This window comes from Diceros bicornis, chromosome 31, assembly GCF_020826845.1.
Source record: "Diceros bicornis minor isolate mBicDic1 chromosome 31, mDicBic1.mat.cur, whole genome shotgun sequence".
Classification (NCBI taxonomy): Eukaryota; Metazoa; Chordata; class Mammalia; order Perissodactyla; family Rhinocerotidae; genus Diceros; species Diceros bicornis.
The window spans coordinates 16,072,261-16,144,349 of NC_080770.1; the positions used below are offsets into that span (position 1 = coordinate 16,072,261).

General features: G+C 42.0%; 2 protein-coding genes across 2 annotated transcripts; both read left to right on the forward strand.

Annotated features, from left to right (window-relative positions):
* The first annotated feature begins 29,222 nt into the window (after window positions 1-29,222).
* Window positions 29,223-30,170, forward strand: LOC131395047 (olfactory receptor 5P55-like). Its single transcript, XM_058526822.1, has one exon. The coding sequence runs from the start codon at window positions 29,223-29,225 to the stop codon at window positions 30,168-30,170; it is 948 nt and encodes a 315-aa protein (XP_058382805.1).
* A 19,511-nt stretch (window positions 30,171-49,681) lies between these two features.
* LOC131395048 (olfactory receptor 5P55-like) lies at window positions 49,682-50,536 on the forward strand. The gene is made up of 2 exons (XM_058526823.1): window positions 49,682-50,241; window positions 50,323-50,536. The coding sequence occupies exons 1-2, from the start codon at window positions 49,682-49,684 to the stop codon at window positions 50,534-50,536; spliced, it is 774 nt and encodes a 257-aa protein (XP_058382806.1).
* The last annotated feature ends 21,553 nt before the right edge of the window (window positions 50,537-72,089 follow it).

Genomic DNA, 72,089 nt, shown 5'->3' on the forward strand with positions numbered 1-72,089 from the left:
GCCATACCAGCTCAGGTGTGGTACCGAATGCCACCTTAGCCAGGCTTAGTTCTGTCTCCATCCGTTGCATATTACTGAAGCACTGAGCATGCAAGAGGCAGTCAGGATTAAATATTAACTGTATCTATTTCGAATATTCAGAATTCAAATTGTAATAGAGTAGAATTGAATGAAATTGAAATAAAGATTTAAATTTAACTCATTTTAGAAAAATCCATTCCTATGGTACACAGCTGTAGAACCTCACAGGGTCGTAGGGAGGATTAAATGAGTGGTGTGTGTAGGGCACTTAGTACACTGCCTAGCATGTCTTAAGTCTATTAGGATGCACCTGGTATTAGAACACACTGCAAAGGGTCCAGAGGATCCAGAAGGTGTATAGTTCTTAAGAATCAACAGGAAGAAAGAAACAAAAGAGAACAGGAAATAACTCTACAGCCAACAGGGAAAAAGAATTAAAACAGAAAAAGATGATTATCACCAATGAAATGAAGTTTTCCTCTATTCCAGTAACCTTCACGCTGTACACAAGAAATAAGAAATTATTAACATAAATCCACAAGCTTTATAAATCCAGAGAGACTACCAGGAAGACAACACAGCTCCTAGACTCTCTGGAATGTATTAGTACATTCTATGAGGGCTGGAACTTGTCTGTGTTGTTCATAGCATTTTGCTTAAGACATAGCATTTAATAATTGTGGAATGAATGAATAGGTTAAAGTTGCTCAGAAAGGGTGAGCTATAGCAGATCCCAATGCAAACACTTGTGAGAATGAACTTATATTGTCTATACAGAGAGGGAGAAAATCAGCAACGAGTACATCCTCCCAGCCTCTAAGATTCAGTATAACTTGGGTGCAAAAAGGAGAGAATTGAACCAAATAAATATGTGTCCAGCATTGGCCATGGGAAGGATCAGAGTAGGAACATTCAGGGACATCTATTTACCATAGGGAAATGGTGAGTCTGGATCATAAGGTAGCCCACCCCACAGGAGTTCACACCTGAGTACAGCAGTGCTGATCACATGTTTGGGGTGTTCGTGTGTGTGTGTGTGTGTATCTGTATGTGAGAGATAATATTCTCTATCAAATAAACATATTAATTCAATTGCATGGTAAGAATGCTTGACCTGAATTTCAGATATTCCTGGAAGTCCAGGAAAGGAGAATATGACAACCAGGAACAGCCCTTAAACCCAATTTTGAAGGGATTCGAAAATAAATTGCATAGATTACAGTGCTATCTGTGTAATCCCCATGTGCTCAGAATGTAGCCTGTTTCCTAATTCCAAAGTTCTTTAGAGGTGAGTGGCTGAACTGATGAACACTGCTTACCATACATGTGCCATCGGAGATGTCACCTCCCCCTCTCTTGTCCTCAAGTTCTTTTTCTATAAAATGAGACTATCAGGAATATGTAGGTTGCAAATAGCAGAAAAACCGACTCAAGCTTGCTTAATCAAGAATTCCAATTTATGGGCTTGTATAACTGAAGAGTCCTAGGGATGTAAGCAAGACTCTCAGGGTCAACTTTCTCCATCCCTCTCTTCTGTCCACCTCTATCTTGGCTTCACTCTCAACACGCCATCTCCACTTGGTGGCAGGGTGACTGCCAGCAGCTCCAGACTTATAACTTCACACACTTAAGTCCAGTGGATAAAAAAACAAGACCCATATATATGCTGCATACAAGAGACACGTTTCAGACCTAAAGACACTCACAAACTGAAAGTGAAGGGATGGAAAAAGATACTCCACGCAAATGGCAATGAAAAGAAAGCTGGGGTAGCAGTACTCATATCAGACAAAATAGACTTTAAAACAAAAACTGTAAAAAAAAGTCCAGTGGAAAGAGAGCATACCTTCTCACAGTCATAGTGGAAGTCATGAAATGGCATCTCACTGACTCCAAAGGGGTCATGTCAGCCACTTGGCCAGAGAGATGTGATGTTCTTATTCCTCTCGTCTGACATTAGTGCTCACCACTGGCTTTCCCCACCAAGATGCAACCAAACTTTCCCATCCATAATCCCACATTGCATTATTTGTTAGAGCAGAGCCTTGGGGTTTTCAAAACCTTCTTACAGAAACTCACAATAGACCAGAGGGGAAGCAGAGAGAAGGATTTCCAGGCTGAGTCTTGGAAAGGGTGTTGTAATAGATTAGTAACGTCTGCTAAGGAGCTCAAGACGAGGCAGTGACTCACAGGTAACATACATTTGCCGTCCCTGGAAGAGGCCATCCAGACCTTCATTCTCAGGACCAAAAGACAGAGAGAATATCAATCGTGCTTTTAGTAACCCCAGAGGCTTTCAGGAACCAAGACTTTAATTGTGCTTCTATGTCTGACATGGGAGGGAGAAAGGAAGACTCAGGAAAAACTTTACGAAGAAAGTAGCAATTGGAATAATCCTTGAAGGAAGGTAGGCATTATGTTTTAGTTTTATTAAAAAGAAAAAAATAATTTAAATCAGAATAAATCTGGATTCAAACTCTTGATACATCTCTGGCTAATGGGTTAAATGCAGAGAACTTCATTAATTATATCCCAACACCTAGCATACTGTCGGGCAGATAATAAATGCTCTTTAGCAGTATGTAGAATAAATGTTAATAAGCAGATAACCCCAAGCATATTACTACATCCTCTCTGCACTTCACTTTTCTTATTTGTAAGAGACTTAATAGCACTTCTTTATGGAGTTGTTATGAGGGGTTCATGGGATTATGTATGTGCAGTGATCAGCATATAGTGGAAACTCATTAAGGTACTCTAACACCTTCATCAGAGTTGCTCCTCTAAAAAAATTAATCAATAAGAATATTTACCAGTCTCTACTATATATTCAGCACCTGGAAATCAGAGGGGATGGAGGTGTGAAATATCAAGAAGGGAGGATGCAGGTCATAACCTTAGAGACTGCCAGAATATAAGGTGTTCATTGAAGCAACTTCTCACTGGATCATAACTGCAGAAGTCAGGAGAGGGCAGCAAAGAGCTATGGGGCTAGAAGGAACCCAGAAATCATGGGAAGATGACCTTTCATCTCTGATGGGGTCCACTCTCCAGGAATGCAGGACGAGATCTGAAACAAAGCCAGGAATCAGGACTTTCACACTGGCATCCTGGTTCAGCCACTTACTTGCTGTGTGACCTTAGATAAGGCACATAACCTCTCCAGCCTTCCTGTCCCAATCTCTAAAATGAGGATAATTAGGTCTCAAGTCTGTTGTAAAGATTAAAACAATTGGAAGAGTGGCTGAATTCTTCAGTAGAGTTGCCTCAGGGCAAAGATGAAGACCGCACATTCCCTAAATCAGAAGCAGAAGACAAGAAGAGGGCTGACTTTGGGAATTACATATTTAAGTTTTGGGTTTTTTAAATAATAAAGCCTATGTCATAACCAAAATCTGGGTACAATCCATGATGGTACATGTACTCCCTTTGACCCTCAGACACATGCATCCTGAAAAGTAACTGAGTCCAAGACCATGCTTTTTGTTCACCAAATTCCATTTACTTTCCTTCTTCCTGGGCACATGCAAGACTGGTTCTGGCCAATAAAATGTGGCAGAAAGAGATGTCTGTCACTCCCAGGCTGAAGCAGTGGAAAGCTCCTATACGAACCTCCAGCTTCTCTCCTCCTCTGCCACAGAAACATCAGTTAGCCTGAGCCCCTCTTGTCAACAAGCTTGGATGCCTAACGAGTGAGAAATAAAACTATGTTGCAACAAGACAGGATATTTCATGTCTATGCTATTGCAGCATAGCTGAAGCTATCCAGAATAATACAATAACAGAAGGGGAAAACAAATGTTCAAAAGGGAAGCTTGGGGCCTGGCCCTGGCATAGTGGTTAAGTCAGCACACTCCACTTCAGCAACCCCGGGTTTGCAGATTCGGATCCCAGGCGCGGACTGACACAGTACTCATCAAGCCTTGCTGTGGCAGTGTCCCATATACAGAATGGAGGAAGATGGGCATGAATGTTAGCTCAGAGCTAATCCTCCTCAGCAAAAAGAGGAGGATTGGCAATGGATGTTGGCTCAGAGCCAGTCTTCCTCACCCCCACCCCCAAAAAAGAGGAAGCTTGTGTGGCAATATTAATCTAATAGGATAGAACTTGAGGCCAAAAAAGGCTTCCAATTTTACAATATCATTTTATATTAGGTAAGGATACACTCCGCCAAGAAGATATGCCAAAATACCTCATGAATTTAGGCACATAACTTCAAAAGGTTATGAAGAAAATTTGTTAAAAATGTAAGAAAAAAAGGCGTTCCTAAAGGAAAGTCATATTGGAAGCCATTGAAGAGGTGTGAGCAGAGAAGTGGCATGCTCTGACTTGAGTTTTAAAAGGATTGCTCTGGCTATTGAACTTTTAAAAAATAGACTGCAAAGGGGCAAAGGCAGAAGCAGGAAGACTAGTTAGAAGGCTATTGCAAAGATCCAGATGGAAAGTCACAGTGGCTTGGACCCAAAAGTAGCAGTAGAGGTGATGAGAAGTGGTCAGGTGCTGGAAAGATTTGGAAGGTACAGACAACTGGAATTTTTGGCTGATGGGATGTGAGGTTCAAGAGGACAATACCAAGGTTGACCTGTTCCACTAGAAGGATGGATTAGCCACTAACTCATGTGTTAAAGGTCTCAGGAAGAGCAGGCTTGCTGAGGGGAAGACCAGAAGTTTGGTTTTAGATCTAAGAAAAATGTTCTTTTAGATGTATCCAAGTAGAGAGATCAAGCAGGGAACTGGATCAGTGAGTCTTAAATTCAGAGAGATCTGGGCTGGAGATATAAAATTTGGAAATCTTCTTCTTATAGATCGTATTTAAAGCAATGAGACTGCATGAGTGTGCCTAGGGAATCAGTGTAGGTAAGGAAGAGAAGCCATCCAAGAACTGCACCCTGGACACGTCTACATTATGAGGCTGGGGAGATGAGAAGGAACCTACAAAAGAGACAGAGAAAGAGCAGCCAAGAGTAGGAAGAAAACCAGGAGAGCATGCCATGTGGGTGTCTAGTGGAGAAAGTGTCTCGGAGAATCCGACATTGTCAACGGTGTCAAATGCTGCCCATACGTTAAGTCAGATAAAAACTGAATTCACTGTTGTATTTAGTAACACACAGACCATTAAAGATCTTGAAAAGAGCAGTTTTTAGTTGAGTAGTGGGAGTGAAAGTTTATTGGAATGGGTTCAAGGGAGAAGAATTAAAGACAATGAATACGGTCAACCATTTAGAGAAATGTGGCTGTAAATTGATGCAGAGAAATGGAGCAATAGCTGGAGGGCGAAGTGGAGTTAAAAGAAGGTTTTGGGTTTTTTTCCAGCTAGGAGAAATAACCAAATAGTTATTTCTATTGTGTGCTATTTTGTTTTTTACATTCATTTTTGATTTTTATTTCAAGTTTGAAAGTAATATAGTTACAACAAATATCTCAACTAAAAGAATAAAAATTCAAATGATTCTTATAAATACAAGAGGTATTTAAATTTTATAAATTTATGAAAATATTTTCTTTTTTTTTAATTTTTTGTTTATTGCAGTAACATTGGTTTATAACATTGTATAAATTTCAGGTGTACATCATTATACTTCTATTTCTGCATAGATTACATCATGTTCACCACCCAAATACTAATTACAACCCATCACCACACACATGTGCCTCATTATCCCTTTCGCCCTCCTCCCTCCCTCCTTCCCCTCTGGTAACCACCAATCCAATCTCTGTCTCTATGTATTTGTTTATTGTTGTTATTATATACTACTTAATGAAGGAAATCATACGGTATTTGACCTTCTCCCTCTGACTTATTTCACTTGGCATAATGCCCTCAATGTCCATCCATGTTGTCACAAATGGCTGGATTTCATCGTTTCTTATGGCTGAGTAGTATTCCATTGTGTATATATACCACATCTTCTCTATCCATTCATCCTTTGATGGGCACTTATGTTGCTTCCAAGTCTTGGCTATTGTGAATAACGCTGCAATGAACACAGGGGTGCATGTATCTTTACGAATTGGTGTTTTCAAGTTCTTTGGATAAATACCCAGCAGTCAAATAGCTGGATCATATGGTAGTTCTATTCTTGATTTTTTGAGGAATCTCCATACTGTTTTCCGTAGTGGCTGCACCAGTTTGCACTCCCACCAGCAGTGTATGAGAGTTCCCTTCTCTCCACATCCTCTCCAACACATGATGTTTCCTGTCTTGTTAATTATAGCCATTCTGATGGGCGTGAGGTGATATCTCATTGTAGTTTTAATTTGCATTTCCCTGATAGTTAATGATTTTGAACATCTTTTCATGTGTCTGTTGGCCATCTGTATATCTTCTTTGGAGAAATGTCTGTTCAACAAAAAACTAACAACCCAATTAAAAAATGGGCAAAAGACCTGAACAGACATTTCTCTATTGTGTGCTATTTGCATGTTTGTTTATCCTTAAATGTATAGAGAGAGACTCCATGACTGTTTCCATTGCTTGGTTCCCAGACCTTCTATTCCCACAGAGAGTAAAAGAACATGATGAACTCGTGATGGCTTCAAAAAGACACCACATTACACATGACTAATTCCCGGGGATGCAGCTGTCTCCAAGCCCTCACTGTTCACACCACATCGGGGGGCAATCCGTTACAGATGAGGTGATATATTAAGACCATCACCTCTTTAGCAGTCTACTTTTTATTTATTTTTTATTATCAAAGGACTTCATTATGCAGTTTAAAGAGTCAGTACTACAAGGCTTATAACAAGAAAAAGCTTCTCTGCTTCATTCCTCCTGTGCCCAGTCTTCACACCCCAAAGCAATCACTTTTAACTCCTTCATTTGTTTACTGTTACATTGTGTTTACTGTCATATTTCTAAATCATATGCTTATGGGGTTCTTTTATTCTGTTTTTCATTTTAAGATTTTAACTTTGAACTCATAAGATGGAAAACAAGGATTTAGTTCTTTTAACCCACACACCACACCCATGTCCCTATATCCCTTCTATATCATTCTCTTAATAAAGTTATATCAAGATTTTTAAGATACTTAAGATTTTTAATTGATGTTTAATGTTTACATTATTAATTATAAAAATGTTAATTCATGGCTGGGTCATTCGGTATGTTTTGACCGCATACCCTTTCTTGTATGACTTTTTGTTTTTCCTGAATTAACAATTGCCTTAGTTTTTTATTTGCTTAATTTTTATGTACCTATAATTGAGATATACTCAAACTATCCCCAAACTATTTCCAAACAGAGCTAAAAACCCATCTCCATACAAATCATCAGGTAATCCATTAGTTCAATGTATTCCTCAAAGACACATCTCCTGGGTCCCCACACACTCCTGCTTCTCTCTGGACTAATTGACGTCTTGACCTGATACATAGCTGCCATCCTAGGACCACTCTCAGGATGGGAATTCCTTTCTCCTCTCTCTTCTTTGGATTCTCTGTTTGCTGGATCTTAGATCTTCCTGTTTCTTGGTTTATTTCCTAATTTTGTCACTTTCTCGGTGCCACTTCCTGAGATAGGATGCATGAGAGGTATATTTTCATCACCTGCATATCTGAGCAATTCTTTATTTTACCACCTCATTAGTTTAATAGTTTGTCTAACTAAAGAATTCAAGCTTGGAGATCAACCTCTCTCAGTCTTTTAAACGTGTTACCCTACAGTCTTCTGTTTTTCAAGGGTTGCTGTTGAGAAGTCCGATGCCATTCTGATACTCATCTTTGGTTTATGGTCTCCTTTTACTCTCTGGAAGCTTCAAAGGATCTTCTCATCATCCCTGTGGTCCGAAATTTCATGATTTATGTGCCTTGAGACAATTCTGTTGTCATTTATCTTCCCAGACATTCAGTGAACTTCTGAATTCTGGAAACTCATATCTCTCAGTTCTGGACATTTTTCTTTATCATTTCCATGATAATCTTTCACCAGGTATCCCCAAATCCAAAAGCTCTGTGGTTCAACTTCTCCAGAGGGAAAAGTTGCCCTCAATCTTGCTGGGACAAGGTAAGGAACCTAGAGGGCAACCACTCTTCATTTGAACTTTCAACTGTCTTCTTGTTTTTAGCCCAGCCTACCCCTGCCTCTGAGATACCTCTGTCCCCAGTTCCTCTAAGGACTTACTCAGCTAATGTCTTCTTAGCGTCTCCCTGCCTGTTTGTAGGGGCTTAAGAATTAGCTTTCTTCATCTCTCAACTGCTCTGCTCTCCTCTCCTACTCTCTTTGTCCTCATAGGTCATACCTTTCATTTTTCTTTTGCTGAGGTTTTAGTGGAATCATGGAAAGGAACACACATAATACCATATTCTCAATCTCTCATGTTTAACCAGAATAATTCTTTTGTGGAAGCCACTCTTAATTGCTGCTGATAAAAATAACAATTTCTGAATCGCCGTGAGTGTTAGTCTGAGTTCACTGCCAGACCAAGTAGGGAAAATCCCACAGATGGACTGGGCCCAATAGGATGGGATCTTCAGATTAACTGTCAGAATAATTCAGAGACAGTTAGCCTAAGCCTTGAGGATTTCATTGTATATCGATATACACCAAGCAACGACCCAAGACTCCATGCTCAGAGAGCCCCATGATTGGTCACCAGCTTGAAATTCTTAACAATTTTTAAACAAAAGGACCTACATCTTCATTTTTCCTGGGCCCCACAAATCATGTATCCAGTCCTGGATATGCATGAGGTACAGGAACCCTGTGTAGACAGTCTCACCAACCAAAGGCAAGAGCAGGATGTGTAAAGGCAAAAGCCATAGAGTTCGCAGGGAAAGAAGATTGATTTAAACCATTCATTATCTTGTCAGTTCAAGATTGACCAGCAGTGGAGCTCAGCTCAGGCCAATGGTTGAATCTCCAAGTCCATTTTTGGTTTTTAAGAATTGTGTTATTCTTAAACCCATCAGATTCATTAGGCTGGGCACAAATGAGACATCTGACTCACAGACAGAAAGCAGTTACAAGTTTGCCATCAAGCTGTTTCTCTGCTGATTCTGATAAATTTTCTAGAAGCAATTGCTCTAGTTTTTTTTTTCCCCCTGTGGCCTGACCCCTTCGTATCTATCAATCTCTCTAGCAATCTCTCACACCTTCCAGACTCAGGGTCTTGCATGGACAAGTCTACACGCACATACCCAAGGTCCAGCAAAAATTTTCTTTATTGCTGTTCAAAATTCACTCTTCGTTCTTTTTTACTTATAGAAAACTAATATTTGTGTGTGTGTGGCAGTAACGTGCCTAGCTGAAAACTTTGTGTCCCACCATCTCTTACGGGTAGCCCTGAGCTCTAGCCATTGCAGCTCAAGTGGATTGAGCTATGGGTTTCAATTCATTGGCTATGGATTTCCTGGGAATGTTTTATTTCCTTGACATGGGGGTGATCTCTTCTTTTGCATTTTCTCATCTTCTCTGCTGCCTATAGCTCTTAAGTGATAGCTGGTGCCACAATAAGCCACTCAACGAACTTCTAAACTTCCCAAACTTCCAAGTTTTTGAGTCCAAGTTCACTGAGTTCCAAAAGTGTTTCCACTCAACACTCTTCCAAGTCACAGAAATACAACAATAACAAAACAAATATTCCTGCCCTTGTGGTGCGTATGCTCCAGTGGACCGTCTTGCAATGCAAAGGCAAGTAAAGAGAATCACATGAGCCTCAGCTGTGACATTTCTGAGCAGCTGAACTAAAGACAGGAACTTGAGAAAAATTCATTTCATTCAGCCCCTTAGGGCTAGCTAATTGGCATAAAGAATATTAGAAATAGCTTTGACTGGAGAAATTAGAGTTGTGATGTATTTTGTATATGTGATATGTGATTTATTTTGGAACCACAATTAAAAACAGAATTAGGGCCGGCACCGTGGCTTAGCGGTTAAGTGTGCGCACTCTGCTACTGGTGGCCCGGGTTCGGATCCCAGGCGCGCACCAACGCACCACTTCTCCGGCCATGCTGAGGCCGCATCCCACATACAGCAACTAGAAGGATGTGCAACTATGACATACAACTATCTACACCGGGGCTTTGGGGAAAAAAAAAAAAAGGAGGAGGATTGGCAATAGATGTTAGCTCAGAGCCGGTCTTCCTCAGCAAAAAGAGGAGGATTAGCATGGATGTTAGCTCAGGGCTGATCTTCCTCACAAAAAAAAAAAAAGAAAGAAAATTAAAATAAAAAAATAAAAATTAAATTAAAAATTTAAATATGTATGCATATATGTTTATAATTTATATATGTGTGTGTGTGTGTATATATGGATATATTCTTTCTTAGAGCAAAACAAAAATAAGCAAAGCAAATGTGGGAAAAATGAGCAAAGGGTATACTGGTGTTTGTTATATTATTCTCTCAATTTTTTTAAATAAGAAGGGGGAGGGAATCTGTGATTTGCTTGGATCATGTAGGAGGGCTCATGGCCTTCCTATGAGTAAAGTATTAAAAAATATTCAGGCAAGTCCAACAGTCCACATGGGGAGAAGGTGCTTGAGCTCCAAGGCCCTGTGGGCCTGTTTCTCTACACTCTGGAGATGTTTACGGATCCTTTTGAAAGAAACACCTGCTTGGGAGCAAGCCTTTCAAGCCAGTGTTGCCAGTGTGCCTGACGACCAAGACAGAGCCCCGTCCTAATTCCAGACCGGCTATTCGTGCTGGCTCACGAAGAAAGGGCTGGACGGCTGCTGGCATTTGATCAGAGATTTGCTCTCATACCAGCTCTCCAGCCAGCAGCGAGGTTGTGTGGGTGAAGATGTAGAATGCCCCCGCCGCCACCTGCTTATGGCGCCATTCACCAAAAATAATTCGACACTCACATCACGTCAGTTGGCAACAACAGGACGCCAACTGTGGAATGTGTGCCTCTCAAACCCAAAGAGGCATACCATGATGTAATGCAGGGCAAAAGAAGACAGTGCGGAATGGTACTTCAGAATGATCCCACATGTGTTAGAAAGAAAGGAGGGCTGGGGGGGAGGGAGGCAAGGGAGGGGAGGGGAGGGAAAGAGAGAAAGGAAAAGAAAGAGTAGAAAGGAAGTAAAGAGAGAGGAAAAGAAAATGAAGAAAAAGAAAGACAAAAAAGAAAACCTCTATTTGGATGTCTGTATGTATACACTTATTATATATATACACACACATAGAAAAATCTGGAAAGATATTCATTAACAGTGGTTATTCTTAGAGTGTGTTTGAAGGGAAAGGTAAGGCTTTCATTTTTTTTCCTACTTTTTCTTGTCTGTTGTTTAAATTTTCTGGATTAGCCTATCTTAATTTGTATTTTTTTATAGCAAAGAAAAAATAAGGCAAAGGACTATGTAATGGGGAGGAGGATCTCCCCTGGAAGAAAAGGGCTGCTGTTGTCACTTTGAAGTAAATAAAGGCAACGTGTAGTCGAGATCAGAGGTCAGCAAACTACTGTCATTGGGCCAACTGTGGCCTGCCTCCTGTTTTTGTAAATAAAGTTGTATCAGCACACAGCAACCTCCATTCATTTACTTATGGCCTGCGGCTGCTTTTGTGCCACAAACAGCAGACTTGTGTAGCTACAACAGAGACTACATGGCCTGCAAAGCCAAAAATATTTACTCTCTGGCCCTTTACAGAGGAATTTGCTGATTCCTGGCCTAGATTCATATTTCTCTCTGAAAGGGAAGTCACATAGTCTCTATTAGAACACTGACCCAAAAATTCCGACTCTGAGAGGAAGGGATAAAAGGTAAATTTTAAATTTATTTATGAACTTAAAGGGTTAAATCAGCAAATGCCACCTCATCATAAAGGCCATTCCTAGTCACTCAATGTCAGTAGCCCCTAACATGGTCCTATCTCTCATTCTTTGTCAGTTTTCTTCAAAGAACATATCACCATCTGACACTTTTCTAGTTTGTTTGTGTTTGCCTCTCGCATTATAATGTGATATCCATGAGAACAGGAATCGTCTCAGTCTTGCTTGTCACTGTATCCCCAGTACCTAGAACCCTGCCTAGAACCCTGCCTCGTAAGTGCTCAATAAACATTGTATGAATGAATGAATCACAATTCAGCGGCAAAATTTTCACATCAGAGTGAAAAGAGAGAAAGACATGGTCAATGGCAACAAGAACCAGACTCTAAAGTAAATAAAAAGAGCCATCAATCTATGAACAGTCCATGAACATATTTTAAAGATACGAACTATAATGCTTAGTCTTTGTGTGTGTGACTCTTTCTTTTTTCAGCCAAATTCAAAACTAATACGGAGAAGAACGTCTGCCTGGGGGGAAAGACAATGAAATGCAATTGTGTTGGCGGGGATGTTTATTACCATTTATGTGTCCAAGGCAAAGCCCAGGCTTCACCTGAAGAGCGAGGTGAGAAGATATGGGGAATTCACCCAAGGATGCTCCTTTTCAGAGTTTAGGAGCAGTCGGTGACTCGGAGGAAGAAGGAAGTGGCAGAGGGTCCAAACTGAAAATCCCATCCTTTCTCTTGCTCCTTTTGAACCATAAATCTTTCAGTTGGGAATCAACAAATCCCCAAGCACAGCCTCCTCCCTTCAACACACACAGTGCGCAGAGGAGGGTGAACTAGAAAACAGTGTCCAAGAGGGGGCCGCATCCATGAGACTCCCAGTCCTGGGGAGGTGGATGGTTCTCTTATCTTTTACTCCATTCGTCCCTCTGAGAGCCAATGAGTGGTCAGATGCCTGGAGGTGGATCACCAGCTACACACCTATCTCCCTTCTAAGGGGAGTGGATCCTAAGGAAGGTCCTTCATTTGCCAGGCAGAGGGATAGATGGGAGGATGAAAGACTGGAGACTTTGAAAGAGATTAGATTGTTTTGTTCAAGAACACAGAGAAAAGAGATGACGGAAATGTGAAACCTTGCTCCTTTGGAAGGAAAACATATATGACTAATGGGAGTTTTTGTTAGGTTTTGTCATAGCTCAAAATGATCTCCCCAGGATTCATAGAGCTTTTCATTCTCCCCAAGACATTTTCAGTAAAATTGTCATTATTCATTAATCCTCTGTTGCATTGGATTTGCTTTCTGGGAAATAATAACAACGTTCCCCCTTCGAGGTGGGTGCAGGGTCAAGAACAGAGGCTGCTCATGGTGCCCAGTCACATCTGAATTATGAGAATAGCCTATTGTGTTCCCTGGCCCTGGAGTTCTTATCTCTGCCTAGACGAAATGCAGAAAAAATGTGCAACCTTGAAAGACAGAGACCTATTCACTCTCCTAGGTGAAACCGAAAAACCTTGTACTGTTTTAGAAACAAATTAACTCCCAGTTGGTTAGCAGATACCAAAGGAAGACAACAATCCATTCAAAGGTAAATTAATCCTTTGTACAAATAACCAAACTTGAATACCAAGAGTAGTGTGGACTCACATATGCATTTAAAATTTCTCCAAACTTTGTACAATATGCCCCATTCTCTCAGTTGAACAATCTAATTGTTTGTCTAAAATGACCTGTATCTATAATCCCAGGATCCTGGGATTTTTCATTAACCTTTTCACTACAGCTCCTTCCCAGGCAGATATGTTTCACCTGATTAATTTCGCCTTCAATCAGAAAATGGAAAACTTACACACCCAAATTTACAGTTTATGATCTTAAAGGAATCTAATTCAGAAATTCCTGTTTTTATCATCTCTAGGTCTTTGCTTTTTCCTGCAGAATCGACATCTCTCATCTACAGCTTTTCCCCGTAGGTAATATGATATTTTATACCATCTCAGTTACTGATTGGAACCTTCTGGAAATTCACAAAATAAATGTACAGGTTTACCTTTTCCCTGGAGCCTGCATCCCCTACTCTTTGTTTCTATTCAGATTTGGAAGCCTCCATTTCAGAGATTCATCTGGATTCAGACCAGACTTTGCCAATATTTGCTCCAAGTTTTGAGCAATCATCTCCTTCTCCCTCACTGAAGTCAAGTGGTCTTTACGCCTTCCTTTCGGTTTGTTGTTGGAGTTGAGGGGAGTGGAGTACATGACACATGTACATACACGATAGCTGAAAAAAATTCAGACATACAAAAGAGTATACAGTGAAAGTCCACCCCACCTATTCCCCTGCTCTGAGATGACCATTGTTAGCATTTTGGCATATATCCTGACAGATCTTAAGGTATATATAGTTAATGCACACACATGCACACTCATACACACACACACGCACACGATCATATTGGACATTTGGTTATGCGAAACGAGCTGCAATGGCTAGAGCTCAGGGCTACCCATAAGACATGGTGGGACAAGCCCAGTTTTCAGCTGGGCACATTACTGCCACACACACAAAGTTATTAGTTTTCTGTAAGTAAAAAAGAAGGGGGAATGAATATTGAGCAGCAATAAAGAAAATTTTTGCTGGACCTTGGGCATGTGCATGTAGACTTGTCCATGCAAGACTCTGAGTCTGGAAGGTGTGAGAGATTGCTAGAGAGATTGATAGATAGCAAGTGGTCAGGCCACTGGAAAAAGAAACTAAACTAATATACGACAATAGAAGGCTGAATATAGAAGTCAGAATGGTGTTTGCCTTTGGGGGAACAATGACAAGGAGAGAGTACAAAAGAGGTTTTGGGGGTGCTTGTAATGAGTGATAGTTACACAGAATATTCATTCTGTAAAAATTCACTGATGTGTACAGTTAAGATTTATGCACTTTATATACACTATAATTCAATTTTTTTTAGTTGTTTTTAAAAAGCCAATCAAAGGAGTGTGTGTTTCAGGTAATAGGGCCTTTCATATTGTTTCTGAATTTTGGCTAAAACTCCGAGCAAAGGACAATTAGTAATGAAGATCTCCAAATTCTAAGAGCTATTAAACACATTCCTTCATCACTTTTTCAAAGGTGGCCTATGAGCCTTTCCCAATCACTCACCACTAAGAATGGAGTAGACACTTGAGAGACTTTCATTGGGGTTGGAGAATTCTTTGGAGTAGGGACTCCTTTCGGGAGAGTGCTCTGGGGAAGGAGAGGGTGTGCTTCTTGTGATTCTTATTCACCTAAGCCAAAAAGGAAGGCTCAAAGAGAAACTTGTATGGAGATATTCATTTCATGGAGTTTGGGAGTGCCTACAAGAAGGTGAGACAGGTGTGCCCTTCCGAGCTGGATTCTTGCTCTGCTAGTCCTAGGTGCTATCATGGACACAGAGTAGAGTATGGTGAGGAGAGTCTAGAAGAACTTGACATGAATCTCCTGGAATTTGGAAATATACATGAACATAGAGACTAGAACCTCCTTCTCACCTAGAGAATTTTGAAAGTGAGAAGCTAGTTCTAGCAGGCCAGTAGGAAAAGAGAGAGGGCAGCTCTGAGTCAATCTCTGTTTGCACCATTGTATAGCAGGGAAAGGCAAGTTTCCTTAGGCCAAGCCAAACCTGATCCCTCCTGGAGTCAACCTGCCCATTAGAAATATGTTGGACAAGGGAACCTCAGCAATAAGAAGCTATAGGGGTATAAAAGGGCAGGAGCTATAGTGGGTCAGAAAGAGTCAGCAAAGGAGCAAAAAAACAGGTAACCCAACACAGAGGGCAGTTGTACATAACTTCCAAGCTTTTAATAGAGAGCATAGAAAAAAATGGAAGATTTAAGAGCAAAGGAAGTTACTTTCAAACTCTCCAAGAAATGGTTTATTCAGGATTGAAAACCTCTAGACAGATATGTGATCAGAAAGAACCACACACCCTACTTACTGGAGTGCTGAATCAAGGGGGTTGGGAAACAAGAATGTTCATTACAATTCAACAAAGGCCCTTCTTCTCTGTAGGATCCTTGAGCTACAATAGGGAAAGAAAGAAAAAAGTGAGTAAGAAAAAATATCTAACCTATATCCATAATTTTTGATCCTCCTCCATGAGCTTCTGTAACCCCACGCTTCATCCCCTACTCTCCAAACATATGCATACTCTTTCCCTTTCTCATACTTCTTCTCTGACCTGGACACATCTGTGAAAAAAGACTAAGAAATGATCCCAATATGATTTCTCCCAGTATGGGAGAAAAGATGGACAAAATTCAGTAATAATGAAAACAAATCTAAATCAACTTTGCCTATATGAAGGCTTCCAGTACCTATTTCTTCTCCACTACATTGGAATAGATGGCGATTTCCTCCATTGATTCGTAAGTACCTCAGAAATGACTAATATTTCAAAGTGAAAGTTGGATAAGAAAAGCAAGAAAATAGAACTGATTCTGAAAAACAGTAGAGCAACTGGAAAATAAAATGCTGGCTAAGTTTTAAAAATAATAAAATAAAAGATCAGCAACAATGAAGAACTCCCATCAGGGAACGTGCGGCAGGAATGTCTTAGTCCGTTCAGGCTGCTATACAAAAATACTATTGACTGGGATGTCTTACAAACAACAGAAATTTATTTCTCACAGTTCTGGAGGCTGGAAGTCCAAGATCAAGGTGCGGGCAGATTCGGTGTCTGGTGAGGGCCCGCTTCTGGGATCATAAACGGCTGTCTTCTCACAGTGTCCTCACATGGCTGAATGGGCAAGGGAGCTCCCTAGGGTCTCTTTTCTAAAGGCAGGAATCCCATTCATGAGGGCTCTGCCCTCATGAACTAATCACCTCCCAAAGGCCCCATCTCCAAATACCATCACTAGTTTTCAGTGATGAAAGGGAGAATAGTTTTCAAAATATGAATTTTAGGGGGACACAAACATTCAGTCTTGTAGCAGGGGAGATACTCACAGGGTCTCCTGAAGACCCATATACCTGGGTCTATATGAGAAACCAGTACTCAAATGCCTATCATGTGGACGTCATTGGTGGACAGAGTAAAGCAATGAGTTAGACAAAACTTGGCCCATTTTCCACATCCTTCATCCTATAGGCCAACCCTCCAAAGAAGGAGAGGACTGAGGAGGGAAAAGGAGAAAGAGGAAACGTGTGTTGATTCCCCCATCTCCATTTCAGGTCCAGGAGAGGTATAAAGCCTTAAATCTGGTATGAGACTGAGATTTCGGCTTAGACTAGACTCCCTAATGTCTATGATAGACAGTCTCCAAAGTTAGCCCCCATCAACTCTTCTTTCCCTGTATGCACCTGATGATCCTCACATCAAGAGGTGGAGCCTATTTCTTTTCTTCTGGAATTCAGGCTGATCTTATGACTTTCTTCTTTAAACAAGAGAATGCAATGGAAATTTAGTCCCAGGTCTAGCCTTTAAGAGAACTGAAAGCTTCTGTGTCCTTTCTCTTGAAAGCCAGCTGTCATATAAGAAGTCTGACTACCCTGAAACCATCACGCTATGAGGAAGCCCAAATTAGCCACAGGGAGAGGTTACATGAAAAAAAGATGTCACCCCCAGCTGCTACAGCCACCCCATCTGAAGCATCAGACACGTGAGTAAAGATGCCCTCTTGAATGTTCCAGCCCAGCAGATACCATGTGGAGAAGAATCTCCCAATGGAGCCCAGCCCAGATTGAAGAATCATAAAAATTAATAAAGTGCTGTTGTTTTAAGTCACTAAGTGTTGAGATGGTTTGATATGCAGCAATGGATAACTGAAATAACGTCTGAAAAGGAGGCTTAATTATAAGACTACATTGTATCAATTAGTTCTTGCTGTGTAACAAACTACCCCAAAACTCAATGGTTTAAAAGGCAATAATTTATTGTTGCTCACATATCTGCAGGTCAGCTGGAGTTTGCTAATCTAGAATAAGCTTAGCTGGGGCTGCTTAGCTAGGATGTCTTGCCTCTACTCCTTTTAGGAGCCCCAGACTTGCCATCATCTTCTTCTTGTAGCAATGGCAAAAGCGCAAGAGAGCAAACCCTAAAGCACAGGCATATTTCAACACCCTCCCCACCTGCGTCACAAATATGAACGTCATGTTGGCCACATGAAGTCACCTGGTGGTCCAGCCCAAAGTCAAGTGAATGGTAAGTACATTCAGTCTTTTTGTGAGAGAAACTGAAAATTAAATAGAAAATATGTAGTAGAAAAACTGGCCTTGCACAAAGGGAGGTCTGGCCTTTGCCCTGTACAACAAGGAGATAATCTGTATCATATCTGATAGGAGTGTCTTTGTTTAAGGTGAAGACGCCACACCTGACCGTCTTAGGGTGGGAGCTGGCCACACCAGAAAGACCAACCATGTGTTTTTAGGTGGGGGCTTTGGAGTATCATGCAGTATTGTTCAACCTGGAAATTGAGTCCAACCAGATGGGCAAAAAATTTACCGATGATACCTACATAAAAAAGCTCCAGTAAAAACTCTGGACATCAAATCCCAGGTGAACTTCCCTGGTTGGAAATACTCTTGTCACGTATCAATGCTGAGAGAATAATGCATCTTGAGGACTGCAGAAGCTTTGTATTTGGGAGCCCTCCCAGACCCTGGCCTATTCATCTCTTCCTTTGGTCATTTCTCCCTTTGTATCCTTTCCCTGTAATATATGCAACCTTGAGTATAAGTGTTTGGTAAGTTCTGTGAATCTTTCTAGAGAATTTTCTAATCTGAGGGTGGTTTGGGGAACCCCCTCAAATTTGGAGCTGATGTCAGAAGTGAGGGTGGTCTTGTATGGACTCTTCTCTCTAATGTAGTAGTTAGACCCTAGCCCCTTGAGGTTGTGTCGGAAGTCTTGGACAGTCTTGTGTGAAGACTGTGCCCTCTAACTGTATAGTTGCCTAACTCTCGCAGTTGGCCTAAACTCCTCATAGAAAAAGACATGGATACAGAAAGAGGTGAGGAAATTGGGCTAATAATTAATCTACTTTGAGTCCTTGCTTTTATACTTGAAAGACATTATACAAGATGAAGATATCAGCAAGGAATGGGAAGAAAACTCTGTCAGAGTAGGTTGGAGGCAATGATTACAAGAAGAATGAGGCCATTTGTCAACTTAAAAAGCCAATTTGCCTGTTATTTTATCCTCAAAGTGAGTTTATTTGGGAATAACCAAAAGAATTGCAACTCAAGATGTGCATGCTATGGCCAACCATAGGCAAATTCAGAAAACAAAGGAGGGGCGCTGCCTTTATAGAGAAAAAGGAGGAGTAGGGAAAGGCTGTTCTAAGCAAAAGTCCATTGGGGGAAGTAGAAGTTCAGAGTGGCAACAGCTTCTCATTGGCTGAGCTGTGGCATTTCTTATTGGCTGGGCTATTTCCAGGTGGGGAGAGAAATCATCCTTCAGTAGTAAAGTAGTTTTACTTCATGTACAAGATGCAGCCTGTCTCTTCCTGTCTGGTGTAAATGAGGATGTGTGATGGGGCGTGAGAGCTCCCCCTGCAGGCCTTCCCAACTCCAATTTAGTTAAGGTCTCTTTTATTAATTTCCACACATTTCATGTTTCTCAGCCCGTTCATGTTATTCAATAAAATTTCAGAGAGCTATTGTATCCTGTTGTGCAGTAGAATGTAACAACAAATGGGATGTTTGAGGAAGATGGGTGTGATATCTGACGGTAGGTAGGATAGCCAGGATCCATAGGACACACCAGACTCCAACTATGCAAAGGGACTTGTGGATCTCTCTGGACTACATCCACTGCCTTCTCCAAGCCCTCTACACATCTCTCTACCCCAGGGATCCAACCCAGCTTCAGGATTCTAGACACTGGATTTCCTTCATACAAACAAGCTATCTGCTTAACAAAACTCTGTTTGCATAATAATTTCCCAGTAGGGCAGGAGACTAAGGGTTTCTAACTGATTAGGAGAGGGGCCAACCTCTTACATCTTCATCTTGGAGAAGCATCCTCACTGTCACCCATTCTTGTTGGTTCTTCCAGTCCTCACACCCTACCTCAGGGTACCCAAATACAGAGAAAGAAGTAGATTTTCTCAGGTTCAGAGCAGAAAATTCACAGAATGAGAAGACACTGAGATTCTGAGCACTGGGCTAGAGGTGGATGGAAAAATTAAAGAAGAATCAAGGCAGAGAGCCCACAGAGAGACACCTGGCCGTTCATGACACAATTTGGTGCAGAGAGCCCAGGATTCACTTCTGTCCTCTCTCTCACCTCCTTGTTATTTCCTTCCCCACATGTGCCGAGCTGCCTCATCTCCATGCCCCACATAAAACCACAGATGGGACAGAATCTGCTATGGCTCGTAAGATGGAGTTAAAGTGGACTTGCCATGTGGGAAATTACCTTGGTGCAACAGCAGCCACCAGTGCACCGCCACAGAGGTTATTGAGCAGAAAGTCTCATGGACAAAATTAAGATGCTCAAGTCAAATGGTTTATTAAATCAGTGACAAAAATACAGGGAGAAGCAAAGAGAAAGAAACAATTTTAGGAAACAGTTTAAATAGAGTGGAAGAACCACACTACCCAAATCCTGTGTTACACAATGTGTGTGTGTGCCTCCATCTCTTACTCTGTCGCTGTCTTGCTCTTTCTCTGCCACATCAGCTTCTCTACTGACATATGGTCATGAGAACATTGAGTCGAGGAAAAACAAAGAGTGTCAGAGGACAGAAGGTGCCTGGAGCTGACAGATGGTCCATCAGAAAGATGCAGGAGCAAGTACGCCTCACCAATAGTGTTGCTCACCAGTGACTTACTAAGCAAACATGCCCTTTACCTGCATGTCGTGGGCAGAGAACAAGTGGGACTAGACATGGACATCACTCAAGGGTGCCAATTTAAGGCCTCATGAATATTGAGTGCTTTGTGAAACTGCCTCTTGTACTGCGTAAATACGTGATGCTTCTTGGCCCCTTCAAACCTTCCTATAAATATTCATCACATGTATTCTCAACTTCCTTTCTCCCAAGCTCCTTGGCTCTATACTTAGTTTCTCTTATTTTCTATGGTAGAACCATTCTTAAATAATAAGAACATGCATTACAGGTCCCTCTGTCAGAAGGATGTTCAACCTGATCCTCAAGATAGAAAAAGTAAAAAGCTGTCACATCTCAGGGCCACTCAGGCATGACTCAGAGACCTGTGGCCAAATAGAAAGAGGAATGGAAGCCACAGAACTTCACAGGGAGAATGAGGTGGGATATCTCAGGTGTCAGGATACAGATTCAGGAGCAGCAGCTGTGAGAAAAAAAAGGCTGACCACACAGGAAAGCATCCAAAGCCTGCGATAACAAGAGGTCTAAGTTGGGCCAAGCAGTCAGTTATCATTGGAGTACTTCAGGACGTGACAAAGAATGCAGTGTGCATGAGGTTCCCTGAAGTTGTGAAATGTGGTACTGGGCCAGAGATGGATGAAAAAAATGAAGAGGGATGCAGGCAGAGAGCACCCAGGGAAAAAAGTGACATTTTGGAGCCAGGCTGCAGCGATCTACTTGGGATTCAGCAACAGGCTCCTGGTCCTATGACAAACAAGACCCCAGTTCTGCAGGGAACACAAATCTGGAGGGAAAATAATAGGAATTCTGTTACCAGAATCTACTACTAAGGTGCAGGGCAGGAATCTCATCAAGGAGAGTGATGGTGTGGCAGAGAGTACGATACTGAATCTGCGTATGCCTCTCCTGAACAATTGGGACTATTTCTCTAGACTAGACAGGTAATATCAAGTAATTCCAAGATGACTGAAATCCTAGAGGCTGGGATCTGTGGGAGGAAGCAAAGATCAAAAGCGAGGAGAGCCTGGCTTTGGTCCTGACTTGCCACTTACCAGCTATTACCTTGGACTGGTCATGTCATTTCCCTGAGCCTCAGTTTCCCCCTCTTAATATGTAGACAATAATGTTTGCTGAGCAGACCTCTGAGGGTTTGTATGAAGATAAAATGTGGTAACATACATGCAAGCTACTGTTAAACTATACAAATGTTAGTTGCTATTATTATTGCCAGTGATTGGCTGTGCCATCAAAAAAAAACTAGCGAGCCTTATTGGGTCTCGAGTTTGTCTTATGAGAAAGAGGAAAAAGATCACTAACAACCTCTCTGCTGTTAATGAGGGGAAAAAGTAATTGCCTCAAGCACCTAGGAAGATGATATTGTGCAAGCACACTGTGATGGGTTTCTGTGCAATTCTCCCTCTGTGGAGTCTCACCTTCATTAAACTTAAGTTAGAAGCCCTCAGGGGAGAGACTCGGTAAGTGAAGAGGGTCAGCCCCAGACCAGCAGCCCCAGAGATTCCCAGACCTCACACACCAACAGGAGATCCATCTCCAGGCATCATTCCCTGTGTATCCTGGACCATCAATCACTGGCTTCCTGCTCAGCCCCTGGGACCATCTAAACTGAGGCAATTCTCACAGGTCCAGATGGAAAGCTAAGAGCTCAGCCAGAAGTCTTCCCAGGAAGGAGAGATCCAAAGATCTGCCAAAACTGTCAGAGAGCACCGGCCACTGGAGCTGGTCCAAGGCAGCCAACATCACAGGGAGGGAAAGTCACTCCCAGGGGTCTCCAGGAGCTGGACTCAGAGGGAGATGGTCCCTGCTTCTCCACAGGTCAGTGTGCTCACAGATGATCCTCACCTCTTCTCCATTGCTTCCCTTCTTTCCCTGTACCCTCGAGCCCCCATTTAGAAATAATAACAAGCACTGAATATTTATTCTCTACCAAAGATTCTGACAAGTGCTTCAAATGCATCATCTCGTTTAATCCTCACAGCAACCCTGAGAGTAGGTACTATTAGTCCCACTTTGCAGAAGGCAAAATGGAGTGAGGTTAAAAAATTTGCCCAAGGTCACAAAATACTAAGGACTGGCACTGGGATTCAAATCCAGATCTGGCCAATAGCAAGGCCCACGCTCTTAACTGCTAGGAAATAATGCTTCCCAGAAACCAGCCACCAGCCTCAGGAGCAAGCAGTGGATGCAAGAAACCCTCCTAAAAGACAATGAAAGGTTCACCTATTTGGTGGTACATTTGCAATTGTTGGGTGTGGGTGCAGGAAGAGTGGTGTAGAATCTCTCTGCCCCCAGCTGTTCTAGGCCACTTAGATAGTCACCATTATTCCATGGAGCTGGGTTCTCAATGCCAGACATTCAAAGTCTGCATGTCTTCCTGGGCTCTGGGCCTCTGGACCAATAAGTCGTCCCCTGAGATCCCATCACTGAGGCTGGTTATTTTTGGTCTCTTCCATTCACTTATATAAAAATGTACTTTTTTAAAGCTACTTGGATCAACTGATAATTGCTGATCTTTGAGCCCACATATGAACTAGAAAATCCTGTAAAGAAGACAGTGTGCTTTCCTCCCATAGTGAGGATTCTCTCTAACATCCTTGCTTCCAGGCTAGAAGGAGAGTGTCTAGTTCTCAGGGGCCTCCCCCTTCAGCAAATCCGCTGCCTTCATGACTCTATCCTCATCAGCCCTCCCAAGTCACTTTCCGATTCACACCAAGTGTGCGGTCACTTTCAGGATCAGCCCCAACACAGAGGTCCCTGTTAGGGAGTTTCACGAATAGGGACCAGGAGCCTCCTCGTCTCTGTCCCTCTTCACAGGCATCCAACTAGCACTTGAGCTAAATCCACCCAGGCTGCTAGTCATTCTGTCTCAAACGCTAACAAGAGGAATCAGCTGTGGATATTGTTAAAATACAAATGTGATTCAATAGGAAGTCTAGGATGGAACCAGATTCCACATTTCTAAGGAGCACCCAGTGATGTAGATGCTGCAGGTATGCAAGTCCCACTTTGGTAACCAGGTGCTAAAGATTACTGACTACAGCTTGTGAGCATCTGTCCCATCTGGCCTGGAAGGTAAAAGAAAAAGAAACAAGAGAAAGCTAGGCACAGTTCCTCTGTGAACCGCCAATCTTTTTCTCCCAAAAAAGGAAAATGTTGAAACACTCAGCATGAAAGCCAAGTCAGAGGCTGCATGCTAATATTTTTATTGAGGATCTCCGCAGCTCTGTATTCCAAATTGCTTTAACACAAAATTGCTTTAAGATAGGTGCTGTTTTCTTGGTAATTGTGAAAGAGCAGCAACAACTTAAACGTCTCTCATTAGGAGACCGCTTGAATGGTACATTTATAAAGTATAACATTGTGTAGCCTTTGGTGTAGGGTGGGGAATGGGCAGCTCTTAATTACTGATATAGAAAGAGTTCCAAGATATATTGTTAAATAAAAAAGAAAAACAAGGTGCAGAACAATGTGTGTAATTTGCTACCATTTGTATCTTTTAAAAGAGAGAGGAGAATATATATGTACACATGTTACTTATATAAACAATGACTAACCTTGGAAAGATACACAAGAAACTGGTAGCTTCTGAGGAAGAGAGCTGAGTGGCTGGGAAATCAGAAGGAGGAAGATGGAGAGGACTTATTTTTGCTGTAGTCTCTTCTGAATTTTGTACCATAGGAACATATTTCCCACTCAAAAAAGCAAAAACTAAAATTGAAAGATAATCCCCTTGTTCTTCTTTCTACACCTCCATCCACCCAAAAATTCAATGAAATTGATTCATTCAACAAACATATTCAAGTATCCTCCTGGGGAGTCCCCAGCAGAGTTAGTTCTTGGAGCAGGGTTCAGAATAGCATTGCCCTGTGTCACTGCTGGGGAAACCCCAAAAGGTATGTGCTCAGAGTATGGAGGATCTGGGGGTCCCTTGTGATCCAAGAGACCTGCCGTTGAGGGTCAGAACCGCCAGTCTGAGTTCTCTGCAGGTGTAAGAAATTCTGCACACCTAGGTCACCTTCAGAACATGGGTGAATGGGGAGACTCTAGGATCCTTCTACAATTGGATGGCTGAACTAGAATCTGTGACTGGGAACTTCAGGTAGGAGAACAACTACTTCCCTTAAAAAATCTTGTAAGGTCTTCATGCTGTCCTTAGGACATATGCCATTCTCCTGACTTATTTCTGGTTTAGACCTCTGACTTTGGCAGGCTGAATTATTGAGTTTTACTGTCTTCCCTGGTTACCCTATTTTATCTCTTGGTTCTCACTAAGTAATTTCTCTGGCTTGTGTTATTTATTTTTTTTTCTGAGGCTATGATCCATATCCACTGAAGAGGGATTATGCCAATTGCTCTCCATATGGTCATCCAGGTTCAAGTAGCAGTTCATCCATTTGTGACCTCAAGTAGATTACTCACTTCTCAAATGAGGTCAGGATGGGGGGAGTGCCTCATCCAAGGAATAGCGTAGCAGAGATTCAACAAATATTTGTTTCGTCCATCATTTCTTCCTCATTCCACAGCCACTCAGGATTATTATAAGCACATCATTCTTTTCAAAGCACCTCTGTTTTTACCGTCTCAATCCTCCCCTGAATCCCAAAAGCCCAGACAAGAACTGTCCTCCACACTTCACAGATGAGTACATAGGACTCACTTTCTGCAATGAGTTGTCCAGTGTCATGTCACAAAGCCTGGAAGACCTGGAACCATATTCAGACCTGGCAGCTCTCAGGAGAGTTCCCTGCACCACACTGTGCTCCCACCCCATTCCTCAGAGAATTGAGGTTCTCAACCCTCTGTCTCCCTCATATTTCTCCCCTCTATACATTCAAATTCACAACAAGCTCCCACAGTGTGCCCTGTTACAAGCAACATTTTTTAATGTCCAGATCTTTTGTGCATGGAAAGGCTTATCTAAAGCCATTTGCTAATTGACTATAATATTTTAAGTTGTAAATTTAGAACTTAGTTTTTCTTAGGCCATTAAAAGCAATTTCCAAATGTAGTAAGTTTAATTACATATTTAGTAATGTTTGTGTTAAAATTAAAAATAATCACACTTGATCTTTGATTAATATTTTCTTAGCCCAAAAATCTAATGGATTAAATTGCCCCAAATAATTTAAGCACTGTTTACAATCAAATTCTCTTAAACAATTCAAAGTAAAGTCAAAAAAAAAATCTATGGAATCAAATTCTTCTAAACATTTAAATACTATTTATATACTTGATTAGTTAAATGCTCTTAAAATTTCAACCTACAATCACAAATTTAATGTACCTGATTTCCCAAGCCCTTCAAAGACCTTCATAAGCATTTTAAAAATTCCTGAAAATTACTAAATAAAAATGTATACATTTAATAAATCCAGTGTTTTTCAGCATTCTAGCAAAGTCAAATTGAACATAAATTTGTTAATTCAATTTAGCTAATTATCCTCCATATTTCAAATCAAATTAAGCAGATACTCTTAAATGTTTCAAGTACCTTAAATAGTATTCATATTTGATATGTATATTCAAATATGTATTCAAATTCATATTAAATGATGTAATTGTTACAAAAACATCATCTTATAAATAGATCTTACACAAAATTATCAATACAGGGTATAAAGGGTACAGTCATCTGAAAAGAATCATCCTAAGGCCTCCACAGCAACTAGAGTTACAAATTTGTGGTTGTCAGAGATTCAAGATGAACATTGTGCCTTCAGAGATTTGGGTCAAAACTTCAAGAGTGGAAGAGGGGAACATGGGTGCTGCTCCCCAGAAGATTTAGCCCATCTTGCATGTTACCAGCCAAACCCTGCTGCTATGACAACAAGGCCCTACAGGCCCCAGCTTTCAGCCAGGATCGAGTTTCACAACCTAGTATGTCATCTTTCAATTCTTGTTGTTAGTGCTGTTGAGTCGATTCCGACTCCTAGCAACCTTGTGCACAGCAGAGCAGAATCCTGCCTGGTTTTTTGTGCCATCCTCTACTTTCCAGCTCTATGTTAGACAATGCTCCACTGCTATTCATAGGGTTTTCATAGCCAATTTTTTCAGAAGTGGGTGGCCAGGTCCTCCTTCCTAGTCTGTCTCATCTGGAAGCTCCACTGAAACCTGTCCACCATGGATGACCCTGCTGGTATTTGAAATACTGGTGGCATAGCTTCCAGCATCACAGCAACATGCAGCTGCCACAGTATGACAGCCAACAGATGGGTGTTGTGGTTCCCTGACCGGGAAAGGAACCTGGGCTGCAGCAGTGAGAGCACCAAATCTTCACCATTAGACCACCGGCTTTCAATCCTACTCTTACCCAGTTCTTATCCTAATCATTCTCCATTTTTATCACCTAGTTTGGATAAGCAGAATTCTGCATTCACTCATCTGGGTAGTCCTATCCTCTCTGCAACCTGATTTGCGTTGAAGCATCTGTATCTTCTTTGTAGCTTTCATTCACCTATTCAACAACTGTTTATTGAGGGCTTACTATGTGCTAGGCTCTGGAGATACAGCAATAAACAAAATTCACAAAAATGCCTAGCTTCATGGTTCTTGCATCCTGTTTTTTGTTTGTTTGTTTGTTTGTTTTGTGAGGAAGATCAGCCCTGAGCTAACATCCATGCTAATCCTCCTCTTTTTGCTGAGGAAGACCGGCTCTGAGCTAACATCTATTGCCAATCCTCCTCCTTTTTTCCCCCAAAGCCCCAGTGATAGTTGTATGTCATAGTTGCACGTCCTTCTAGTTGCTGTACGTGGGACGTGGCCTCAGCATGGCCAGAGAAGCGGTGCGTCAGTGCACGCCCGGGATCCGAACCCGGGCAGCCAGTGGCAGAGCTCGCGCACTTAACCGCTAAGCCACAGGGCGGGCCCGGTTCTTGCATCCTAATATCAAGACAGAGATAATAAACAAAATTAATAAGTCATGTGTGTATGTGTTATGAAGAGGTTAGAGAAGAATAAGTACTATGAGGAAAAAAATTAAACAGAGAAGCAGGTAGTGAATGCTGGGGTAGGAGAGGGTTTAGTTTTAAATAGGATGCTTAGGGAGGACTTCACGAGCAGGTGATGTTTGAGCCTAAACTTAAAGGAGAAGAGGGAAGGAGCCATGTGGCTAACTGGATGGAGCAAGAGGTTTCTGAGTGGAGGGGACCGTTAGCACAGAAGTCCTGAATCACATATGGCATGTCCTAAGAGGATTGAGGGGGCACACATAGCTAAAGCAGAGAAAGCAAGGGTGAGACGAGGAGCAAAAAAGGGACGGAGAAGGAAAGAGAGTTACAGAGGAGTGGCCAACCGCAGAGTGGGGCTTTGAGGACCAGGGTGAGGGTTCTGACTTTCTCTTGTGTGTTTAACAGAATTGCCCTGGCTGCTCCTCATACGAGAGAAGTGGGACACGAATTAAGAGCAATTGCAATAATCCAAGCAACGTATGATGGTGTCTTGCAAATAAAGGGTAGAAAGTCGGTATATATTTTGATGGTAGAGCCTATATGATTTGCTGAGGAATTCAATGAGAGGTGGAATAAAAAAGGGTCAAAAATGGCTAAAAGATTTTGGCCAAAACAACTGAAAGGATCGAGTTTCCATTACCCAACTGAGGAAAACTTTCTTATCTAGTTGATAATTAATTTATATTCATTCGTTGACACCAGGCACAGTGATAGATAGCCGGCCCGGGTGGTCTAGTGGTTAAGATTCAGCGATCTCATCATCACGGCCTGGGTTTGTTTCCTGGTCAGGGAACCACACCACCTGTCTATCAGTTGTCATACTGTGGCAGCTGCATGTTGCTCTGATGCCAAAAGCTATGCCACTGGTATTTCAAATACCAGCAGGGTCACCCATGTGAACAGGTTTCAGCAGAGCTTCCAGACTAAGACACATGAGGAAGAAGGACCTGGCCACCCATTTCCAAAAATATTGGCCATGAATACCCTATGAATAGCAGCAGAGCATTGTCTGATATAGCGCCGGAAGGCAAGAGAATGGAGCAAAAGTATTGGGCAGAGTTCTGCTCTGCCGTACACAAGAGTGCTAGGAGTCGGAATTAACAGCACTAACAACAAACTGTAATAGATACCAGGGCACAAATTATTTGAGATATTAAGTAACTCTCCTCCTACTAGGAGTAAGAAAATCCAATAGGAAAGATGCTTCTGCATTTTTTATTGTTAAAATATAGTGCCATTAATTCAACTAAAGGAACATCTATGAAATTCAAGGGAGAGAGGAAGGGGATAGACCTCTAAGCTGGGTTTGGAGAGACCAAAGGACATTCTAAGATGAAAATATAGGGTAAGAAAAGGCAAAGACATTTGCGATAACATGGTGTGTTTGTGGAAGTAAGTTGTTCAGAATTGCTGAGGGTAAACTGAGAACAGTGTAGCATGGAGGTGCTTCACAGAGGAGATCTGGCAAGCTAAAGAATTTAGACATTATCCTAAGGGGCACAAGGAACCCTTAGCATACTAGCGTGAGTGTGACATGATGGGATTGATGTGGGATTTGGAGAGCAGTCTGCCACTCAGAGGTAGATGCAGCTTTTCAGTTGTAGAAGACATGAAAGGCTACCTCTTTGATGAGAATGTTAACAGTTTTGTTTCTCCTCCTCTTGTTCATTGTCATGTGGAAAACACACCAGTGAAATGGCATTGGGGCAGAATCATACGACAGTGATGAGTTTCATCCTGCTGGGCCTCACAGACCAGGCAGACCAAAAACAACTCCTCTTTGCCGTCTTCCTGCTGATCTACTCCATGACTCTGGTGGGCAACCTGGGCATGATAGACCTGATCCACGCCAGCTCCGCCCTCCACACCCCCATGTACTTTCTCCTGAGTGTGCTCTCCTTCCTTGACATCTGCAATTCCTCTGTGTTTACCCCCAGGTTGCTGATCAGCTTCCTCACCACTGACCAGTCCATCTCTTTTGCAGGCTGTGTGGCCCAGATGGCCCTCATGATCCTCCATGGCACAGGGGAGTGTCTGCTCCTGGCCATCATGGCCTATGACCGATTTGTGGCCATCTGCAACCCTCTTCTCTACCACACCACCATGTCCAAGCGCTTGTGTGTCCAGCTGGTGGTGGTCACCTATGCCGTGGGGGTGTTCATTTCAGGTGTGCAGACAGGGAATGCCTTCATCTTGCCCTACTGTGGTCCCAACATCATTGATCACTACTTCTGTGACATCCCACCTGTGCTCCAACTGGCCTGCTCAGATACCACGGTGGCCAATGTCATCCTGCTCTTCTTTTCTGCCTTGGTCACTGTCCCCACAGTCTCAGTCATCTTGGTTTCTTATGCCTACATCCTGGTCACAATCTATAGGATGAGGTCCCTGGAGGCCCAGCGCAAGGCCTTCCCCACCTGTGCCTCCCACCTCACTGCCCTCTCCCTCTTCTATGGGTCTGTATTCCTCGTATATGTCCAACCCAACCCTGAAAGTGCTTCAGCCTATAACAAGATCCTCTCTGTGTTCTACACCATTGTGATCCCCATGCTGAATCCGCTGGTCTACAGCCTAAGGAATAAAGATGTCAAGGCTGCTGTTCAAGTTAGGGTTCTTAACCTAAGCAGAAAAGGAATTTGTTAGAAATGTGTCTGGTAGTTCATAAAATAGAAGACTAGAGAACCCATCCAGGACAGGAACCAAGAGAGGCAAGGCACGGCTAAGAGCCTGCCACAAGAATGGTCTGTGCAGGCTGCCACCATAGGCAGTATCACCTTTGGGCATTCTCCATTGCTACAGCTGGTACTGCTGCCCCTGAGCATTCACCACTGCTCAGCTATTGGACAAAGCCACCTACACTAGCCACCACACAACCTTCTATTGCATCTGATCACATATCATCTCTAACAGATTCTTTTCATCATTCCCTGAGGTTCAAGTCGTAGGCAGGAGCATCCACCTGTTCGGTAGCACAAATATTCTACATCCATTAATATACTACATCCAGCACGGATATCTTACATCCACTGATATCCTACATCCACACTTCTATCTTTCAGAGCCTTAGGAGGTGGAAATGGGACCTTCTTTCACTTTGGATGAAGGATCTAGATTCTATCTTCCTCCTATCTTGAGAGTTCCCAAATATAGAAAGGATCATTGAATGCCAAACAGTGAAAATGATATATTTCAACTGGAGCAACCTTCCCTACAAGGTTCTATAGGGAATGTTGCCCTTCTGAATACATGATATGGGAGAAATGGTCCATGTGGTGTTTGAGTATAGGAAAGAAAGAGTAGTCACTTGACTTTGTGGGAGATAATGGAGCCTCCGGTACAGAGACCACTATAATTACACTATATTGCTCACTGCAGCAATAGTGAGCTATCATTTCTATATAAATGGCTAATTTAAACAAAATTAAAAGCTGAAAGACCATATAATTTTTTTCAGTCAGAATCAAATTACTTTTATGTCTTTAGACAAAACCCTCCCTTATTGTAACAGAAAGCAATCTTACTAATTTAAGAGAGGTAAAAAGGAAGTGGAATTTATTATGAAACCCAAATGTCAATGAGGTTCAATATCTTTTTGAGAGTTAAATAAAATTGGCTGGAACCCCGTTCCACGTGTGGTAGAATCCCCACATCCCTGCCAACCTGTCTGGGGAATCTGAGGTAGCAGGGGGTGGGGTGTAAATGGCTTGTGTTTTACCTGATTACCTGGAGCTTTGAGTTCCTAAATCTACTGAATGACTTTAGTTTATGAATCACCAGGGGAGGGGAAAAAGCATGGGGCTAGGAATGTGAGTGGTATAAATGAAGAAGAGAGAAAAACAAAACCTATGATAGGTTCTGTTGGGGAGGAAAAAAAGGAGAGGTTTAGGCAGATTGAGTTGAACCACCATAGCTGGGCTTGAGCCCCATGAAGATGAAGAAGCAATTGCATCTCTACCAGATAAAACCTCCATGTTCTCCTGGAACTTCACAGATGTCAAAGTGAATTCTCAGAAAATTAAGCAATCCATGGTGAACCTGTTGATCAATGCTTAGTGGTGATATTGGAATCATTTCCTGGCTTTATTTATGGGTTTGGGGTAGCTTTTCTTAACATACGGTATTAGTCGGTGTTCTCGAGAGAAACAGAACCAATAGGATGTAAATATAGAAAGATAACATACGAGGAGATACATTCTAGGAATTGGCTCATGCAATTATGGAGGCCAAGAAGCCTCACAATCTGCTGTCTTTAAGCTAGAGAACCAGGAAATCCAGCGGATTAGGTCAGTCTGTGTCCAAAAACCTGAAAACTGAAGGGCCCATCGTGTAAATTCTGGTGGGAGTCTGAAAGTCTGAGAACCAGAAGCCCTGATGTAGGAGCGCAGGAGAAGATGGATGTCCCAGCTCAAGCAAAAGGAGCAAATTCACGCTTCCTCTGCCTTTTTTGTCCTATTCAGGCCTTCAGTTGATTGGATGGTGCCCACCCACATTGGTGAGGATGATCTTCTTTACTTAGTCTACTGCTTCAAATTCTAATATTTTCTGGAAACCCCTCATAGGCACACCCAGAAATAATGTTTTACTAGCTACCTGGGCATCCTTTAGGTCAGTCAAATTGACACATAAAATTCACCAACACACACTAAGAACGTACCAGGGTCCAGCCAGTCCCCTACCACCATCACTACCCCAAAATCTATCTTAGTCTCAGAAGTTTAGGGACTGAAAACTTTTCATGAAAATAAGCCATATGCTTAACAGAAACCTTTCCTTTGAATACTAATTTCCTTTAGGACAAAGGAGACACAGAGGACCAGGGAACAGAGAAGGGAGTGCCAACTCCTCCTTCATCGCCCAAAAAAACTCAGACTCTGCTTCCTAACTTCACCAATTCCTGAGTGCATGTTGCCCCACAGCCCAAGGCAACCTAATCACAGACTAAGAAGTAAACAGGCTTCCCAGAAATTGATTAGTGCGTGGCCTAAGAGGAATGGAGGGAAGACTAGGTAGACAAATGAGTGCAGAAGCAGCTGATGACATGGCAAAGTTTGCCCAAAAAGACAAGGCATCCAGCTCCGTTGGCCCCCCACACCCTGCCCTCTCCAGATGGAGCCGAGTCCTCTTCTTCTCTCTCCCTTCACCTAAAATCATCAGGCACAGAACCCAATAGGAGTCATTGGGATGTTGGTTGGAAATTAAGTCAAAGTGTTATCTCTCTCTAGAGCACTTGAATTAAATTTTTATTTACACTATGTCTTAAGACCACCCAGAGCCCACCCAGTACCTGAAGATCTGGAACTTTCTATTGGGTGAAAGTGAAGCCAAAGGTAAAGTAGAAGGGCAGATCCAGGCACAGGTGCTAAAAGGAAGACCACTTTGTGGTCCTGGTCAGGCCGCCAAAGCACTGGGCTACAACAGACCACCATCCCGGCAAACAGTCAAAGTTGAATGAATGAATATTGTTACCAATGACTGGCTCCATCATCTAAGGAAAGTTAGTTAGCCTGGCTGGGCCTCAGGTCTGTTCTATGTGGAATAAAGGTCTGATCTCTAAAATCTCCTGTTTACAAATGGAAAGGAAGGTAAATCGCTTTGAATCTTCTGGATGTTAATTTTGTTCTCAAGGGTCTCAAACTCATTTGAACTAACCCTAAAGGTCCTTGGGGGAGGGACATTGTAACAAAGTGGGGAGTCATCCCTGGTATTGGGATCTTTAGTAGAAAACTCAAGGTCTCCAATGGCTGACAGCTTCACTCACCAAGTGGGATGTCTTTCTAGGCATCACTTCCAGGGACAATTTGGGGAAAGATGGAAGGAGACAAATGTAGATGAGACAGGGGTCTTCCCTTGGGGAAAGATCCAAGACAGTCTGCAGACAACTCCAGCTGGAGCTGGTCAGAGGCAACTAGTATCACAAGGAGAGGCAGATGGGCAGATACCCTCCAAAAGATTCATAGATCCCGCCAAGGAGTGGTCCTGCCTCCTCCACAGATCAGGGTACTGGACATTGTGCCCCCCTCCAGAGTGTCATAGGCCCAGTTTCATCCCTACCATCTCCAGGACCTCAGAGAAACTGGCCACCAGCTCCAAGAAGCTGAGCTAGACAGGAAGCAAGCCTGGCTCACAGGAAGTGTGTGGATAACCTCTGTAAAGATGGATTTGCTCAGTGGAGGGGTACCAGTCAATCTCAGAGCCCCCTTCTTCTACTCTAACATGTTTATAAAGTATGATGTTTGTCGTCATTCTGAGAGACTGAAGTTTCAAGGCCAGCCCTCCAGAGTCATTATCACCCAGAAAACTCTATGCCCACCAATCTGTGATGTGTTGCCTGATGAACAATATGTCTGAAATACCTCTTCAGGGTCTGAACAGTGTGGCTTCCCTTGGGTGTTATTATTGCATCCAACAGCACAGTTTGCTGTTCTATTCACTTGTGCTTTTAAGATCAAAACTGTAATTCTTCATAAAAAAATGACCCAATTACTCAATTTACAAAGTACCAGTAAATAAGGGATGTGAGCAAGGCTGGGGGGCTCTCAAATTGTGCCCTAGGAAGGAAGACCAGAGAAGAACTCTAAGATCTGTTGGCAAGATGAGATCCTTCACACTTTCTTAGGGGTTCCCATCTGATATATCTGCCTTCATGGCTCTCCCTCTTCTGACTTCTCCCCCAGTCACAAGAGTTGTGCTCAGACATTCCGCCCACATGTAGGTCACTGCCCTGGCAGCCATGGCGGCCCCAGCACCAAAGTCCCCACAGTGGACCTCCTTGGGAAAGCCATCTCCCAGCGCCTCTTTATGTCAACCAGAGTTTTCATTCAGTGTGACCATCACAACCCATGGTTAAATCCAACTCACATATTAGCTAAACTCTCTCAATCTACCAGAGATCAGTGGCTCCAGCTCACTGAATGCCCATCCTCCATGGGGCTGACAGTTGCTCACACATGTGGAGAAGGCAAAAGAAACCATTTCAGGGATGCAGTTGAGCTGCTTTCTCATTGTTTCTCACTGCTCAAGTTGTTTCTGCATTTCAAGAAGCCTAAAGATATCATCATTTTGCAAGAAGCACGGATTAGAAGGATCTTGCTAGCATTTTTCCTAAAAGCCCCAATTTCTCCACCTTAACGTCTTCAACCCAATATTTGCTTCATGGTAAACTCTGCAATTTTTCCTTTATATTTCTTCCTGAGGCCCTTCCTCTCTGCTACATGGATCTCAGATTATAGGGTCCCAGTGTGATTAAAACCTTGGGAAAGTAATAAAGCTGAAATATTCTGTTATTTGGGGGGATTTTCTGTGTGCATGTCAAACGTGTGTGTTGGCTTGTTTCCAGGGCAAGGCTGAGGAAAGTACCGGGTACAACTGGCCTCTCTGCCAATACAAGGGCAGTATTAGAAATGATGCTCACCTTAGATGTGATCCTGTGAGGGACACCAAAGGGTGGAAGCACAAGGCTCTTTGCCCTTTGCTCTCTAACTAGGTAGGACTGGAACATTAGCCAGATCTTCGTGTGAAATCCTGCCTCAATAATAGCTAACATGTATCAAATACCTACTAGATGTCAGACATTTTATTTTCACCTTCTCATAAAATCCTTCTAACTACCCCCAGGAGGCACAAACTACTAATAGCTCCATTTTTAAGATAAGGAAACTGAGTCACAGAAGGGTGAAGTAACTTGGCTGAAATTACATAATTAACAAGTGGCAGAACCAGAATTGAAACCTAGACTCTGGAGTGCCCGGGCTTAACCACTGCGCTATATTGTCTCCACTATTTAGGAAGTATCTCACAGACCCCTAAGATGGTCTCCAAGGATGGTCGCCACTAATTCCTTCCTTCTCTGAAGGGACATGCCACTCTTCCCATAAAGGTGGTGAGGGAAGGGGTCTTTTTTCCCTTCCCCTGAATCTGGACTGGTCTTGTGACTAGGGTTGCCAGATTTAGCAGAAAAAAATACAGGATGCCTAGTTAAAATTGAATTTCAGATAAACAATGGATCCTTTTTGGTATAAGTACATCCCATGTAATATTGGGATATACTTATGCTAAAAAGGATCCATTGTTTATCTGAAATTCAAATTTAACTGGGCACCACATGTTTTATCTAGCAACTCCACTTCTGACTTGCTTTTACCGATAGCATACAACAGAAGTGACAATGTGCCAGTTCCAGGCCTTAAACAGGACTCTTGGCTTCTACTTCCTCCATCTTGGAAACCTACCCTGAGACCACCATGCTGTGAGGAAGCCCAGCTAGCCATGTGGAAAGCACTAAGTGCCAGACATTGAGTAAGGCCTCATTTGCCTTCTAAGACAGCCTAGCTGCCAGCTGCATGCAGCTAAGTGAGTCAGTCTACATCATGAGAGGAGAAGAACAATTTACTCCAAGCCATGCCCAAACTCCTATTCCACAGAACTGTGAGAAATAACAAACGGTAATAGTTTTAAGACACTACATGTTAGGGAGTTTTCTTATATAGCAGGAGATAACCGAAATAACCCTCAACAGATGGTCCTCGAATTATTTTGAATTTAGTCCTCAAACTTTGTGGGGTCCTCTGGTGGCTCCATCAAGCTTGGATACTATGCCTGTGCAGTCTTATCCAGTCTCACTATTATTCTTCCTTAGGGGGGCAGTACATCCTCGAGATTCAGAGCATGGGACTTGGAGACACCCAGACCTAGGACTGGATTCCAGCTCTGTCACACAACGCTGTATGACCTTGATCTCTTTATCTGAAAAATGAGTGTGTCAATATTAATTACCTCACATGGTAGCTTGTGAGGATTAGAGGAGATTTAATGTCTATAAAGCACTCAGAACAGTGCCAGGTTCTTAATTAGTGTTCAACACATATTAGCTGATGTTATTAGTCATGCTTACACTAAATAATTTCTCTAACCTGTGTTAGTCTGTTATTTTATCTCCCTTATTATTTCTATCCAGTGGGGAAAGTTTAGTGAAGTCACAAATCACATACCAGTGAGGGTGGCAGGGTCCACCATCAAAGAACCATAATTCTCCATGAGGGGAGCGTCATGGCTCCCTGGAGAAATACAGTGAAGTAGGTGTCTGGCCTTTCTAAGTCCCTTGTTCTGCCATGCTAGTCTCTCATTTTCTTCTCCTCAGGCCCAGTAGTCACTGAGACATCACATGCCCCTAAATACAGCCCAGACCTATTAGGTAATGACACTACCTCTTGGGCCACCCAATCATGCTTCCAAATTTCCTTATTTTTCTTTCTCCATGAACCAGAAATGCTGGGACAGAAAAATGTAGATTCATGAGAACATAAGATGAAACAGAAGTTATATGGGTTATGGAATCAGACAGGACTGATGTCTGAATCTGGTTTTGCAACATACAATCTGGCATAATTCATAAACAAGACAGTAGTGTGAAGATTAAATACTTATATGGTAAAAATCCTAGCATATAGCATGGTTTAGAGTAGATGCTCACTTGATACCAGTTTCCCCACTTCCTCTAGCACGATCCATTCTGGACATTAAAAGGGCATTACCTGCTGGTATCAGTGATGCAGTCATGCAGAATGACATCTTCATTTTTCCTTTCTGTGGCCCCAGTATCATTAATTACTACTTCTGTGACCCCTGCCCCTCTACCATGTTCCAACTTACCTGTGCTGACATTGCCAAGGCTGAGGCCATCCTCTTCCTTTGTTCTGATTACCCTCTTCACTGCAGCCATACCACCCTGAACGAGCCCGATCTGTGTGATTACTCGCTTCCCCATCACTGTCATTCTGGTCACCTTCCAAAGGATGCATTCCCTGAAAGCCCAAAGCTCTCTCCATCTACGCCTTTCGTCTGACCATCATCTCTCTCTTCTGTGCCACCATTGTGTTCATATATGCTCAGCCAAGCTCTTGCAGTCTCAAGGCAATGGGCTAAACCCTGCAATCCTGTAACAGGGCAGTGCCAGGACAAGCTTTCAGATCCTGGAGAGCAGAGTGGTGACTCTAATCCAAGGATGAGCCAAGGGCCAAAGACCAGAAGAAGAAGGATAAGATTTCAAAACCCAGGTCAAGATAAGAAAAGCATTATACTTTGGCTTCTGTATAGACTGCATCATGTTCACCATCAAAAGTCTAGTTTCCATCCATCACCATATACATATTGATGTACACCCAAAATTTACACAATCTTATAAACCACAGTGATGTCAATAAAATAATTTTTTTAAAAGATAATAAAAGCAGCATCATAAAGAAGTCAGGGTTAGACGCGAAGTCAGACCACAGGTGGTACCCTTGGGAGTAAGACAAATATTGGATTCCTGTCCTTGAGGCCATTGGAAGTCAAAACTGGTGCCTAACATCAACCTCTCTTCCACATCTCTGTTGCCCCCGATAAGAGACAAGACCAAAGAGTACTTTGGAGGCTGTAGTGAAGTATACTCTTTTCAAATGCCTGTTTCCTCACCGGTCCCTATTTTTTTATGAGCTCTCCACTCGCAGGAGCAGCATACAGACACAAGCACGTTTGTCACTGGGACAGTGCTGAATTATTCCTACAGAGTTACATTCCTACAGACTCTGCTCACCATTGTTATCTGGCTGCGTATCTTGCCTCCCCAAATAAACTGTAGGCCCCCTGAGGCAGGAACCACACCTCTTTCTTCATTTCATCCCCCACTGAGCCTACCACAGTGCTGGGTACTTAATCAGGCATTGGGGCATATTTATTTTTATATATTTCACCTCTTCTTTTTTGGATTTTAGGCTGTTAGGCAGCAGATGATAAAAGAATGTCAATTATTGTTACTCTATAAGGCTCAGGAATTTAATGAAACACTACTGTTCCCTGAAGAAGGTATTTCCCAATAATGATAATTAATAGTTAATATTTATTGAACATATGTTATGTGCTGGGCATTCTGGGAGGCACATTGTACACACTATTTCATTTAATCCTCATAACAATTCTATGAGTATGTTATGCCTATTTCACATATGAGGAAACTGAGAGTCCAAGGTCATCTACCATTCATAATTGGTAGAGCCAGGTCCAGCTGATTCCAAAGCCTGTGCTCTATTCTAGTGCCTAAAACCTACTCTAGTGCATAAAACTTGGGTGTTTGCAGGAAATTGTGCAACAAGTTTACATTTCTATTGTTTCCAAAAAATCTGAAGAGCTGCTCCCATAATTTCTACCAGGGCCCAGCTTTCTATTAATCCCACGGAGTCTTGACTCCTACCAGGAGTCTTCAGTTTCTTCAGAGCACCTGAGGAGCAACTTGGAAAAGGAAAAAATAATGGGGTAGATGGGACAGAAAGAATTAGGAAATGAAAGGCCGCTGGTGCCTCTGCCTTGGCCCCATCCCTCTTGCCACCAAAGAAAGCCCCCAATTCCCTAAGCCAGATACCTCTTCCTTGATCCCTTCCTAAGTTCTATGTTAACACTAGCACCAGAGTATTCTTTGTAGGTCACAACAAATAATGAAGCCACATCTTCTAAGGCAAATCCAGGCTATTTTCAAGAGTGGACACGCCGTGATTAATTGATTGAATCAAAAATTTGGGGCTTGAAGAAGAAGTGATGTTACTCAAAACAGCCAACTTTAGCATCTCTCCCCAAAGTCAAAGAAGCGTCTGTTTTCCCACAACCTCAATTTTTCCTTGTGAAAAAGGAGGTATTTAGAAAAGATGATCTATGTAAGATGACTTCCAGTCCTGACATTCACCTGAAATCTGAACCCTTTTGGTAGTATCAATGAGCCTGTGTACCGATCAAAGATACATTGATGAGGTAAACTTCATTACAATTACAATAGAGGCAATGTAACTCTGCTTTTCTTTTTGATTATCATCATTAAAGAAATAAAAATGGCCAAAACAAAAAGCAAAATGTCCTCAAAAAAAAAAAAAACAGGAAGCAAAATGTCCTCAAATAACCCTGGGTAAAGAATATATTGCCAACTGATAACTCTTCAAAAGACCACCAAAAAACCTGTTCCCTAACCAAAGCTAAATTTACTAGACCTACTGTAGTACTGTAATAAGAGAGAATACAGAATCTTAGTAGTATTTCAAAAGAAGGAAATTGATGGAAGATATTTATAGGGTTTGGAGACTGGACTCAAGCAGTTGAAGGTGGACCTTTCAAGGCAAGGAGCAGATCAGGATTGGACAAAGTTTGGGTCATTATGGTTTAGGATTGGCAGATACAGGGAGAGAAGGGCCTGAAAACAAATCTTGATAAGTAAACTATTTGTTGAGAAAATTGTTTGCCCAGGTGAATAATCTATTGTCCTGATAGGAAAGCTGTTTGCCCAGAGAACCAAACTATTATTTATTCAGATAAATTGGCTTGCAGGAATTTCATAAGGCAACAGTGAAATTATTTATTGGTTTAGGGTCACATCTTCCTAAATCTGAATTTCCTGGAATAATTAGTTAAGTCGTGTTGCCACAGGAAGTCTCAGTTCTCAATCCCAATAGTTAAGCTATGTGGGTATGGATGATTTCCATTCTCAAGTTCAACTTATTATTTTAAAAAACCACTATGAGATGCTATTCTGTTCCCATGGAAACAGAACTTCATCTCACTTCCTCCCACCAATGACATTATACTTTGGCTATGATGCTGCATGTCTCTCCCACCTCACCACAGAGTGAGCGGAGACAGTTAATAGAGAAATGGTTTCAGCTGGAGAAGAGCTCATTGCCACGTGTAAATAGTCTATCTGTGCCCTGGATGGTTAATGAATCATCAGCTTTCATGCAAAAGAATGCAGGTCATCCAGTGGAACTGGGAACAGCAGTATGTTACTATGGCAATGTTGGGTAATTTTAGGAAATATTTTTTATTTAGAAAGACCAAGTCTCCAGCCCCAGATTTCACTGGCTGAATATAACTTTTGGCAAGCACTTTCCCTCTCTGGGCCTCTTTTCCCACTCCCAAACATTTTGAACTAGATGTTCCCCAAGAATCCTTTCAACTCCAGCTTTCTGAGATTCTTTGATTTGCCCTTACTAATGTATATCCACCTTTGATCAAAAAAAAGACGCGAAGATTATTCACTATAACCAAGAATTGGAAGCAATCTAAGTGTCCCTCGACTGACAATTAGATCAAGAAAATGTGGTATATATATACAATGCAATACTACTCAGCCATAAAAAAACAGACAAAATCATCCCATTTGCAACAACATGGATGGGCCTGGAGGGTATTATGTTAAGGGAAGTAAGCCAGAAAGAGAAAGACAAACACTGTATGATCTCACTCATATGTGGAATATAAACCAACACACGGACAGAGAAAACTGTACTGTGGTTACCAGGGGCAGTGGGGGTGGGAGGTGGGCACAAGGGGTGAAGGGAGACATATATATGGTGATGGACAAACAAAAATGTACAACCCAAAATTTCACAATGTTAAAAACGATTAAAACATCAATAAAAAAATTGCACTATATACACATATTGAATCATTATGTTGTAAACCTGAAATTTATACTGTTACATGCCAATTATACCTCAATAAAAACAAAACAAAACAAACACTCCAAGGATAGGGCCGGAAATCTGTGTTAACAAGACCTCCAGGCTTGTACTAAAGGCTCATAGCAGGTTACTGTCTTTCCCATTTACCACCAAGTAAAAAGAATGCATAGCTTTTTTGTTCTGCATCTCTCCACTTCCTGGAGGATCCTGCCAGCTGACATAACTGGTATGTAAGAATACCAATATTTCACTTCGGAGTGAGATTTTCATGAAAGATTTGCTGGTCAGTGTACCTGAGGAGAAAGAAAGAGACTGCTCCCAAATCACAGACAGGTTTATTGACTGCTTATGCTTGCTCACTAACAAGTTAGTTTGGCAGAACTTATAAGTTTGGAAGAATTTGGTCCAAGATTTTCTTTCATTGCAACATATCACCTGTGAATCAGGTTTGCAAGAAGAGGGTCACATAGAATCTGCCACTAACAACTAGAATGTTCTCATATGTAAAAAACAAAAAAAATGAATGGCCTTGGGCCAATTAGCTAGATGCAGATGCAGGCTCAGTAAGTGCAAAGAAGTTGCTCCTCAGAAGAGACAGGCAGGAGCACTATCTGAGAGGCATGGACCATCTGAGTTAGAATAAATGAGATTGTACTGGGGCCATATTCAAGAAAAGAAGTTTGCCCTTAGAAAATATATCAGGTAGTTAAGGCTGCTTTATTAACAAATACCACACAAAGCTCATTGGCTTACAATAGGAAAAAGTTTATTTTTCACTCGTGTTCACATCCATCAGGAGTCAGTGGTGAGTCTGCTCCTTTTCACGCCAAGACTCAGGGTGATGTAAGAGGAAGCCTTGTATCTTGGACATGACTGGTGACACAGTAGGGAGGAAAGAGGGGAGATGGGGGACCATGGGGTGGCTCCTAAGGCTTCTATGCTCAGAAGAGCACACATCCCTTCCATTCACACTCCCAGGATCAAACCTAGTCATGTGGCCAATCTTAATTTAAATGAGGAAAGAGAATGGATAAGAATTCTTACCTGAGAGCTGCAGGGAGGAGCATTGACTCTTAGGCATCATAATAAAATCTACCACAAAGAGGCTGAAGGGGGCTATTGCATATTCATAAGTAGAGAATTGACACAACAAAGGGGGCATTTGTGAGAAAGATACGTCAGACAACTTGTGCAGGTTGGAATGCAGTGGAGAAGGTCAGAGGACTCAGCCCTGTTTCATTTATATCGGTGAGACTCATCAGGTCTCTCCCAAGTGAACAAACTTCCTCTTACCTGCAGGAAACATGGGCAATCCAGTCTCTCATCTGCTGAGGCTTTCTCCCAGATCGGTAGTCTAGGGACTGAATTTCTTTTACACAAACAAGTCATTTGCCTGACAAGGCCCTTTACTTTGCATGTTGATTTCCCATGAGATTGTGCCAGGCTCCCCAAGGAGAGAGCCAATTTCTTTCTTCCTAGCCTGGGAAAAGCAGTCTCTCTACACCCTGTTCTCACTGGACTTTGCCCTCTACCCTATACCTTAGGGTGTCTGTTGGAGAATTATTTATAACAGCGAATAGTTGGAATTACCTCATTGTCAACCAATGGGGGCCAGTTAAGTAAATAATGGCACACACACACAACAAAATAATACACAGCCATTAAATACGATTATGTAGGTTACTGTTTATTGATTGATATGGGAAAATGTCCATGACATCTTGCTGAGTGAGAAAATAAATGACAAAATAGCTTGTATAGTATGATTCTGTTTATGGAAAATTATAGAATGCTCACCAACTTCCATTTTCTGTGATGGCAGGATTTCAGATGAGATTTACTTTCTTCTTGGTTCTTTTCTGTGTTGCTTAAATTTTTTAACTATTAGCATGTGTTATATTTTCAAAGACAATAAAGCTATTTTGGAGGGGGAAAGAATTACCTTTTTTGAGGTGGAGAGATGTGCTTTCAGTATTGTTAAGTGAATAAAGCAATTACGGTAAATCCCACTATTGTGTATGTGTATATGTACATATATAGCAAAAAAAAATACCATCAAGCATATTCCCCGGGGATATTCTGAGGATCAAAGGAAATAACAATTGGGGAAGCCCCGTCTAGACCCTCAAAGACCACTCATATGTTGATAGCATTAGCACTTTCAGTTACTTCCTGTGAGACCTGGGGATGATGTTGACATGTGCCCCTGTGTACATCTTGGCCTTGAGAGCCTTTTGAGTCTCAATAACCTGAAAAGAGAGATCCACAGGGGACAAATACTGTAAAAAAAAAGAGAGTCTCTCCTGGCATATGACGGAGACTGCCTGCTCCTCAGGGGTTTCCAGACAACCCTCGCCAAGATCTCTCTAGCATTCCTTAAAGACTACCTGCAGTTCCAGGCCTGCTCCTAGGAGAACCAGTCACGAATTCCCACTAGCACATTTCTGAACTCCAGGGGTCAGGATGAAAAAAGCCAAATGAGTCTTAAGACAGCCTTCCCAGCAATAAGGAATCTCAGAGCTTTGTTACACTATCTGAGAAGTTCTCTTGAGAAAGCTGGTTGCGGGCAATCAATGAAAAGGAGAGAGAAACACCCCCAAGAGTTCTCCAACAAGGCTCATGGATGGACTGTCTCTACTCAACCACACGTAAGTGGATTGAGGGGTGGAATTCTATTACCAGGAAGGCCTTAGACTCCTTTATCCTCCCTTCCTCATAAGCCGTGCTCAAACTCTTCAAATCTGATCATCAAGGTGAATGGGAAAAAATCAAAGCTCTGAAGCAGTGTGCAGTAAATTTGAAATTAATTTCCTTAGGGTTTTACCCTGGGACATCATGTCTTTTACAGCGCACACTCTCCCTGGCACATCCTATTCTCTCTTAGCTTCAACTACCAGCTTTATTTTGTACACCAGAGACCTTGGAGTTCACCCTGATATTGCTCTCCTTTTCACATTGGCATCTTCAGTCCATCACCAAATCCTGACATATTTACAGCCAAACGTCTCTCAAATCCATCTGTCTCCACTACCCCCACTCTAGTTTAAGCTATGAATCCCCCCGGGTGACTTCAATATCCTCTCAGCAAATCTCCCCATCCATTGACACTCCTCCCATCATTTCTCCACAACTGCATTTAGAGTGATCTTGTCAAAAAGCAAATATGGCTATGACATCCCCCTGGTGAAAATTCTTTAATGGCATCCCACAGAAAACAAATTCCTTGACATGGTCTAGGGTACTGGATAATCAGGTAGGCTCTAGAACCTGACCACCTGAATTCAAACCCAAGCTCTGCTACTTACTACCTGAGTCTTTGGGCAAGTTCCTTAACTTCTTTGTGACTCAGTTTCCTCTTATGTAAAATGAAGATTTCAGTAGTATATCTCATAAGGCTGTTGAGAGGATCAATTGAAATTAAAGGTGTTTGGAACAGTGCCTCACACACAGCAAGCATTCAATAAATGTTACAAAATACTGCCTGCCTGCTGGCCTCAGTTCACAGCACTCTGTCTTTGCCATCTACACACAGTGGCCTTTATTCAGCTCTTCTTCCTCACTAGGCTCTCTCAGACCTCGGTGCCTTTGTATAGGCTGTTCCACTCTTCTCTACTATCAAATCTTCCTCCTAGGGAAAATCTTCTTTGACATCCCTGAGTCAAAGTTTTAGCCTCATAGCATTGAGTATCTCCACTTCGGAGCTGTTGTTCCAGTTGTGACTTTTCAATAGTTTGTGTGATCATTTCGTTAATGTTTGTCTCCCCGTCTAAACTCTAAACTCCACAAGAGTGAGCACCATATCTGTTTCTTCCTTACCACTGTATCCTCACTACCTATACAGCGCCTGGCATGCGGCAGATGCACAGTAAATATATTCTGAATGACCAAATACATCCGACGACTCTCAAACCTCCATCTCCTACACAGAACTCCCTCCTAAGTTTCAAAACATCATACCCACCTGTCACCTGGACCTGTGTATCTGGCTCTCCCAAACTCACTCTACTGAAAATGTAACTCACCACATCCTTCCTCAAACCTGTTACCTATTAGAGAGAATGACATCACTATTCATCTTCTTACCCAAACCAGGAACCTGGATGTCACCTCTGACCCTCCTTCAGCCTGCACATCCAATTAATGAGCAAGTACTGATAAATCCATCTTCTGAATGTGAAGGGGAGGATGACTATCCTCTACCCACGCTGGGTCCTTTCTGGCTGGGCTACAAATTAAATTCACATGAGACCGAATAGCAGGAGAAAATCAAACAAAGTTTAATAACATGTATACACAGGAGAAACTCAGAAAATAGAAACTGAGCAACTCGTCATTCTAAGTTGCTCACTTAAGTATTTTCCAGCTCAGGATAAGGAGGGTGTTGGGGTAGTGGTTTGGGATTTCAGAGGGAAAGAAGACAATTCACACGGAGATGGAAATGCAAATGTCTGTCAGACAACTCTTTACAGGGCCACCTATAGAGAATGTGGCCAGAGAGACAGAATTTTGGATAAGATAGGTTTGTTATTGCCTTTCTTGTTGCATCTACTGTACATTATACTACAGCTATCATATGGTAGTAGCTCCTTCCTGGAACAGGCCTTCTCTGTTAAATTCTTTAGGCGCTTTGGGAGGGGAAGGCCAAATGTTCTTCAGAAAAAAATAATCAAGGCAAAGAGACATGTTTTGAGGTGGCCAATTTTGATCTCCCACAAATGTTTCCCTAACCTTTCCACTTCTTAAACTCTCTGAGGGCAAAATCTTGTCTACCTTGATCACCACTGTGTTTCCAGTATTAATAATGGGACTTCATTATTTGTGAGTCAATAAAACAACACTACCCTCGCCAAGACCACTACGATCAGCTGCCTAATGTAGCTCCCCGCCTCCTCCCTATCTTCCCTTGAATCATTTTTACAGCTTAGTCTGAGTCACCATCCTACTTAAAATCCTCCAACAGCTCTCCACTTATAGGACTCTGCTCTCAAGGCCAGTCCTCCAGAAGCTGGGCAGTATTGCCTCCCAGTTAACAATGACTAGTAGTGGTTAAAAAATGTTTATTTTTTAAAAGCAAGTAAGAAATAGTGCCAGGACTACCCAAGTGGTCTGAAATATCTAGTTTTTTCACCTATTCATTAAAGCTCTTTCTATCAAAATGAAAATTATTTATGAAAACAGCTGAGACTACAAACTACTAATCACTGTATTTTACACACAAATATCAAGGAATAAGAGTTATTGCCAAAAAATGGCAAATTCTCTTCCTGTGCCCAAGGAAAGAGCATAGCTGTCAGAGAGAGAACTGGAACCCCTCCATGGCTCTGTAAGATATCCATGGGAACAGGAGATCTCCAGAAATTCTCAGGGACTCTCCCATCTTGAGATGGCCTCCACCTCCATAAGCTTCCCTCTTCTGACTTTGATATGCACCCCCTCTCTTCTATCATGCCAGGACACTTCAACATTCTATCCAAATGCATTCTCATCCATGGGAGCCCCTCACCAAAGTCTCGGCAGGGGAACTGGAGGAAGCTGTCCGCCTGCTCTCTCAGCCAGGAATAATTACTGTGAATCCAGGGCCCTCCAAGTTTCCATCACACCTGTATTATAGCCAACCCCCACTCAATTCAACCATATCAGTTTGCTAGAAACCTGTGAGCCCAGCTCATGGAATTATTGAAGAGACAGGCCAAGCAGACTGTCTCTGCTGGCTCCCTTCTTGTTTTCTCTCTCCTGAAGTCTTTATTTTTATTTTTTTATAAACAGTTTTTTTTATTTATTTATTTATTTATTTATTTATTTACTTACTTACTTATTCAGCCCTGAGCTAACATCCATGCTAATCCTCCTCTTTTCCTCCTCTTTTTGCTGAGGAATACCAGCTCTGACCTAACATCTATTGCCAATCCTCCTCCTTCCCCCACCCCCAAAGCCCCAGTAGACAGTTGTATGTCATAGTTGCACATCCTTCTAGTTGCTGTATGTGGGACACGGCCTCAGCATGGCAAGAGAAGCGGTGCGTCGTTGCACCCCTGGGATCCGAACCCGGGCCGCCGGTAGCGGAGCACACGCACTTAACCACTAAGCCACCAGCCCCTTCTGAAGTCTTTAAGGACCATAATAAATAGCATCCCTCTTCTCTATGCAAATTCTGAACCAATTAAGAGAGAAGAGGTAGAAGCAAGGTAGATAGAGAGCAAAATACCACCTGCATCACTGATAAAACTTGGTACTGCAGAGCATGATTGATGCTTGCAGGTAAATGATCTCCTGAAAACTGAACCCCAGAATTAGACAGATTTAATGACCTAGTTTTAAGATTTACATTAGGCAGCAGCAGAGCCGAGCCTGTGCTTCCAACAGGCAAAGAAGAGGGCAGAAGTATACACATGCAATGCCTTATCCCAAACTCACTGATCACAGAAGGCATCCCTCCTCCAGAAGAGGGGGCAGGAGTGTACACAATGGATATCCCTTCATAGGGAAGGAAACATCATGAGTAGAGAAGAAGCATTCCCACTGCTGCCCTCCATAGATAAAATCTGCACGTATTGTTTACATCTCAAGAGGCCAAGAGTTGTCAATAGACGCTGATAGTGCAAAGCCATATAACTGGCTTTGACCAGAGGCCACCTATTTATAGCTACCCAGGATGCTCTAAAAATAACCCTGCATTATTCCTCTTTTGTTCCCAGCCTCATTCAGAAGACACGGAATTCCAAACAGTTAACAGCCAGTATGCTTTGGGCACCAACCGATCAGAACAGACACCCAAACAATCAGAACCAAAGCTCAACCAATTAGAACAGACATCCAACCAATCAGAGCAGACCCTGGCCGATATCCCATATAAGAGCTTCCCCTCGGGATAGCAGCCTTGGTTATTTGAAAACATAAATAGTGAGAATCCTGAGAGTAAAATTTGGGGGAGCATGACAACAGCTGCGAGAATTTAAATAAACATGACAGCCCCCTCTAGGGAGCTTAAGGAGGTAGGTTGTGGATTTTCTGACCTGTGCTCTCTAGTTAGAGATCTCATCTCCAATTCTGCCTTAAGAACTGTGCCCTGCACTGGGCCCCAATGCCACAAATCTGACATGTCCTACTGCCTTCAGTTGTTTCAAGCTAAAACACAACACCTTGGTTCCTTGGTCATGGTTTTGTTGAGCTGGAGTTTTCATATTTACTGTAACTGCCTGTTCTCCCAGACAGAATTTTTCATAGTTAGTAGTGAATAATAACACAGACTTTGTTTTAATTTATTTCTTTTTATTTTATCTCCCTGGATTATAAGCTCTGTCAATAGAGAGAGATCAGAAGATTTTCCAATCTCCTGACAAATCAGGAGGCCTTCATGAAAGCAGCCACAATAGCCAGGAGCATCCCCAACTGAGTGTATTAGTGTCTTGGGCTGTTGTAACAAAGTACCGCAAAGTGGGTGGCTTAAAACAAGAGTAATGTATTCCCTCATGGTTATGGAGGCTTGAAGTCCAAAATCAAGGTGTTGGCAGGGCCATGCTCCCTCCAGAGCCTCTAGAGGAGGATCCTTCCTTGCCTTTTCTAGCTCTGGGAGACCCAGGCATTCCCTGGCTTGTGGCAGCATGACTCCAATCTCTGCCATTGTCTTCACATGGCCACCTTCTCTCTCAGTCTGTGTCTTCACATGGCATTCTCCTCCCTATATCCTCATTTTCTTTTCTTCTAAGGACACCAGTCATATTGGATGAAGGGCCCGCCCTAATCGAGTGCCACAGCATCTTAACTTGGTTACTTCTGCAAAGACCCTGTTTCTAAATAAGTTCACATGCACAGGTACCAGGGGTTAGAACTTCAACACATCTTTTGGGGAGATACAATTCAACTCACAACACTGGGAGAAATGACTGCTCTTCTGAGTCACCTTACATTCTGATGACATTAGGCCTGATTCCCTGTGTCCCTGGCCTCAGAGAGTGGCACTGTTGGAGGCTTTGTCCCCCAGATATGGTCCAAATTGATCATTTCATTTATTCCCTCTCTGGGCCAAAACACCAGGCCTCCAACACCCACTAATGATGCCAATTCCCCACAAACCAGGAAATCTTGGGACAGAAAATGATTATAACTATATAATAAGCATATGATAATTAGAATGGACTGAGTTCTAATCCCACTTTCCTTATGTACTAGTTCTCTTACCTTGGGCAAGTTGATAATCTCACTCAATATAAATGGACATAATGGGCCGGCCCCGTGGCTTAGCGGTTAAGTGTGCGTGCTCCACTGCTGGCGGCCCGGGTTCAGATCCCGGGCGCGCACCGATGCACCGCTTCTCTGGCCATGCTGAGGCCATGTCCCACATACAGCAACTGAAAGGATGTGCAGCTGTGACATACAGCTATCTACTGGGGCTTTGGGGGGGGGAAATTAATAAAATCTTAAAAACAAAATAAAAAATAAAAAATAAATGGACATGTTATATAAATGAGAGTGTATGAGTGAAGTTTCAATAGCTATTTAGGAAACGAGTTAACACACAACTCATAGTAGGTGTTCAAGTCATGCCAGCATCCACTCTCCAGTCCCCCTAGCTCTGCCCATCCTGGGGGCATTAAAAAGGTTTTGGGCACTGGCCCTGGGTCTCCCTCAAGGGTATGAGCACATCTTATTTGGTCTCTCTGCAGTGACGTGTGTACCATGGTGGAGAACTGCACCCAAGTAACCCGGTTCCTCCTGCTGGGGCTCACAGAGCAGGAAGGGCCCAAGGGCATCCTCTTTTTGTTCTTCCTGTTCATCTACTCCATCACCCTCACGGGCAACCTGGGCATGATCACCCTGATCCACACAGACTCTCAGCTCCACACGCCCATGTACTTCTTCCTGAGCATCCTCGCCTTCATAGACTCCTCTTTCTCCACGATAAACACCCCCAGCCTGCTGGAGAGCTTCCTCACCTCAGGCCTGTCCATCTCCTTTGCAGGCTGTGTGGTCCAGATGGCCCTCATGACTCTCCACGGTGCTGCTGAGTGTCTGCTCTTGTCCATCATGGCCTATGACCGATTTGCCGCCATCTGCCACCCTCTTCTCTACCACACCATCATGTCTCAACGTCTGTGTGTCCGGCTGGTAGTGGCCACCTATACGGCTTCTGTTGCCAATTCAGCTTTGCTGACTGGGTACATCTTCAAGCTGCCCTACTGTGGCCCCAACGTCATTAATCACTATTTCTGTGACATCCCCCCTGTGCTCCAGCTTGCCTGTGCAGACACTGCTGCCATTGAGGCCATCATCTTCTCATCCTCTGCCTTGATTATCCTCTTTACCATCACCATTATCCTGGTTTCCTATGCCTACATCCTGGTGACTATCTGCAGGATACGCTCCCTGGAGGCTCAGAGCAAAACACTCTCTACCTGTGCCTCCCACCTCACCATCATCTGCCTCTTCTATGGCACTATCACCTTCATGTATGCTCAGCCAAGCTCTCACAGTTCCACAGAGCAGAACAAGGTCGTGTCTGTCTTCTCTACACTGTGGTCATCCCCATGCTAAACCCTCTGATCTACAGCCTGAGGAATAAAGATGTGAAGACTACTTTAAAAAGGAGATGCCTTGACAAGCTGCCTTCCTAACCAAAGGTGGAGCATTCTATCCCAGGCCACAGCAGGGTAGCTGCAACATAAAACATGGATGATATTAGCACTTAGATAGAATGAAATATGTACCTATTTTAAATGCTTTATGCATATCAACTCATTTAATCTTCATAACAACCATATGAAACAGGTCCTATTATTATCCCTCAGGAATCTGAGGCACAGAGAGGCTGAGTAACTGGCCCAATGTCACACAGCTAATAAGAGACAGAGCCAGAATTTGAATCCAGGCAGTCTAGCTGCTAGACCATGTTCTCAACCAATACATTATATTGCCTCTTTCCAATGACTGCATCTCACAAACAGACAATGGGCACTGTTTTTCTTAAATTCCATATATCATAAGGAGGGACTGGATCATGGAATTATAAAGTGGTATGCAAGGGACCGTGGGCTTTGGAGCCAGCACACCTGAGTTCATGCTGCCTCTGAGTGACGCCCTCTCTTGGCACCTGTGAGATCATGTCAAGGTACACAACCCACTGACCTAGTTTTCCCAAGTGAAAAGAGGGAAGTAACACCCATCTCAACTGGTTATTGCAAGGTTCCCATGAGAGTAAAGGGGCTCGCTCGGTGTCTGGCACAAGTATTCACAAGCTGCTGGTTTTTTCTCTTCTATGGGGCAACCTCTCCATAGAAATAAATATTCTTATACATCAATGGTTTTTAATAGGGAGACTGTATTCATGTAGCTATGATATTAAATAGCTTTTAATTGAATCAATCAATTTTAATTGAATCACGAGAAAGTTCTTCCTTTTCCAGTTCTCTTTTTCTTATGATTATGCCAAGGTTGAAGTCTCTACTTGGTACTAGTTTGACTAAATCTTCCTTAATCCAGTCTCCCTCTTTAACGGAGAGAAGAAGCCTTAGCTCTTAATAGTAACTAGCTAGCATTTAATAATGATATGTTGCTTTTATTTTTGTTTATTATTATTTCACTTTTTATTATGATTCTGATAAAAAATGGGGTTTTTTAAATAAACAATTGTTTAGAACAGTCCAGTTTTTCCAAAAATCACAATACAGGTGATACACGAGGCCAAATATCACAAAGGAGGTAAAGAAATGACTTTAGAGATGCTGATATAGATGATTCATATTTTTCAAAATATTTTCACATTCGTTCTTTTATTTGACCTTCACCAAACACTATAGGATAGGTAAGCCAGGTGTTATTACAGATTAATCAAAATAATAATAATAATAAATCTGAGAGGTTGAACTGACTACTCTAAGTCTCACTGGTAGACCATAAAATAGCTTAGAGCAGAGAACCCAGGAATCCTGAATCATGATGGAATCCCCTGAACACACGTCTCAATTTCTTTTCAGAAAACATGAAAGTTTTTGATCTTCTCGGCGACAGGAGTTTTTCTCCTTTGGCTTTCCTATTTAGTTTCTTCTGATAGGGTCTCCCTTGACTCCAAATGTCCCTCCTCTGTCTCAAATCCCTGGAAAACACACTCTGGGCTGAATCCCTCCTCTTCCAGGAAGCCCTGTGAACCTGCTAGGTATTGTCTTCCACTGCTAGGAACAGAGAACTGACTGATGGTTTAAATTTCTGAGCTTTCTTGTGATGAATTCTGCCTGCAGGAGTCAGAGAAGTTTCCCAGAAGAGGTTACATTTAAGCTGGGACTAAAACAATAAACAGATTTTTCAGGCTGACAAAGGGACCGTGGAGAAGTCGTCCCCATGCGTGCTGAATTGTGATGGAATGATGTCAGGAAAAAAATGACTGGAAATAGTTCAGACTGGTATAGAGGCTCCACGAAGGCAATGGAGATCCAGGTGCCTTCTGTCTTCTGCTCCAGCATCTTTAGTGCATAACTTCTGTTATGACCTGAATTGTGTCCACTCTAAAATTGATATGTTGAAGACTTAACCCCCAGTATCTCAGAATGTGACTATATTTGGAAACAGGGCCTTTAAGGAGATGATTAAATTAAAATGAGGCCATTAAAGTGAGCCCTAATACAGTCTAATGTCTTTATAAGAAGAGGAATTTGAACACACAAAGAGATACTAGAGAGGTGCTGACACAGAGAAAACACCATGTGAAGACACAGCAAGAAGGTGGTCATCTTCAAAGGAGAGAGGCCTCAGAAGAAACCAAACCTGCCAACACATTGATCTTGGACTTCAAGCCTCCAGAACTGCGAGAAAATTAATTTCTGTTGTTTAAGTCACCCAGTCCGTGGTATTTTGCCATGGCAGCCCAAGGAGACTAACACAGCTTCTATATTCAAGTCTACCTCTTAGCCCAATATGGCTGCTGAAGTTCTAGCCATCGGTTCAATGTTTGAAGAAGAAAGCTGGAGGAATAGAGAAAAATTGCCAACTTCTATTCCATTTTTGGTACCCTTTCCAATAACAGCCAATCACAGCCATTTGCCTCTCGTTGGCCAGAACTTAGTCACATGGGACTCATATGTCTGCAAGGGAGGCTGGGAAATATGGTTATTAGCTGGGCACTTTGCCACCTTGACTATCTTGGGATTCTGTGTTTAAGGAGGAAGGGAGGAATGAACATGGGATAGCCATCTGGCAGTCCTAGCCACACCTCCCTTACTGCCTACTGCCTAGAGCAGAGGATTGCAGAGAACTAATGGCTCGTCCACAACTCTGATGCACCCTGCCAGCGTGTTGTGTGTGGACAACACAGTAAGTTTAAATTTTTTAGCCAACACAAAAAAATTGATGAGATTACGTTTTAAAACTCCATATTCCAAGTTTCTCTGGGAAGAAAAAATTGAAATAGATCACTCCACCAGCCTTATTCTCAGCACAATCATAATTATCTGGTGTTGAGTCAAAGATGCTCTTTTGAACAGGACACAGATTCTGCCATTCTCCCCCACCGCCGTTTTTCCCCACCACTCTTTTTAGGGTGTCTGTTGCCTTTTTATCATGCCCCGAGTTATTGCTAATAGTAGAGAAAATTTATTGTATTCTTATCTCTAGCAAAAGTGAGAAAAGAAACATGGACCTAGAAGTCTACATGTTTCAAAACAAATAGCCAGTGCCTAGAACAATGCCTGGCACACAGAAGATGCTCAATCAATACTCTTTGAATAAATGAAGATGATATTTCTTTTTCAGATGTGAAGAATATCCCTATAGATGTAATATAAGCCCCCGCAAAAAAGAAAAAAAAGTGTGTCCGTGTAGAAAGAATAAAACCTTCTTCATTCATTTAAGGTTTCTGAGTGGCCCTTGGCCCATGGGGAAAATTCTTGACTCCTTAGTATTATCCTACAAGTCTGTCCCAACCTAACTTTCCAGGGAACACCCTACAATTCCCACTAAATGCCTAGCCTGCAGCCACACCCAATGACCTGGTCTGGCCTGAACAGGTCATATATTTGCACATAGCTGGCTCTTCCTTTGCTCACCAGTGCCTGAAATGTGCTTCCTACTCCCTTTGTCAGCCTGACAAATCTCTTTGTTATCATTGCTAGTCCCAGCCTAAACCTAACCTCTCCTGGGGAACTTCTCTGACTCCTACAGATAGAATTCACCATTCTTTCTCTGTGCACCGGTTTGTCTTTGTTACAGAAAAACATTAAAAACTATCAGAATCCAAAGATTGAGTGCTGAGTGGAAAAAAAAAGAAAAAAATTTTCAATCAGGAAGCTCAATCTAGCACAGTCTGGGAAAACTTCGGATCTGAAGTTGTAGGAGGAGAAATGGGGTAGTTTTCTAAAGCCAGAAGACCAAGCACTGTCCCCTTCCCATGTTAGGAGAGCAAGCTCCTTGGGTGTTACTAACTGGCTGCTGACACCTGGGATTTTAATTGGAGAAGATCTGGGTTGGTTGGGGGTGGTCTTCTGGGTACACCTGGCTCAGGTCGTGTTGTGGCATCAACTGTGTCTGCACGTACTTGAGGTGCCTGAATCAGGACGAGTCACCCAGGTAGCAGTGTACTCATCCGCAGAGGAGGAGACCAAGTCAAGGCTGATTACATACTCCACATCGGCACTCATACACTGCACTGTAAATGTCACTTTGTTTTTCTTCCCCCTTAGACATGAGTGCCAGGAGTATATTGTCTTTTTTGAAACTTTTGTCCCAGCCACCCAGCCCCTGGCCCAGTCTCAGATACAGAGAGAACATTCAATTATTGCTTGTTGTTAGAGGCCCAGTCTCAGATACAGAGAGAACATTCAATTATTGCTTGTTGTTAGACTTAAATGAGATAATGCAGCCAAGTGCCTAGCATAGTATCCGACACATAATGTATGCCTAGCTAATTATAGCTCTCGTCAGTGGAACACATGAAGCTGGATGATGGGCAGAATTTTTCTCCCAAGAACAGGGAGGGATGCCTCGAGCTAAAGCTCAATACAACTCCTACCGAGTTACAGGGCTGCATCTTTCCTGTAAGGAGTTGATATCCCTCTCATCCAAATCAACAAGCTGCACACGTGAGCCATTTCCCACAGATACGGCAATCTGGAAACACCCAGCAGTCCTCCCTGGGCTGGGCTCTACCCAACTATGTGTGGGGAGTGCGGAGTGGGAGGAGGGAGAAATTCAGAGTCTCATTTTGTCCTAGACTTTACTGATGCCTTCATTTCGTGGAAAAGGTCACCACACAGTTGGGAAATTGTAGCATCAGCCTGTGGGGTCCAGAGCACAGGTTCTTTCCTCAGCTCTGGGCAACTCCGTCATCACTCTGAACCCTGGCTCTCTGCTCCTTTAAAGCCTCTGCTACCACTTGAGTCCTCTTTAAAGCCATTTATAATTATCTTAAGTATGCAGGTTTTGTGTTCCCAGCTAGACTGTAAACTCCCTGAGGGCGAGGAGTGTGCTTAATAGAGCTGGGGGTTTGGAATCAGGGCTCACTGAAGTCTGGTTGGAAAGTTACAGCATGGACCTGTCCAAACACCAACAGCACTGCTCCCCAGCTACAGACCCTGGAGATGTGCAAGAAATCCAGAGGCAAGTTCACAGTTTTTATTCCCGCTGAGAAAGCCCTATCAGGTTCTGCCAGCTTCCTCCTCAGGGACCAACCCCTGCCCAACAATTCTGGTACAGTGGGGTCTGAACAGGAGCTTCTGGAGCTCCAGGGCAACTGCAGAGAGAGTGGGAACAAGAGAAAAAAATAGATAGACAAGGTAAGGGGAAGAGAGTAGGCAACTAGCCACGGCCCCTCTGGACCAATCCCCTCTCTAGACCTTTCTCTCTAGAGGACATATCTCCAGCAGGGAGAGGTCTCCACGTGGGGCATGGTGCCTGTGAGTCACACCTGGGAAGGAGATCTCATTCTCTCTCCACCAGGATGAGTTCAGGCAGGCTCAGGGGTTCAGGGGAAGGGCTGTGAGTCACCAATTACCAGGAAAGAGCCAGGGAATTCGAGAGAGTGGAGCAGGCTCCTCTGCAGTGTCACTGGACACTGATGGACTGAGGCAGCACTGTCCAACAGAAACATAATGTAAGCCACAAATACAGGCCACACATGTCATTTACATTTTCTAGTAGTTAGTTACGCTTTTTTAATTAAAAGAAACAGGTGAAATCAATTTCGATAACATTTTATTTAACCCAATATATCAAAAATATAGTCACTTCAACACATAATCAATATTTAAAAATTAATAATGAGATATTTTACATTCCTTTTTTGTACCAAGTCTTCGACACCCGAAGTGTATCTTTCATTTACAACATATCTCAATTTGGACCAGCCACATTCCAAGCATTCAATAGCCAACTGTGGCGGATGGCTACCATACTGGACAGTGCAGGACTGAGGGTGAGGTTCACCTCTGCCCTTCTCCCAGCACCAAGGGGCTTCCAGAGGCCAAGATCTTAGCTACACAGTGAGGCAATCTAGTCTCCAAATAGATATTTGTAACTCATAGAACAAGATACCCATTTCAAGTGGCCCCTGCCCCATCCAAAATAATGCTCCCTCTTGGGAAGATAAACAAAGCAGCCTGGTTGTCTCTCTGGTCCTTTTCAGAGACTTGGACCTGAATCATTCCACTCCACACTCTTTGTTAGGAAGGAAGTTGTAAATCCTCAGGGTGTAAATTAACCTAACCCCACCCTATACGTAGACTTTCTCCCAGGAGTCACGTACATCCACCCAGCCCCTACACACCCTGCTCCTTCCCTTGAATCTCAGTTTACTCACTGCTTGTCTAGCTCAAGACTGCAGATCCACGAGGCCCTGTGGACCCTGCCTTGTGTGCCATTATCAATTCACTAACCTTTCACCCAGATCTGCTTCCTGGTAGACAGATACAGTGCTCAGTTGAGATGACTGCCTCTCTTCCATTGATAAATTCTCAATTAAGGCACCAGACCAAGGACTGGGGGCCTTTGGTGGAGATTTATAGCCTCTCATTATGGGTGGGATCCTCCCCATTCCTTGTTCTGCCAGGATGTGCTTCCTGAAATCGACTCATCCTGGCTCAAATAAAGGCCCTGCAGGGGGTTGGATGGAAAAAGACAGAAAAATGCTGAGGCTGAGACCAGCTGAGGGGAAGAAATTCCAAAATTTTCCAAATTTTTTCTCACTGGATATGTTCCCAGATAATCATTCAGCAGCTTAAAAAAAAATCTCTATCTCTAGTACATGAGACCTGGCATATAGTAGGATCTCGATAAATACGTGTATGATTTGTTATAGGCGGTAAACACACCCCAGACCCTGGAGGGAAGAAGGTCTTTGAGAAATCTCCATGTCTGAAGCTCAGGAAAGAATGACCTTTTATCTGCACAGTTTTCCAGCGTCCTAACTCCTTATCCACAGAGGCCTGTGTGGACAGCAAGATTTATGGCTCCTGGAGTCAGTTCCAACACTCTGCCTGTGCCAGACTCCCCTCCCTTTCTGGCCATTAAAGCCCCAGACCCCACTGTAAAGACCCTTATCCAGTCCTCTGCCCCTTGGGGCCACTGTTCAAGTTCCACTCACTTTTCTGGCTTTTAGGATGCTCTTCAATTCTGGATCTTGGAGATTTTCTTTCCTTAGATTTGAGCTCAATCGTATCTTTCAATTTATTTTGTTATTAATTTTTTTCTGTATTTCTATGTTTGACTGGGAAAACTCTGCTGTTAAAGTAACCACATTAGGCCCAAGATGGAGTAGCTTATGCTAAGCCCCATGTTAGGAAAGCAAAAGTTCCCATGCTCTGCTCTCCCAGAAAAGGAAGGTCTAGGTCAACCAATCAAGGCTTGCCTGCTCAGCACAAGTTACCTGACCTGGCTCCAAGACTTCCCTTTCTCCATATAAGGAAAGTAATCCTGCTTTAACCAATCAGCAAATGCCCAGTATAACTTAACTTGTTCCTGCTCACTTTAGTCTATAAATACTTCTCTCCTTGTTCAGCTCTTCAGAGCTCCTTTCTATCTGCTGGACTGGATGTTGTCCTATTCATGAATCACTGAATAAAAGCCTTTTAGATCAATAAATTATCTGTGGAAAACTTTAAGGCCACTAAGTCTCCGATACTGACAGAAAGTGTCAGGCTGACATACAAATGCAAATCTGGGCATCTAAATTCCCGGCTCCAAATCCTTCATTGATTCCCCATTTCCTTCAGGGTAGAATCTGAAGAACCTAGCATGGCATGCAAGGCCCCTCATGATGTGACTCTGGTTGTTTCCTGGGCTGTTTCTCAGGGACCCCTATCCTTACACCCTTCACTCCAATGTCACTAAAATATTTGCTCTGGCCCCAAGTCAGCCATGATCTCTCACGCCTCCTCCATTTACATATGCTACCTATCTGCCTGGAACATTCTTCCCCCCTCCCTCGCACTCAACCTTTATAATTCACCCACAATGTCATTTTCCACAGCAGGCGTTCCCTGACATCGACCCTGAAAGACTGAGTCGATCCCCCACTTCCACGTTGTGCTCTCTTCGTCTGCCCAAATCTCTTCTCACTGTATATTGTAACTATCTATCATCGTGGAATTTTTTTCGTATTCTCAGGGAACACCCACCTCGTCCACCAGGCTAAGTCTCCAGCAACCATTTTGTTCTACAAGACCCTGCCCAGAGGCAATTTTTCCATGAAGGGGACAAACCAAGTCTTCAGGACTCCTCACCTGCCTGGACACTTCCAAGGCCCTGGGAAGGACATAGCTGTGTGTTCACATGGGCAGATATGTTTTGTAAAATTTTTAAAAGAAGGTATTTTAGCCACAATTAGTTAAAACCACTTGTATCTTCTCACCTCGATTTCCCCTCCATCACACTTTCCCTCCAGTATCTTTAGTGTGGCTGTACGCAATGCGAGGTCCAGCTAAGGGGTGGTTGAGGTGGGAATACACTATGCTTGGGTTTACTGCATATATTTATATGATTTGTAAACAGTTTCCTATTTAGTTAAGTTATTGGTAGTCATCCCAGTGGAGAATGGCTTCCAGGAGCACTGCTATCACCCACTGCGTCAACTCACCCAGCATCATGCATGAAAGTGCAGAGCCAGAATTCGGATCCCTGCACCCATGTGCCCTACGGCACCCAGATGCATGTGGGTTTGAAATGCACAGAGCCAGAAGACAGCCTATGGAAACCTCTTCCAACCATCAGTGTTAACTAATAAAAATATCATGCAATTTTTTTATTTTGTAATGTTTTGGTATTTGTTAGCTTTAGAATGTTTTTAATTTATTGTGATTTATTTTCTCATTCATTCCAGGTAATCATTTTTTGTATGTAATCTTTTTCTTAATGAGCCCCCTCCAAATGATATAATCTTTAAGCCCCACAAAATTTGGATTTGTCCCTAAACCCATCCCCCTGCCACCGCTGAGCCAAGTTGAACCCCACATTGTCTCATTCAGAAATCTGGAAATGAGATTTCTGTGTCACTGGAACTATAGCATGTAAACTCAGGAGCCATGAGGTAACCGTGTTTATCTCGGTGGATAAAGTACTGGAGAAAGCCAGTAGGCAGAGCAGCCAAAGGCAAAGGGTTCTGTCTACTTTCCAGACTCTTGTTCCTGCCTTCTCCTTCCCATGGGGTCTGTTTTGTCTATTGTTGCATAAAAATTTACCCCAAAAGTTAACAGCTTAAACAACAGACATTCATTATCTTACAATTTCTGCAGGTCAGGAATCCCAGAGCAGCTGGGCTGAGTGGTTCTGCACAGGGTATCTCATGAGATTGCAGTCAAGGCGTCAGCCAGTACACTTGTTCACTGGTGGTGGGAATGTAAACTGGTATAGCCATTATGGAAAGCAGTGTGGAGGTTCCTCAAAAACTCAAAAATAGGATTACCTTCTGATCCAGCAATCCCACTTCTGGGTATACATCCAAAGGAAATGAAATCAGGATCTCAAAGAGTTATCTGCACTCCCATGTTCATTGCAGCATTATTTACAATAGCTAAGATATGAAAACAACCTAAGTGCTGTCTATGGATGAATAGATAAAGACAATGTGGTATATATGTACAATGGAATATTATTCAGCCTTTAAAAAGAAGGATATGGGCTGGCCCCGCAGCTTAGCAGTTAAGTGCACGCGCTCCACTGCTGGCGGTCCGGGTTCGGATCCCGGGCGTGCACCGACACACCACTTTTCCAGCCATGCTGAGACCACGTCCCACATACAGCAACTAGAAGGATGTGCAACTATCACATACAACTATCTACTGGGGCTCTGGGGGAAAAAAATAAAAAATTAAAAGTAAATAAATAAAAAGAAGGATATCCTGCCATTTGCAACAACATGGATGAACATGGAGAACATTATGCTAAGTGAAACAAACTGGGTAGAAAAAGACAAATATTGCATGGTCTCACTTATATTTATTATCTAAAAAGTCAAACTCATAAAAGCAGAGAGTAGAATGGTGGTAACCAAGGGCTGGGGGGAGGGGAAATGAGAGATGTTGGTCAAGGGGCACAAAGCTTCTGTTATGCAAGATGAATAAGTTCTGGGGATCTAACATACAACACTGTGATATAGTTAACAATACCATATTGTGTATTTGAAATTTGCTAAGAGGGTAAATCTTAAGTGTTCTCACCACACACAAAAAAATATATATATGTGTGTGTGTGTGTGCGTATATATGTGGTAACTGTGTGAGGTGATGATTATGTTAATTAGTTTGATTGTGGTGATTATTTCACAGTGTATATCAAATCATCAAGGTGTACCCCTTAAATATGTACAATTTTTAATCATCAATTATACCTCAATAAGCTGGGGGAAAAGATGTCAGTGAAAGCTACAGTCATCTCAAGGCTTGACTGGGGCTGGAAGAGCTGCTTTCAGTTTGGCTCATTCACTGGTTGTTCACAGGAGGCCTCAGTTCCCCACCAAGTGGACCTTGCATAGGTCCTCCTGAGTGTTCTCACAACATGGCAGGTGGATATCTCCAGAGACAATGATCCAAGAGAGTGAGCAGGAAGGAAGCCACAGGTCTTTTCTGATTGCTATAGGTTGAATTGTGTCCTCCTCAAAATTCATATGTTGAAGTCCTAACCCTCAGTACCTCAGAATGTGACCTTATTTGGAGATAAGGTATTTACACAGGTAATCATGTTAAAATGAGGTCATTAGGGTGGGCCTTAATCCAATGCAACAGATGTCCTTATACAAAGGAGAACTTTAGACACAAAGACAGGCATGCATACAGGGAAAATGCTGTGCAAAAATGAAGGCAGAGATCAGGGTGAACACCAAAAGATTTCCAGCAAACCACCAGAAGCTAGGCAAGAGGCATGGAACAGATTCGCTCTCATAGCCCTCAGAAGGAAACCACCCTACTGACACCTTGACCTCAGACTTCTAGCCTCCAGAACTATAAGACAATAAATTTCTCTTGTTTAAGTCACCCAGTTTCTGGTACTTTGTTACAGCAGCTCTAGAAAACTAATGCAATGAGTAAGTGTCAGAAGTCACACATCATCACTTCATCCACATTCCATTTGTTAGGGGTGAGTCACTAAGTCCAGCCCAGGCTCCAGGGGAGGAGAATTAAGCTCCATCTCTTGAAAGGAGGACTATCAGAGAATTTGTGGACATGTTTCAAAACCATCACCAGGCTGGTGACATACCTCTGTAACCTTATGATAAATTCTTCTCTTTTATTTAAGCTGACTCATATTGGATTCCTCAGTTCTGCATTCAAATGTCTTTATTAAGAATTTATTTGTGTGTCATTCCTCTCTAATAAGTTCTTGAGGATAAATTTTGTAACCCTGCCTCACAGGAACCTAATCTAGGGCTGGAAATATTTGTTCCCAAAATTGATTAATCCATTAATTATGTCTAAAATAACAACACTTTACACTTGTGTACACTTAGGACTTTACATGGTACTTTCCCAGTAGATATCTACATCAGAAACCAAATCAAATGAGAGAATGGCTTTGACATTTCCAAAAGCATGAAATATTATTTTCTCTAAAGGTGATTCATTCAGGAGATAACTAACTGATATTCATCTTTTATACCCTTACATAAGGGTATGAAACTTTTCATATACCTTCTTATATTCATGCATTCAACAAATACATATGGTCTACTATGTACCTCATGCTGGACTAACTGCTACAGATGGTGTGATAAGAAAGTCCCTGCCCTCAAGGAATATACAGTCTTGCATTAAAATCTTTGTCAGACTATGTATCCCAACTATCTCTGGGTGGCTCTGCCTGCAACCATTAGCCTTTCCAACCTGGGCTTTACTTACTGAGCATCCTCCTTTTCTGGGCACTGGACAGAAGATTGAGGCCAAGAGCGCCTGCTTTTGAGAACTAGTTGTTCTAGAAGGGACCAGATGGCCAGAGAAACACAGTTTTCTGAAGTTTAATTTTAATGTTCTGGAATACTTTTTCCCCGTGTGCACTGCAGAGGATCTGGGCCAAAGACTGTGAGTGGGTGGGGAAGAATAGAGAAATGAAAAACTAAAAATGACAAGCAAGGGAAGCAATGATACACTCTCACTTGAGAAATAACTGAGAAGAGATTGGAGGGAGATGATGTGGGTGTATGCAAATGATATGTAAATGTGACATCCATGCCAGCTCAAATATTTACAGTCCTTTTATTTTACATACTTGAGTGTTGGTCACTGAGAGTATTCTTCTGGGATCTGCTCTTCGAAATTATTGACTGCTAATCTCACTCATCCTCACTATCTATTTGATCAGGTGATCAGGGGTGAAATATTTTTCCATTCTGGCCATTAGCATCTCCTTTTCCATGACAGAGTTGGATGCATAATTTTTAAGGTTTCTTCCATCCTTTACATATGTTCTTAGTACAGATAGTAATAATTTCCTTTGCTCTCAGTATTTCCAAGGAACCTACCCCAGGATTTGAATGCCCTTAGAAAGCTTAAATCATGGTGAATATATGAAGAAAAAAAAAAGAGAGGATAGGAAAAAAAATTATGGGAAAGAATTAACCATAGAGGGAAGGGTAGAAAAAAATAGACATGAACCTGGCAAAAGGTTGTAGAAAACTCTCCACACTCCCTAGGATCCACAGAAATGCAGAGCCCCAGGTCATCTCTTCCTTCCCAGCAGGAGCACATCCACAATGCTAGGTACATATTAGGTTCTCAATTTTTTTAATTGTTGAACTGAGCCAAATTGAATTCCATTCCATCAAATCAAGTCCCCAGTACTAGAGGGGTCTGAGCAGAGGTTTGGTGCCCACCTGGATAGGATGTTGAAAAGGTGAGTCCCACATGAGCCAATACCTTTTGAGATGACCCCTGATGTCCCTTCCAGCTCTGTGATTCTACATTTCTATGATAATTTAATCAGATTAGATTGAATTGAATCCCCTGAAACTCTCAAATTTTAGGCTTAGACACTCTTGAGTCTGTATTTGCATATCCTATTGTAGCCTGCTCTGCCCCAGCTCCAACTAATTCCTCCCATGTCTAATCTCTGATCATCCTTTTGGGCCTAATGGGAGACAGGGGTGGGAGATAACAACCTGTGAGATTCTCTGGTCCTTTTCTCTTCCTGAGATGCTACTAGTCAATTTTCAATTCACTTTTCTGTTCCTTTCATTTCTTCCAAAGTCATTTCCTTCTATTAGTCAACCGATAAATATTTATTGAGCACCACTGTGTATCCTTCTGTGTTTGGAACTATATGGAATACAGACTATGAAAACACTTTGGTCCCTGCCCTCCAAAGTGCCTATAGTTTGGTTGGAGAGGCAAAACTGCCACAAGTTTGGTAATTTTCAAAATGAGCTTAAGGCAGTTTATAATGAAGGAATAAGTGGCATGTCCAAGGTGAAAATACTGTAGGATTTCAGAAGAAAGGAATATTGCTTTCAGTTAGGGTGGTCTGGAGAAGGGGAAGTTTAAATTGGACGTTTAAGTATGGCAAAGGGAAATCTTGACTGGGAAAGAAAGAAAGCCATCATAAGCTTGAAGAACAACAAGAAGACAGGAATTAGAGCAGGGCATTACGTGCAAAGGCCTGACTGGATGGAGCACGGGGGCAGTCTGTGCTGAGAGACAGGGGAGATAAAGCTGAAGGGTTTAGCACAGAATAAGAGGCGACTATAACCCTGTTTCTGAAAGGTGTCATCCCTAGCATCTTCTGTCCTTGAGGCTATAATCCAGCCACACTAACACTAGGGACTATTTATGACTGGAAGAGAAAGTGTTTTGTAGTCATCAACCCTCAAAGGCTCGTTCCAGCTACTTCCTACACTCAGCACCATCCTAGGAATGAAGCAAGCGCTGGCAGCAGTGTGCATTATTTACACGAAGGTCAGCAATGAGACGGCTGGAAGAGAAGATGGAGTGGGATGTGAAGGCTTGAGTGAGAAACGTAGATGTAGGTGAAAGGTTGAGGTGACAGAGAAAGATGTGAGAAAGGTGGAGAAGAGGAGGCGTACCTGAGATATGATCGTTAGGAAGCAGAGACGTGTTCAGACAAAATTGCTCACAACTTGCTGTCTGCGGCACTGAGCCATTTCAGCACCCTCATGTCTGGACAGCACTTCCTCCAGGCTTGCTCTTCTGCCATTCAGAGTCTGTATGCCATATCTTGTTCATTCTACCTCAGATTCACCTTTTTCTCCTTCATTCCAATCACCACTTACCAATCACAGCCATTTACCAATCCTCAGCAAGCTGTTTAGTGGATTTCTGACACCTTCTTGGAGATGCCTGCATTTAGCACCCCAAGGAAAATCTTTTCTACTAGGATAGAGTCAAATAGTTTACTCTTCTTGTCTCTGTTTCCGGGAAAACAAAGCTATATTCGGCAGCTAGTTAATCCAAGTTGCAATCTATAGTCGATTTAAGCTATTATTAACTGGAAGCTTACTATGCACCACTCACTACGCTGATCTATACAGTGTGTTTTGTACTCATTTGGTTCTTTCAACATTTCTTGATAGGAATTTTCAACCCCACTTTAAAGATGAGGAACTTAGAAGTTATAGACATTATGTAATTCATCTTAGACTACACCACTAATAAATATGAGGACCAGGATTTAAACCTGGCTTAAGTGATTTCCAAGGCCATGTTAGTGTGGACAACAGGATTTTAGGTGAAATAAAAGTTAATAACTTTATTTTAGTAGTTACATATTTCTTTTAACATGCATTAAAAATACAACTCTTACGTTAAATCCGTGGATTTTAGGAATATTTTTTTCTAAGTTCGGGCTGGGTTTAGTTCATTTTTAAGTGAGTTTTTTAAATAGGAAGTAAATATTCAAAGTAGCATGTAAATTTAGCAAAAAATATGACTGACTTTTAGAAAACACAGGTTAGACTTTTTCTATTCTTGAGTGACATATCTGAAAACTTATCCAATCCCCAATCCTGGAAATTTCCCTGTAGCATATAATTTCCTCATAAAATGCATATTCAACAAAGGCACACTGAGATGCAAATACTGGGAGCTCAGCTAAATTCACTTACTAGGAAAGTGACTCACTCCAAATACCAGCAGGACAGTGCAGGTGGTTTGAACTCATGTCTCAGCAAAATTGCAAGTTTTATCTCTGATGAATCTTCAGGATTATGAAACTACACATGTTAACTTGGTGAGTTCCTAGAGTCATCTGTACTCAACTCCTACCAGATACCTGCTTATATCTAAGACAAAAGACTTACCTAAGACAAAGGAACCATGCACGGTTCTTTGCACATGGTTGGTATTCAATGGATACTATTAAATGAATTAATAAATAAATGAATGCCTAAAGACATGCGTGAATGAGTGAACAGAAGGTATTTGTATGAAACTAGGATTTGAATATGTAGTGAAGAGAGAAGATATTCAAGATGGGATAAGAGAAAATTTCCATTTTTCCTTCACAGAGAAAGCAGTTTAAATATAGACACCAAACCCATCCAGGTCACATTTTTTGACCCTCCACTAATATCAGTGGATTAAGTAGTCATTCCTGTCTCCCTTACCAATCTAAGCCCAGTGTTTCAGACCCAACAACCATTCCTACTCCTTCTCCTTTGCCTGCCTCAAACTTTAGAGGCTTAATAAGCCAGATACTCTCTTTCCCAGTCACCTTTGTGGTTAGAAGTGACCGTGTGATCGACTTCTGGCCAACGAGCTTCCAGGAGAAATTTGCTACCTGGCTTCTGGGCGAGATATCTGTTCTATTTAAAACGAGTCTACTACCAAATTTATTATTAAATAAAGAATAAATATCCTTATCACCTAAGGCACCTTGATTTGAGTTTTCTGTTACTTATAGCTGGACAAATGTAATATACCATCTGATAATTCCATTTAATTCAGCAAATTTGTTTTTAAGCCTCTAGTAAGATCTAAGCCCTGTTCTCTTCTCACCTTCCACTAAATTTGCCATCCCTTCACGTGTCCTTACTCTATGCTATCTTTACCCCTTGGGAAATACTGGTCTCTTCTCTATTTTACATTCTGTGGAACTGTAAGAAAACATCTCCTTGATTAACTCTATTCCAAAATAGAGAAGGGAGGCTATTAGAGTTCATCCATGCTTTGCAAACATTGTCTCACTTGAATCTTTACAATCACACGCTTTGGGGTGGGTACTTCCCCCCATTTTGCATAGGGAAAACCTCAGGTTAACTGACTTAACTGAGACTGTACATTTTGTAAAAGTGATGAAGCCAGATTGTCAACCTGTTTAATTGCAAAAGACATGCTCTTTCTACTTCATTCTCTCCCACCTACCCCCCCTTCCCTGTAATTGGTTCCTTTGGGCTTACACTATTTGAACAATCTACACAACCCGCGTATGCACCTCCATTCCTATATCTGTGTTCGCATCGTTTACACTCAGCACTTGGTTATCAGCGTCCACGGGGAGAAAGCTGTTGTGCAGACTCTCCAAACGTAACTCATATTTGTCTCAGAAACCATTCCTTCTAATCATGTTTTTTCAGGCTAATACTAAGATAAACTTGAGCTCTCTAAATACTCGCTCAGTGATTGCAGCGTGAAAAAGCCCACGCTGAGAAAGGCAACCACCTGGTAGGATTGGAAATGACAGTAAGTTGAAAAGTAATGCGTGTGTGGATAGTGGAAAATTGGCCACACAACCGTGTCCTCAGGCTCTTTATCAGTCTACTAGAGCTGCCATAACAAAATACTACAGACTGAGTGGCTTAAACAATAGGAATTTGTTTTCTCACAGTTCTGGGGGATAGATGTCTAAGATCCAGGTGCCATCAGGGCTGGTTTCTGATGAAGCCTCTCTTCCTGGCTTGTATCCTCACATGGCCACATTCTCGCTGTGTCCTCACATGGCCTCCTCTCTGTCTATACATGGAGAGAGAGAGAGCTCTCTGGTGTCTCTTCCTCTTCTTATAAGAACACCATTCCTATCAGATTAGGTGTCCACCTTTATGACTTCTTTTAACCTTAATTACCTCTCTAAAGACACTATCTCCAAATACAGTCATATTGGGAGTTAAGACTTCAACATATGATTTGGGGGGGACACAATTCAGTCCCTACAGACTCTGAATTCTGAAATTAACACAAGTCAGAAGAAGATGATCAAGGAAATGAGGGAGAAGAAGAGGAAGAAAGAAGTAGCAGCTATAATTTATTGAGTATCTGCTATATACATTGGGAGGTGCTTTTACAAATAATATTTAACTCTCACAGCAAGTCTGGAAGTCAGATACCACTACTCTTCCATTTCCTCTTTTTTTATTATAGTAAAATACACATAACATAAAATTTATCATTTTAATCATTTTTAGGTGTACAAATCAGAGGCATTAAGTACATTCAGAATGCTGTGCAACCATCACCACTGTCCATTTCCAAAATTTTTTCATCATCCCAAGCAGAAACTCTGTATTTTTTAAATAATAACTCCCATTACTGCCCTCTCCCAAGCCCATGGTAACTTCCATTCTACTTTCTCTGTCTATGAATTTGCCTATTCTAAGTACTTCATATAAGTGGAATCATACAGTATTTGTCTTTTTGTGTCTGGCTTCTTTCACTTAGCATAAAGCTTTCAAGGTTCATTTATGTTATAGCATGTACCAGAATTTAATTCCTTTTCCTGGTTGAACAATATTCTATGCAATGTATATATCAAATTTTGTTTATCCATTTATCTGTTAGTGGACATTTGGGTTGTTTCCATCTTTTGGTTATTGTGAATAAGACTGCTAGGAATGTTGTATACAAGTAACTGTTTGAGTCCCTGTGTTATGGGATGAATTATGTCCCCCTCAAAACCCATATGTTGAAATTCTAACCTCCAGTACCTCAGAATGTTACTGTACTTGGAGATAGGGTCTTTAAAGAAGTAATTAAGGTAAAATGAGATCATATGGGTGGATCCTAATCCAATATGACTGGTGTCCTTATAAGAAAAGAAGATTAGGATACAGACACACACAGAGAAAAAGCCATGTGAAGACACAGGGAGAAGACGGCCATCTACAAGCCAAGGTGACAGACCTCAGAAGAAACCAATCACATCAACACCTTGATCTTGGACTTCTAGCCTCCAGAACTGTGCAAAAATAAATATCTGTTGTTTAAGCCACATAGTTTCTAGTAATTTGTTATGGCAGCCCTAGCAAATTACATCACCCTTCTTTCAATTTGTTTGGGTGTCTACCTAGATATTCAACTGTTAAGTCATACGGTAATTCTACGTTTAACTTTTTGAGGAACCACCATACTGTTTTCCACAGCTGATGCACCATTCGTTCCCACCAGCAACACACCAAGGTTCCCACTTCTCCACATCCTCACCAACACTGGTTATTTTCTGGGGTCTTCTTATAATAGTCATCCTAACAGGTGTGAAGGAGTCCCTCTCCTTTTAAAGGGTCAAATAAGTTGTTACTCCTCAGTTAGACTCAGGATACAGATCCCTTCTTCTGTATCCACATCTGTAGTCTCTGTCACTCTTCTCTCTCTTTGAAAAAGGTCAAAAGTCTCCTGCCTTCTGTAAGCTACATCTATGCCCATCTCGGAATCTGTTAGGGGCTATGGAAAGATCACTTAATGACCCATCTTCTCCTTCCAAAGTAAAGGAGAGGAATTTTATTTTGAGGTAATTAACCTAGAGAGACCCTCACATGCATGCACAAGGACACATATTCAAGGATATTCATGGCACACTGTAATAATGAAACTCTGGAAATAACTTACATTTTCACCAACACAGAAACAAGTAAATTAACTGTTGTATACTAACACATTGGAACACTTTACAGCGTAAAGTGTAGTCAAAGTAAATGAATTATAACCATATTATCATCCTGGAGAGTTCTCTAAAATACGATGTTGAGGGCAAAACAGCAAATTGCAAAATAATGTGTACAGTATGACACCAGACAGCCTGGGATTGAATCATAGTTCTGAGACTTTCCAGTTTAGAACCTTAGGGAACTTCCTTAACTACTGTACCTCAGTTTTCTCATTTGTAAAATGAGACTAATAATAGTACCTAATATCGATGTTGAGGCACTAAATGGAATTCATACATGTAAAACCCTTAAAACAGTGCTTGTGCACTATTCACGATAGCCGAGATGTGGAAGCAACCCAAGTTCCCATCAACAGATGAATGGATAAAGAAGATGTGGTATATATATACAATGGAATAGTAATCAGCCATAAAAAAGACAAAATTGTGCCATTTGCAACAACATGGATGGACCTTGAGGGTATTATGTTAAGAGAAATAAGTCAGACAGAGAAAGACAAATACCATATGATTTCACTCATATGTGGAAGATAAACAAACACATAGATAGGAAGAACAGATTAGTGGTTACCAGAGCAGAAGGGGGTGGGGGGAGGACAAAAGGGGTAAATGGGCACATATGTATGGTGACGAATAAAAACTAGACTATTGGTGGTGAACACTATGCAGTCTATACGGAAACTGAACTATAGTGATGTATACCTTAAATTTACACAATGTTGTAAGCCAATATGACCTCAATAAAATAATTTTTTAAAAAACAGATTTAGGGGCCAGCCCGGTGGTGCAAGTGGTTAAGTGCGTGCACCCCGCTGCGGAGGCCCAGAGTTCACTGGTTCAGAACCCAGGCACGCACTGACGCACCACTTGGCAAGCCATGCTGTGGCGGCTTCCCATATAAAGTGGAGGAAGATGGGCATGGATGTTAGCCCAGGGCCAGTCTTCCTCAGCAAAAAAAGAGGAGGATTGGCAGATGTTAGCACAGGGCTGATCTTCCTCACAAAAAAAAAAAAAACAGATTTAAAAAAACTGTGCTTAGCACAAATAAAAGCTCAATAAATAGGAGCTACTATTATTATTTATGGATTCATATATGCAGTAAAATATAGGAATATAGACTTGCTAAAAAAAATTATCCAAAACTTGGAAATAATGCAGAAAGGTGCATGGTATGTCCTTTCAATGTCATATTAGGGCATTGTTAACAGGCCCACACAAGGATTTATCTAGGAAAATGTACCTGGTTTGAATCACTGTTTACTATTGATTAAAAGTTCAAGACTTAGTGAAGTTACATGTTAATTTACAGGTTTTTGTCCATTAGAAATGCAAATTATATCTGTTTTGTAGAAAAAATAGCCCCAAAGTTTGCAGTTTATTGCCATAAAACACAAGAACCACTTGGGTATTTAGCCCAACAGTCTTCCTCTAACTGTCTTTTATTAAGTTAATTAGGTTTCTTTCATTAATTTATTAGGTTTATCGCCTATAAATACCCATTCACTCGAATGTTCTTTGAACCAGCCTCAACATCTTATTGTTTTCCTCATTGATAAATTGAATAAACTCTTTGATATGTATTTCTTTTATATTTGCATGAGAGTCACAGTTTTAATTTTTTTGAAAGTGATGCTTTTATAGACTAAAGGATACAAGTCAAATTTCTGATAATGGTTGTCTCTAGGGAGGGAGAAGCACAGGACTGGGGTAAAATACATGGGGATTTCAATGACCTTTAATGTGTTATTTCTCTGATTTTTAAAAAAGAAAAGAACTGAAGCATTTATAGCAAAAACATTTACATTTATTAAGTCAAAGTGGTGGACATATAGGTGTTTATTATATTAATCTCTATATTTCCAATTAAAAAAAAAATTCCAAAAAGTGAAGCAGGAAAGTACCGAAGCATCGTTTTAGGGTAAGATAGAAAGTTCTATAAACTCATTAATCCCAAATTATTAACGAGACACCACTCCAGAGGATGAAGGTATTGTGTGGGACCCATGAGACATGGATTGAAGTTTTGAGTCTAGAACTAATTAGCTGCATGACCCTGGGTAAGCAACTTCCTTTCTTTGAATATCAGTTTTGTTTCCTGTAAGATAAACACTGAAAAATTATGGTACATACCACTCTACTTATGAATTTTAAACTGTAAACTAAGCGAAAGGAATTGCAAAAAAGTTTTTATTTTTCTGTGATGCTTCAATGCTTTTTAAAATTATCATTAATTTGCACTCGCAGGTTTATTGCAGCATTACTCATAATAGCCAAGATAATGGAAACAAACTAAGTGCCCATCACTGGATGAATGGATAAAGACATGATATATCTATATACAATGGAATGTTGTTCAGGCACCAGGAAAGAAGTACATCCTGCCATTTGCAACAACACAGACGGACCTTGAGGACATTATGCTTAGTGAGATAAGACAGACAAAGACAAATACTGTATGAGATCACTTGTATGTGGAATCTAAAAAGGCCAAACGAGTAAAACAGTGGTTACCAGGGATTGGGGTGTGGGGGGATAGGAGAGATCTTGTTTAAGACTACAAACTTGCATTAAGTAGTAAATAAGTCCTAAAGATCTAATGCACAGTATAGTGAATATAGGCAACAATATGTATTAGAATCTCTCATTTGTGTTAGAATATTCAAACTTGCTAAGAGACTAGATCTTAATTATTCCAACCACTAAAAAGAACCAATAATTATGTGATATGATAGAGGTGCTAATTATTGCTACAAAAGCAATCATATTACAATATATAAACGTATCAAATCCACAT

Coding starts and splice junctions, on each gene's coding strand:
- LOC131395047 (XM_058526822.1), top strand. CDS start 29,223: ATGGCATTGGGGCAGAATCATACGACAGTGATGAGTTTCATCCTGCTG.
- LOC131395048 (XM_058526823.1), top strand. CDS start 49,682: ATGGTGGAGAACTGCACCCAAGTAACCCGGTTCCTCCTGCTGGGGCTC. Junction 50,242..50,322: donor CCCCCTGTGCTCCAGCTTGC/CTGTGCAGACAC, acceptor CACCATTATCCT/GGTTTCCTATGCCTACATCC.